Source organism: Pristis pectinata, chromosome 1 (genome assembly GCF_009764475.1).
Source record: "Pristis pectinata isolate sPriPec2 chromosome 1, sPriPec2.1.pri, whole genome shotgun sequence".
Taxonomy (NCBI): Eukaryota; Metazoa; Chordata; class Chondrichthyes; order Rhinopristiformes; family Pristidae; genus Pristis; species Pristis pectinata.
In genome coordinates, this window is record NC_067405.1 from 22,541,066 (window position 1) to 22,613,154 (window position 72,089).

The 72,089-nt window shown below is 39.4% G+C and overlaps 2 long non-coding RNA genes across 2 annotated transcripts; both read left to right on the forward strand.

Moving 5' to 3' along the window:
* Window positions 1-10,997: 10,997 nt before the first annotated feature.
* Window positions 10,998-21,570, forward strand: LOC127574127 (uncharacterized). Its single transcript, XR_007956868.1, has 4 exons — window positions 10,998-11,136; window positions 15,517-15,585; window positions 20,504-20,621; window positions 21,385-21,570. It is a non-coding gene; the product is annotated as an uncharacterized LOC127574127 (long non-coding RNA).
* Window positions 21,571-21,657: 87 nt separating this feature from the next.
* LOC127574128 (uncharacterized) lies at window positions 21,658-36,856 on the forward strand. Its single transcript, XR_007956869.1, has 3 exons — window positions 21,658-21,891; window positions 24,290-24,369; window positions 36,039-36,856. It is a non-coding gene; the product is annotated as an uncharacterized LOC127574128 (long non-coding RNA).
* Window positions 36,857-72,089: the final 35,233 nt, after the last annotated feature.

Sequence of the window (72,089 nt, forward strand, 5' to 3'; positions counted from 1 at the left end):
GTAGCAGCAATGTACCTGCTATGTGGATGCTTTCTCTGATTGGGAGATATATAAAGGGTCTGAAATGAAAAGGAATTTCTTTTCTCAGAGCACTGTGGGTACTGAATCATTAAGTATATTCAAGGCTTAAAAGGACAATTTTTGCACGACAGGAGAATCAATGTTATGGAATCAGGCAGGGAAATAGCATTAAGACCATTGATCATGTCAGTCATGATGTTATTGAATAATGGAGCAAGCTCAAGGGGCTACACAGCCAACTGTTGCTACTGTTTCTTATGTTCTTGTGTTCCATCTTCCATGATTTAATCATGTAGTAACACCTTAGAGGATTAGGGTTTGCACAAGGCTCACCTGAGCTTTCCAAACAATTTATTTTCAACAGGATATGTAACTGCTCTGGACAAATTTCATTCCTGGTGAGCCATTGCATGGAGAGCTGCCAGTTAGTTGCAAAATACACAGGACGCATTCCAGAAATCCACACCTGCACACTGCAACACAGAAGAACAGAATATAGTGAAAGTTAAATGCACATGCATCTGACAACTTGATCAACCACTGGACTTACCGCTGAGTCCAGGGGCTTTACGTAACTTACTGAACCAGAATAACAGATACACTTCATACCTGGCTCAGCTTTATGCCAGCCACGGCTGACGGGTCTTGTGCAGACCCATTTATTAGAATGGGATCCCCGACCTATGTTAAGAAGTTAGGTGAGGGCAAGTTGTTTGCTTTACTGACTTTATATTAATTAATATCAGTGTTCTTAAATAAGTTACATCATTGCGTCATAGAGTTGTGCAGCATAGAAATAGGTCCTTCAACTCACTGCATTCATGCCAACCATCATGCCTGTCTATACAAACCCAACTTGCCTCAATTAATTCCATATCCCTCTATGTCTTGATCATTGAGGTACCCGTCCAGATGTCTTTTAAATGTTGTTACTGTTCCTGCCTCTACCACCTCCTCTGGCAGCTCATTCCAGTTACTAACTACTCTTTATGTGAAAAACTTGCCACTCAGATCTCCTTGAGCCTCCTCCCTCTCACCTTAAACCTATGCCTTATAGCTTTAAACACCCCTACCATGGGAATCAGTCACTGCATTTCTACACTATCTATGCATCTCATAATTTTATATACCTCCATTATGTCACTTCTCAACCTTTTTTGCTCCTGGGAAAACAAACCCAGCTCTCTCTCTTTATAACTCAAGCGCTCCAATCCGGACAACATCCTTGTGAATCTTTTCTGCACCTTCTCTTGCTTAATCACAACTTTCCTATAGTGTGGTGACCAGAACTGCACACAATACTCCAGTTATGGCCTCACCAACATTTTGTACCACTGTAACATGATGTCCCGACTCTTGTACTCAGTGCCTCATTTGATGAAAGTAAAGATGTCAAATGTCTTCTTCACCACCCTGTATACCTGTGTTGCCACTTTCAGGTAACTATGTACTTGTACCTTACTGTCTCTCTGTGCAATACTCCCCAGGGACCTACCATTCACTCTGTATGCACTGCGCTGGTTTAACTTTGCAAAAAGCATCATTTCACAGCTAAATTCCATCTGCCATTCCTTTGCCCACATTCCCCGTTGATCAATAACTTACTTCATTGTCCACTCTAACACCAATTTTGGTGTCATCTGCAACCTTGCTAATCATGCCGCCAATATTCTCATCCAAATCATTGGTATATATGACAAACACACAAGGCTCAACACTGATCCATGAGGCACACTGCTGGTCACAGACCTCCAATCTGAAAAACAACCCTCCACTGCCACCCTCTGCCTCCTACCACCAAGCCAATTTTGTACCCATTTGGCTATCTCAGCCTAGATCCCATCTATTTTAACCTTCTGGACCAGCCTACCCTACAGGACCATATCAAAGGGTTTGCTAAAGTCTATGTAGGCTATGTCTATTGCCCTGCCTCATCAATCCTCTTGGTAACCTCCTCAAAGTTCTCAATCAAATTCATGAGATGTGATTTCCCCCCCAAAGCCATACTGACTATCCCTCATCAGTCATTGCATTTCCAAAGTACAATTAATAAATCCTGTCTCTCAGAATCCTTTCCAATGATTTTCCCACCACTGATGTAAGGCTCGCCAGCCTGTAGACCCCTGGTTTATCCTTGCTACCCTTTGTAAATAAAGGCACAACGTTAGCCACTGTCCAGTCTTCCAGTACCTCACCTGTAGCTAACAAAATTACAAAAGTTTCTGTCAGGGCCCCAGCACTCTTCTTGCTTGCTTCCTAAAACATCCTAGGATGCACCTGGTCAGACCCCAGGAATTTATTCATCTTTATGGGTTTCAGGACTTCCAACACCTTGTCCTACGTGATGGTGATCTGCTTCAGAATATCACTGTTCCCTCCCCTGAACTTATTAACTTTCACTTTCTTCTCCATGGTAAATACAAAGGAGGTATATTCATTTAAGAGCTCTCCCATCTCCTGTGGCTCCACATGTAGGTTACCATGTTGATCCTTAAGAGAACGTATTCTCTCCCTAGCTACCCTTTTACTCTTAATATACTTCTAGAATCTTTTAGGATTCTCCATTATTTTATCTGCCAGGGATATCTCATGACCCCTTTTTTCCATCTTAATTTCCTTCTTGATATTTGATAAGGTACCCCATGCAAGGCTTATTAAGAAAGTAAGGAGGCATGGGATCCAAGGGGACCTTGCAGTGTGGATCCAGAACTGGCTGACCCACAGAAGGCAAAGAGTGGTTGTTGAAGGGTTGTATTCTGCATGGAGGTCGGTGACCAGTGGTGTACCTCAGGGATCTGTTCTGGGACCCTTACTCTTTGTGATTTTTATAAATGACCTGGATGAGGAAGTGGAGGGATGGCTTAGTAAGTTTGCAGATGACACAAATGTTGGAGGTGTTGTGGATAGTATAGAGGGCTGTCAGAGGTTACAGCGGGACATAGATAGGATGCAAAGTTGGGCTGAGAAGTGGCAGATGCAGTTCAACCCAGATAAGTGTGAAGTGGTTCATTTTGGTAGGTCAAATATGATGGCAGAATATAGTATTAATGGTAGGACTCTTGGCAGTGTGGAGAATCAGAGGGATCTTGGGGTCCGAGTCCACAGGACACTCAGAGCAGCTGCACAGGTTGACTCCGTGGTTAAGAAAGCATATGGTGTATTGTCCTTCATCAATCGGGGAATTGAATTTAGGAGCCAAGAGGTATTGTTGCAGCTATATAGGACCCTGGTCAGATCCCACTTCGAGTACTGTGCTCAGTTCTGGTCGCCTCACTACAGGAAGGATGTGGAAGCCATAGAAAGGGTGCAGAGGAGATTTACAAGGATGCTGCCTGGAATGCAGAGCATGCCTTATGAAAGCAGGTTGAGGGAACGCTGCCTTTTCTCCTTGGAGCGACGAAGGATGAGGGGGGACCTGATAGAGGTGTATAAGATGATGAGAGGCATTGATCGGGTAGATAGTCAGAGGCTTTTCCCCAGGGCTGAAATGGTGGCCACAAGAGGACATAGGTTTAAGGTGCTGGGGAGTAGGTATAGAGGAGATGTCAGGGGTAAGTTTTTTACTCAGAGAGTGGTGAGTGCATGGAATGGGCTGCTGGCAATGGTGGTGGAGGCGGATACGATAGGGTCTTTTAAGAGACTGTTGGATAGGTACATGGAGCTGAGTAAAATAGAGGGCTATGGGTAAGCCTAGTAATTTCTAGGGTAGGGACATGTTCGGCACAGCTTTGTGGGCCGAAAGGCCTGAATTATGCTGTAGATTTTTCTATGTTTCTTAACTGTACTCCTGCACCTCTTATACTCTTCACAACACTTACTTAATCATGTGCCTTTTTCTGAGATATGCCTCCTTTTTCCTGGCTAGACCCTCAATGTACCTCATCCACCAAGGTTCCCTGATCTAACCAGCCATGCCCTTCACTTGAACAGGTACATGCTGGCCCTGAACTCTTCCTAACTCACTTTTAAAAGCCTCCCACTTGCCAGATATCCCTTTACCTGCAAATAGATTCCCCTAATCAAGTTTTGAGTTCCTATAAATGTTTCAACTATTTCTAAGTGCCTCTGATTAGCAGAAACATGGTAAACTCTGGGAAAGTCTTTTTAACGCACAAGGTGCTTGTAGCTGAAGCTTTAGTTTGCATCTCCAGAGGCCTAAATGTTGCTTGTGGCCTGTTCTGCCTTGCAATGGCTGTAAGATTGGTGCTGTGTGGTAATGCAACCCTTTGAATAAATTTGTTAATCTTTCTTTCTGTTCTCATGGTAAATATTCTTGGGATAACTGGTTCAGCTATTTGGGATTGAAATGAGAAGGTATTTCTTTACTCAGAAGGTTGCAAGTCTTTGGAAATTTTTACTGCAGAGGACTGTAGATATTCTGTTGTATATTCAAGATTGAGATTGATTTATATTTGCATATTAGGGAATCAAGGGATTATAGGGAACAGGTGGAAAATAAAGCATTGATCTTCTTGAATGGCAGGGCAGACTCAAGTGGCCATTTGGCCTGCTATTGCTCTTGTTTCATCTGTTCTTATATTTCATCACGTGATTCACATGTTCCTAGGCAACATCTCAGAGGACCTGGGGGTTAGCAGAAGGTTGCATCTTAGCTTTCCAGTCAATTTGCTTTGAATAGGAAATTGAATTAGGCCAGATCAGCAATAAAGCTGGCTGGAGAGATGGATGGCCTACTTCTGCTTCTACTTCTTTGCTTCTTACACATCCTCCAGCCTTAATGGCCATTACAGCAGCCAACACATCCAGGAGTAGGCTTAAAATCCTAGTAGCAGTCTTAAGTGCCTAACTAGGTACATAAATGTCACAGAGAAACCTTATAATGTCTACTGACATCACTTCTAATAGTAAATGATGCCAAGGATTTGTGGATAACTTTTAGAACAGCATAGAATTATATAAAGTTTACAAACAGAAAACAGACCATTCTCCCCAATTTGCAGGTGCTTACTTTCCACATGAGCCTTAGTCTCTCTCACTTCATCTAATCCTATCAGCATTACCTTCTGTTTACTGCTGTTTTATGTAATGATGCAGATTTTTGTAAAATGCATCAGTGTAATTCTAGAAACAATTTCAGTTCTCCTGAAGATTATTTCATGGAAAGGTCTTTTGCCAGGTGCAGTACAGCTCTTTTGCATATTAGTCATCGTCTTTTTTAATTGGCTTCCCTGGAGGACCAGGATTCAACATGGCAAATAACATGCTTGCAGTCCAGATCAGGCATGGCAGATACAAAAATAACATTCAGAAATATTTTACTCATTTTACATGGAAGAAACAGATGGGCACAAGTTCAATTTCCCAAAGCTTTTCATTTGCTGAATTTTAATCTGCTAATCACCAAGAAAAAATCTGCACTCCATAATCAATGTTAGAATTTAAGTGACATTGAAAATGTTCCATTAATTTAAGAACTTATTCGCACGGATTCTTATGCAGGTGGTGGGTAACAATTAAACTGCAGCTGGAATTGCAAGTGATAGGTTTTTGGTAACTGTCCAGAAGCTTTGTCACTGATTGCTTTCCTTTATGGAAAAGCATTATTGTGGTGAAGATGTACTCTTCTAGAAATGCAAAAGCAAAATTCCTGCAAATGCTTGAAATCTAAAATATAAGCATCAAATGTTATGAATACTCAATATATCAGGCAGCTACTGTGGAGATAATCAAACAGAGCTCACGTTTTGGTTAATGACCTTCCCTCAATTTGATAGAAGCTCTTTGACCTGAAATGTTTGCTTTGTTTCTCTCATCATGATTTCTCCCTGAGCTTCTAAAAATGTATAAGAATGAATTGCATCTACTATGCAGTGTGTTTTCAGCTCCTTCCAAAATATGTTTATATATTAATGTAGGTGATATGATTAGTAAGTCTGCGGATGACACTAATATTGGTGGTATTGTGGACAGTGTAGAAAGTTATCCAAGGTTACAACAAAATCTGGATCAACTGGAAAAGAGGCCAAAGAAATGGCAGATAGAATTTAACTGTGAAGTGATTTTTTTTGGAAAGTTAAACCAGAGCAGGACATGTATGGTGAATTGTAAGGCCCTGGGAGTGTTGTAGAACAGAGGGACCAAGATGTACAAGTACATGGTTTCCTGAAAGTCGTGACACAGATAGGGTGGTGAAGAAGGCATATGGCATGCTTACCTTCATCAGTCGGGGCAATGAGTACAAGAGTTGCGATGCCATGTTACAGTTGAAAAAGATGTTGGTGAGACTATACATGGAACATTGTGTGCAGTTCTGGTTGCCATACCATGGGAAGGATGTGATTAAGCTAGAGAGGGTGCTGAAAAGATTCACAAGGATGTTGTTGGGACTGGAGGACCTGAGCTATAAAGAGAGACTGGAAAGGTTGAGACTGTTCTTGAGACATCTTTATTAGTCATGTGTACTGTACATCGAAGCACACAGTGAAATGCATCTTTTGCACTGAGTGTTCTGGGGGCAGCCCGCAAGCATCGCCACTCTTCCAGCACCAACATAGCATGCCATCAACTTCCTAACCCGCACGTCTTTAGAATGTGGGAGGAAACTGGAACACACGGAGGAAATCCACACGGCCACGGGGAGAACGTACAAACTTCTTACAGACAGCGGCTGGAATTGAACCTGGGTCGCTGGCACTGTAATAGTTTTATGCTAACCGCTACACTACTGTGCCTGCCCACACTACCATTTTTCCTGGAGTGAAGGAGGCTGAGGGGTGACCTTGTAGAGATATATAAAATCATGAGAGGCACAGATAAGGTGGATGGTCACAGTCTTTTCCCAGAGTAGGGAAGTCTAAAGCTGAAGGGCATAGGCTTAAGGTGAGAGGGGAAAGATTTAAAGGGGACCTGAGGGGCAACTTTTTCACACAGATAATAGAACAAAGAACACTACAGAACAGTACTGGCCCTTCGGCCCACCATGTTGTGCCGACGTTTTATACTGCTCTAAAATCTATTTAACCCTTCCCTCCCACATGGCCGCCCCCCCCTCCATTTCTCTATCATTCATATGATAGATATGTGGAACGAACTGGCAGAGGGAGTGGTACAGGCGGGTACAATTACGGTATTTAAAAGACATTTAGACAGGTACATGCATAGGTTTAAAGGGATATGGGCAAAACACAGGCAATAGGCACCTTGGCTGGCATAGATGTGTTGGGCCGGAGGGCCTCTTTCTGGGCTGTATAACTCTATGACTCTATGAAAAATTGTGGCACATGCACAAACATGTATGTTCTTTGTTTAATGACAACAACACAGAAGATAATCAGATATAATGTACATAAATATCTGGTAGCCAGCAAACTCTTGGTCATTTACTGGCTTGGGAAAGAGATTTTAATCTGGTCTATTAAGCAGCTGGCAAGGCCGCCCTCAATAAGCCAGCATGTTCCTTTTTAACATATGCATATCATGTCCTGAGGAAGTATTTGGAATGTGACTTCATTTCTACTCAGCATCCTGAGTGGCAAGCAGTGGTGAGCTTCCAGGCTGCCAACCCACTGAAGGGTTGAACTGGGGCCAAGTGAGCTTCAAAAAGGTGAGTTTATAATTTTAGTTTTGCATTTTACTTGTCAAGATGTTAAATTTACAGGGGATCTTGAACTGTTGTTTACTAACAAACTAGTGGATGATGTTGCATTGTGACTTGTGACACATGGTATAAAAGTAAGAGGACTAGACGACTCCAGAGATACAAATTGGCAAGTGAGTAATATTCACCTCAAAAAGCTTTTATATGAACTTACTATCCCATAGCTCTTACAAGCATGCTTTCAGCAAGGAATGCTGTTCATCTTGGCCAGTTATTCTCTTCTTTCCAATTCAGGGCACTAAGATAAATTGCAGAGTCTCCTCACCAAATTAATCAGATTGGTTTAGTTGGCACACATCACTGATACCCCACAATGTTTAAATGTGATGTCACCACATTTGTTTACAGTATGAATGTTATAGACATATATTTTCAAATGTTTTCCTTCGCTCACTATGGGAATCAATATTTGATAGCTACCCATATTGCTGTCCATCAAAGCTCTATCCTCTTCCAACAAATAATTTTCACCACCATATACCATATGAAAAGAATAGGGAGAAGTAAAATCCTGTTTCGTTCGAGCACAATGACCCCTCATATACTATTAACATAAACCCATCTTGCCTCCCCCCCCCCCCCCCCCCCACCACCAAACTCATTTATACTCCTTGAGGGAGGTAGAGCAATAGAGAACAAATCTTTGTCAATAATAGGAACTTACCCATTCATACCTAAAGCTGATCAAGATAAGTGCAGCTGATGTCCATAATCCCAATAAACCCACCTGTACACCAGAATGCCTTTCACTAGTAGAATTTTAAAGAATTGCAATAAGTCCATTCTCACCCTATGTAATGACAACATATTCCAGAGATCCATAAACCCTATTAAAATGGGTGCTTAAAGGTATTTAATATATTTCCTAATTTAATAACATGCACAGAAGCTGCCTTCTACTCAACTATCTCAACATACCCACCTAGACGGAGACTAATAGTCCAGACATTAAAGACCACAATCATATAATCCTGAATTCTACACCAAAGCAAGGTAAACATTTCCACCTCACTACTTCTACCCCAATATCCTTGGGAAGTTAAACTAAATTTCAGTCAAATTGTCTTCCCTTGGAGATTTTCAAAGCCTTAGTATCCCCACCATGGAATATTTCAAAAACCATTTCAGTTTTGGATTTCCTGATGAATTTGATCTGTGTCAGTGAGGAGACTCTGCAATTTATCTCAGTGTCCTAACAAAGCACCTTAATACCCTCATAGCCTTAACAACAGTTCTTTTAGCCATGGACGTAAAATATTTTGAATTCCAGGCTAGTATCACCTTCTTGCTCAGAATCTTGAACATAGAAACACCTTCCCCAAGAACATATTGCTGTACCTGCCAATATTGAAAATCATTTTTTACAAATTAGCCTATTCATTTTATGTCTACAGATGGGTTTATCATTAATGCCACTCGTAATCATTATTACCAGTGAATGTATGGATTGATTAAAATGATTAAAATTATAAAAATTAGTGACGATCAGCAACTCTAAAATTGATCTTTACAAGACACCACTATTGACAAACCCCTCACAGAATTACAGCCATTAATAGCCGGCCCAATCTAAGTAAGTATAATTAGTTAAAAAAATTACCCAGCAGTCCTGACAGATAAGATCTTAGCTGCCTACTTTGTGGTGTGTAATCATAGTGGAAATCAAATTACGTATGATTTACTTTGTTAAGTTTTCATGTAATCTTCAATTTGAATCAGATCGTTTATGATATTTTGAGTTCGTAAGTTTTAGATCCCAGCATCTCCTGCTGTTTCATGAGAGGTAATGTTCATCCATCAGATTGGTGTCCAGTTTACGACTAAGCTATAAACAACAAGAATGTGAAGTGAAATGCCAACAAACTAGTTTGGGTGCACGTAGCCAATATGTGCATATTGACTAAATAAAACTGAATGCATGTGCATAATCTAATATGTGGATTTTTAAAGCTCTTTCCAGTGTACATACAAGCATATGGATTTGCTTTATGACATGTACATGTTAGTGGCTCCAAAGCAAGAGGCTGCTTGAAACAGTGCCTCCCTTTAAAAGTTCTAATGGCTTTCCATTTCAGGTTTCATTCATATTACAATGGGAACATTGGTCTCCAGGCAGGATCCTTCCATTTTTATAGAGTCAAGAATTATACACATCAAAACAGGCCCTTCAGTCCACTGAGTCTGCATCAATCCTCCTCTCGTTTGCATATTCCCATTACCTGTCCCCAGATTTTATTACTCATCTGCACATTAGGGACAATTTCCAGTGGCCACTTAACCTACAACCTGTATGTCTTTGAGATGTGAGAAGAAGCCAGAATGCCTGATGGAAACTCATGCGTTCAGAGGGAGACTGTGCAAACTCCACAATTACTGCATCAGAGTTCAGGTGTCAGTTCATCCTCTAACTGCAGATTAACGTGACAATTTTTTTTATTGGTGTGAAGTGAAACTGGTTTGCACTAATTTTATCATGATATAATTGCTTTGGTAAATATCAAGACAATGCATTAACACTGTTCAGAACTGATGATGTCTGAGAAGCAGACATTGCACAATATCCTATCAGTATAAACATTTATAACCACCAGATGCTGGACTCCAAGCCCCGTCCAGATACAAATAACATCTGGTCCGCTTTTGTATGGAGCTTCAGCACAATATACCCTTGAGAACAAAATAGACACAATGTTGAAAAGTAGAACTGCAAACCAAGGGGCTATTAAAGGATTTATTGCACTTTGGGTGTGGTGTCATAAATCCTGGAGAAGTGGAGAAATGGCTGCCAAATGTGAATTTCAACAGCATGTTGTTTTTAAAGGTTATAACCCAAATGATGTACATTTGAGTATTCTTTACATAATTAATCCAGTGTGAAAGTAAGGGGAGAGCTGGAGAATTTCCAGTTTAGTTTAAAAATAACTTGGCTATGGTGATGAAAGTTTTTTTAGCATAAAGGACAGGAATATGGGATTAATGCTCTTTGTTTTTTTTTGAAGCAAGTCAAAAGTATTTATTTAGAATTTTCAAAGCTGCTTTGAAATAAATAAGTACATATAGAGTAGAGAATTAATGGCAAATTCTTTCAAAAGTCATAAACCAGCTGAAGGCACAAACTTTTATCAAGGGCCACAGTTTCAAGTACTCTTGCTCTGGAGCCACTATTACAAACACATTATAAAGCAGCTCCATATGTTTGCATATATACTTGAAACAGCTTTGAAAATCCACAAAATATCAGATTATGCACATGCAATCAGTTTTACTTTGCCGAATGCAGCATGTTAGCCACATGTTTCCGGATTGGTTTGATAGGCATTTCATTTCACATTCTAGTTGTCTATAGTTTAGTCATAAACTGGACACTAATCTCATCGCTGGATCACTGGCTCTAGTGAAGCAGCAGGAGATGCTAGGAACTGAGATTTAGTACCTTATGTGTCATTAACCAACATTGAAAACGTACCTAAATGGCTTCTCAATTCAACTAATTCAAGGTAAGTTTCTATGTTAAGCAGGAATTTTTCCAATTTCATTTAAACAATTATTTTATCAAGTGAGTATTAATTCCCTGATATTGTTCTTATAATTGTGTTGTTACTATTTTTTGTATGCAATATAAAATGACCAATTTGGAATAAGTGAAGCAAGATAGCAATGGAAATGTGCTTAGAAATTATTATTGGTGATAAAAGTGGATGCTTTCATCTAGGCATTATCTTGTTTATTGTAAATAGTTAATTTTACCATAAAATTGTGTAGAGGAGAATATATAAATGTATTATCTGCCCCTTAGCTAATATTGTTGGCCAGACTTTCAAGATCCTACAAATGTACAGCCTTGTCACCAGTTTATTGGACATCTCTCTGATCTTGTTTCTTCTTTTCTTTTGTTCTGATTTCCTCAACCTATCCTTGACTTAGCCAATTTTTTTTTGCCTCAGGCTTGCCTGAATTCCTCATGATTTGGACTCCTTCCTTGGTTTTCAAATCCAGATTGGCATGAAAGATTCCCTCTGTCCATTTGCAGGACACAACCTGAGTTTATAAAGAGGAGAAATAGCTCTTCCTGTGAGTCAGGGGTAAAAGCACAATTTCCAATGCCTGGCTAAGGGAGAAACACAACCAGGGCTTACACTGGGCTAGCTCTTAATCCAAGATTCTCAGTGTATATTAATCCATTCAGTCTGAGGATGTTGAGCAAGCTGGGCTGTAATATTTTCTACAGTTTGATGCAGCCTCATATCTGGACAAAGTCTTGGATGATCAACACAATGCTTGAGATAATTCCCAAGTTAAAGGCCTGAATTCTTCCCTTACCATTCCACCTCATGAAGCAAAAGATAGGAGCAAATCAGGCAACATTGGCTGGTGAGACCTGACCTGAAGTTATTTCTCCTTCCATCCTCCACCCAGGAGCACTGCTGGTCTTTTTTTTCCCCCTGTGGTTGCAAATGGCAGAGAGACTGGAACCCTGGGCATTGTACTTTTCTAGCTGGATCTTAAGACTGCACAGTATGGTGTCCATTCTGCAGGTGTTTACCCACATTTAGCTCATTTTCTCGATCCAGTTTATTAACTTCCCTTGGTATCACAGAATAAAGCTGAGTTATACTTCATAGTGTTTTTCAAAGAGTACAAATTGCTCTAAAAATAACCACAATCTTGTAAAGAAAAAGCCATTGGGCCTGAATTAAAACATCCAGAAATGGTGGGTTGAGGACAAGTCAGATATGGACATTTAAAAATCTCAAGTGCAATCTGAAACCACTTCCAAACCTCTTACTTGTGGCTTTAAAGAAGCTGAGAAAAGGGCAAAAAGTCAACCTGGACCCAAAGGCAAGTTCTTTAATCAAATACTGCAATACAATAAAGTTGAAACCTCTGATTTAACCAGACCTACAAATTTAGATCTAGTCTGCTGGGATTTCCAAACCTTAGAAAATAAGGCAGCTTTATAAGCAAGAGATGCCAGCTTTATAGAGAAGGTAGATGGCTTTATGGTGCTACTTATGATCTGGAAACCTCTGAGATTTCCTACTTAACCCTAATGTGCCTGGGATAAGGAACAAATACCGTCTCCAGAATTACAACCCTCTCGAGGTTTGTCATTCAGAAGCCCCACCCGATATAATCTGACATGCTTCACATTCAATCAAGTTGTGATTTAAAGCACCCTTTTGCAGGGATCAGATCTTTTCCCAGTGTTGGGAATTGGGCCTACACATTTCTGTAGCTTGCTTTGGTATCTGGGCCACCCGACAGAAAGTAAGACTTGCAGTCAGGTTGACTTCCAAATGATCTACCTGTGAAACAGAAAAGGTGCATGCTTCTGATACTAAGAAATAACAGGAGACTTTAGGGAAAGCAGCAAAAAAGGCAGAGAAATTTAGAGAGAATTTCATGACCTTAAGCCTTAAGCAACAGATGGCATGGCCATCAGAAGTTAAATTCAGGAATCTATGAGAGTCTGGAATTGGAGGAGCATTGTTATCTTAGAGGGGTTATGGATCTGCAGGAAACTAGAGAGGAGAGTGCAAGATACAGGGAATAATACATTTTTTTTTCAAAAACGATTGCTGTAACCATGTTGGTTCATGCTACTTAAATCTAGGAGAGAAAGATCGGTATTTATCTTTTACAAAACCATTTGCAATTGTTTTGTTGGTAATGTGGCGATTGGAAATTGTTTAGCTTCCTATGAACTATTGCCGGTGCTTCTTCCTCACAATGACAATGTACTTTTGACATTTCTGCAAGAATCACTTGCACCTTGAAAAACGAGTAAAATTTGCATCTTAAATAAGTCTATATTTTGTATTTTGTGACATTTCCCCTTTATTGCATTACATTGAAACCTGTGAGTTGACAGATACTGATAACAAATGTATACTAATAACTAACTATTCTATATAAACTTAATTTATAGCACTCAACTGTATGACAGAAAAAATTTTAGTTTTCACATAAAACACTTATACATAATGGGAAAAATAACAGCCTTTTACATCTAAAAAGGACTGGTAAATACTCCATTAGCTGCCCAGGAAAAAGTAACAGATTTATATTCTCTGTTCATTCATTATTCTTTAATAAAGTATTTTTTTTAATGCCTGTGTCAGTTTTACAAGAGATTGTTAAATTTATTTAACACTCATTGTCTTAATACCACAGTAGTTAACATGTTGCAAAAATTATATTTATATCGTTCACTGATTATGTAAAATACTGGGATTTACAAAAGATCCCTTTAAGTGCAAAGACCTGTAAGATGTGGGTGCGTTGTGTACACAAAGGCTACCAGCAGTAAAACGGGAATATTTTAAAACCAGTACTTATGACACACACAGCTTTTTATATTACTTTGTGATATAGTGTCTATATGTCATATGTGGTTTCATTAATGCTCGAAGGCAAAAATGATCATATTTTACTCGACCAATTGCATAATGAATAAACTTCTGCTTGTTTGCATTATAATTACCAATCATCTTATACAAGAAGACCTCAAAATTGAAGTTATATTTGGAGTTATTAACTTTTTTCCAGTTATGCTAAGTAAATAAATCAACATTTATTTCATTCCTACATTGCATTGTTGCTGATGCGTCAAGTAATTAACTGAAGGACATTCTAGTCTACTTCAGTACAAATGTTTTTAAGTCAGATTATAATGTTATATAATTTTCAAAAGGCAACAGTTAAATCACCATTGATATGGCACTTTTAAAACCACTTTCAATTTAAGTTCAGTATATCCAGCATTACAAGCTCATATAATTTTCACAATTCATCCTGTTTTATTTTATATTTTGTATTTGTATTTCCTTGACTCCCCTCATTCCCATGAATACAAACATGCCCATTTCTTTCTCAATAGGAATAAATCTTGCTGATGTGAATATGCTTTCCACAATCCAATGTAATTGATATTTTGTTGACACATTTTTGCTGAATAATTTTGGAAAATCAACAAATTCAATGATTCCATGCTTACTTCTAGCCAGAAAACATAATGTTTGCAGCAAATAATTAATTTGGTGAGTAGTTTCTATGACTTATTGATACAATGAACACATAGAAATCACATAACCATGTGTCTTCCCCAGTTTTCCGAGTACAATGAGTAAATTTTCAGTTCAAATAAAATTATAATGGAATAAGGCCTGATATAATTTGAAACATCATTGCTAAGATACACCTGCAGGTAAATATGATAAATGCAGTAAAAAGTTACATATTAAAAGAACATTTAAAATACAAGTTCTAGCAAATTATTTTGTTGTTCAAGAAAATCTGCTGAAAGTATTGTGTGATGCCATGTTATAACTGTGTGCTGGGGCTAAATTAATTGATATTCAGAAAAACAATAATTATAAGATTACTTTATTTATGAAAGACTGGATGACTTTCTTTTTATAAATTCTACTCTGGAATCAATTATGTATGACTATTATTCTAAGTTCCTCACGTCAAGACACAATTGAAGAATCACTCTGATTTCTCTGCAAAGTGATATCATAAAGTAACTGTAAATTTCCCTTAGCAGCATCTCTTTGAATGTATTAACAATATCATTAGAAATATTGGACCAATACATTGTCCAGAAATATGTTCACCCCATGACACTGCACTGTGAACCAAGCTGTTCTTCCACAGTATTCAATGGATATGGTTGCTGCTCAACTTTTAACTGTTATTTAGCAGTAATTTTGTTTTATTGAGTATTTTAGCATATAATAAAATTCTACTTACATTAGAGAGTGAGGAAAAGGGAATAATTTGATTTTGGAGTTTACATAATATACAAAAATCCTTTTTGAAGTTTTGTTTATGTGGTTTCAAATGTCGCTTAAACCTGTTTAATTAAATTACAGTTCTACTGCTGAAGGAATGGAGGAAATGTAAAAAGAATGGAGAAAGTTCAGCAGAGAAGATGAAGTAAGGTAGGAGGAGGCTGGTGTGGGGCAGTCGAGCTGCCTGATTTTATTCTGCGCTGCAATTCTAAGTGATGCATATGTGCAAATTGTTCTAAATGCAAGAATTTTAAAAAAGTCTTGGTGCTCTTTATAAGTGAATTACAATTAAAGATTAGTCACTTCGTTTAAAGGGAACTCTTAAAGAGATTGAAATCTGAAACTTACTTTGGATTTCTTTTGGCTCACAACGTAAGTGACCATGTTACACTGGTGGAGACCACATTGTGTGCCCTTGCCATGTTCACTTATTAATTTTGTCAGGATACAAATACAACAGAAAGCACACACTTTCACTTTAACGACTTATGCTTCTCATTCCCTCCAGCTCAACAAAGTTAACTCTGGTACTCCTTTCACCAGTTTTAGAAATAATAATTCTAAGTAAATTATTTCATGGCTAGAAAACAAACAGGGAGAGTAAATGGGTGATACTCACGTTGATGAACGGTACTTCAGAATTTGAAGCAAGTTCAACATTTGTTCTTTCTGAATATAGATGATTTAAGTTTGGCTGAGGACAGAGGGGATGTGCTTTCAATGCTGGTGACATAAGGTTAAAGAATGAAACAAGGAGGACTATAATAGGCTTTGTGGAGTCGTAGGCAGACAGGTGGATTACCATCCAAGGAAGAATCAAGGATTCTTGCATTTTCACAGAGATTTTTCAGGATCTTAGAACATTCCAAAGCATATTTCTGAAGTTCTGCAATGGAGGAAAGCACTCTCAACACATCCCAACAAAAAAAATGTAATTTTGAAAATGTTGTTGGTGTATTTGAATCCCAAATGTAAACACAGAGCTCTCTCTTTAAGAATTTTAAGCTTAAAACATGACTCAGTCTTATTTTTAGAAATATTTAATGGAAGATGCACATAAATCACACAAGTTAAAAAGAAAACTCAACAGACTTTAAAAACAAAAAGCAGCGTCTAGGATATTATAATTATGAAGACGGATTTCACATTTTCATTTTTTTCGCATTATTTTGTAAAGTACTTTTTTGACTTTAATATTAATCCAGCCAACAGCATAATTAACCATTCAGGGATATTGTGCAGCGTATTATGTGCATTTTACAACAAGATCAAGTCTTTCCCTTCAGCACACTCCAAATGCAGCAAATTTCAAACCTAATAGGAGTGACCCTAGAAGCTAACTCTAAAATAATGAATCACTGGTAATTGTGAGAGACTAGACACAGATTCTGATAGGCTATATTGATAAACTTTACCTTTAAGAGCTTTGATTTTGTTAATCCTGGAAGCTTTAGATACATGTGAAATTTTGCCCAGATAAATGTTTTATTATAGTGAAATATATTTAAAGGTATGGAAAAATATACACAAACCGAGTGAACTTAAGCCATTGTACAGCTTTGCTTCAAGATTACTTGTCTGAATTGTACTGAGTATGTTGTTCAAGTTTTCAGTTGCCATTGTTTTCCATCTTTGGCTATGCTGGATTAAACTTTTCTTAACTTCTAGTAAGGAGTGTAAAGCTCTTGGGTATTTTTGGATTAGTTTGACAAACTATCTTTTATACTCATTGTGGAATAAGATTAGATTCAAATTCACTAAATAAATGAAAACCAACCGGTAGTAGTTGAGTAGAATTGAGCAATAAAATAGGTGCTAATTTATTCAAATGTGGAATGGAAACTGGGATCTAATTAATGTATCACCTGGGCAACCTTGATCTTGAACCTATCATAACCATTCCCTTTGTTCCCTCCAACCCTGCCCCCAACCCTCATCTTCAAATTAAAACACACTTAGAACAAAGAATAGTACAGCACAGAGACAGGTCGTTCAACCCACCACGATGCCAATCTAACTCATCCCATCTGCCTGCACACGGTCTGTATCTCTCTGTTCCCTGCCTGTTCATAGACCTGTCTAAATGCCTCTTAAACATAGCCATCATATCTGTTTCTACCACCTCTTCTGGCTGCAAGTTCCAGGCACCTACCACTCTCTATGTAAAAAAAAACAACTGTCCAGCAAATCTCCTTAAAACTTTCCCACTCTCACCTTAAACCCGTGCCCTGATAATTCCACCATGGGAGGAAAGGACTCTGACTATCTGCCATATCTATGCCTCTTATAATTTTATACACTTCTATCAGGTCGACCCTCAGCCTTCAATGCTTCAGAGAAAACAGTCCAAGTTTGCCTAACCTCACCTCATAGCTAATGTACTCTAATCCAGGCAATATGCTGGTAAACCTCTTCTGCACCTGCTCCAAAGCCTCCACATCTTTCCTATAATTCAGTGACCAGAACTGCACACAATACTCCAATTGAGGCCTAACTAAGGTTTTATACAGCTGCAACAATACTTTTAAAAACATTGGAATCTACCGTTGATCAGCATGCAAGGCTAGATCAAGCACAGGTTCCAGACCATTGAACCAATCTGCTCAACCTTTTTTTGTACATCAACCCCTTCATCTCAGAAATCAACCTAGTGAGCTTCCCTTCACTGCCTCCAATGTAAGTAGATCCTTTCTTAAATATGGAGACCAAATCAACTTGTATTACTCCCAAAGTTGTCTCATTTTTCTTTCCAGGGTCAACAGCCTCACATTTTCCCACATTGTACTCCATCTGCCAATTTCTTGCCCACTCCTTAACTGACGTAAATCCCTTTGTAGCTCTTTGTGTCCTCCTCACACCTTGATAAGCCACCTATTCTTGAATCAATATCAAATTTGACTTTTGTACATTAAGTCCCTTAATCCAGTTCATCAATATAAACTACATATAGATAAAGCCCCAGAACTGATCCCTGTAGCATTCCAGTCATTATTGATTGACAGTCGAAAAATGACCCATTATACCAGCTGTCTGTTCTATGTAGTTCGCCATTTCCACAATCCATGCACTCTTATATTGTGCAGTAATTTTTTAAAGTAGCAACTTATTGAATGCTTTCTAGAAATCCAAATGCATAATATTCACATGCCATTTTTTTTATTTTGTACAACGTAAATATATACTGTATCTGAGATTTCCAGTGTTAACTTAAGTCACTGTTTGCTCTACAATGTTTTGATCAAAGAGATATCACTTTCTGAGTTTCCGTGAATGTTTATATTGTAAGAGCCCCCCTTTTTAAATTAGCTCTTGCTTTTCGGCAAAAGTCATGAAAATATTTAATTGATAGCTTTCTAGTGAATTAGCAGAGAATGTCTGACAAACAAGTTGAACCACGTAAACATAATATGTGGAAAAAGATAAAAACAAAATCAATATTCAAAATACATATTTTCTATGCTAATGATGGCAAAAATGAATGCCAAAGCCAGTAATTTCAAATCAATATGCCATGGAAAAAAACCTTTAAATGTAGGCTTAACTTTTGGATGAATTTAGATCCAGAAAAGTGGAAGCATCATCCTGACAAAACAGCATTGAAACAATATCAAAATTTGATTCTATAAAATATATTACAATATGTTCGTAATAAATAAGAACAAAAAGGCCACTTTCACAATTGTATTCAAGGGACTAAAGACTTGTCTCCATGAATCTTAGTTCCTAAATATCCCAATTCCCAGGTACTTATTCCACTCCCACACCAAGAGAAGATGTATCTTCTGGGTAAGAAATGTTTGCTTGTTAGACTTGCAGATATTAGTAATAAAAATGTCCCTAGGAAACAAAGATTAACTTCATTTAGCAATATATACTATTTCTATCATCTTCCATTCAAGTCAAAAAGCATGAACTTTGAATCAGCAGCTTATTTTGCATCTAGATCAATTGGTAAATAATTCTGATTCCCCACCTTATTGGTCCTTTCATTCAGGTTCCAAAAATACTGTCAATAATTATAAGGGCAATAGCACTACATGATAAAAATCTGTCCTTTTATTCTGAGAAGATAATGATTTTGTGATTGAGTAAGGAATCCAAAGGTCTTGTGTTCAAATCTCATGACATTATTAAACTAAATTCAATAAATCTGGAGCTATCTCAGATGCCACCAGATAGAATGAATATGAAACTTGCTCAATTGTTGTAATAATCCATTTAGTTCACTGCAGCTTTAAAGGATTTTGCAGTAACCACCTGGTCTGGCCTACACATAACCATGTGTTAGTACTCAATGCTCTTTGTAAGGTATCACAGTAAAAAGAATAACAATTATTGAATCCACACAAAACACCATCAATGTAATCTCAATTTTCACTTGTCAGTTATAATTTCAGCCCATGATATCTGATACACTGTTTTTAAGTTTCCCAAAGGTTGTGCTATCTCAATCCTTTAAAAGAACATTCCTTAGTGATGTTGTAGAATCTTCTCTGAAATCTCATTGGCATTTACCTTTTCTAGTCATCCCTTTAATTTGAACAAAGGTAGCTTGTGTTCACTAATTATTTGCATTATTATTACTAAAAAGGGAAGATAATATAGCTTGGTTTTCCCTCTCAAGACGTCCCTGCTGATGCTCACTGTCCACTTTCTTCATTCTGCCAAACCTATCTTTGCTGAATTCTGAAAGCTGATCTTGCTTAGGCTAGATGGATCAAGAGTTGAGCATCGAGGCCTTTGGCATTACCATGACCTCTTGCAATGTGAGGGAGTGATATAGGTGGGTCAAAGCAATCTGCCTCCATAAAAACTCCTATGGAAGTATGTGATGGCCAGGAAACACCCATCTTCACAAAGCTGCCAAATATTCCCAATGTTTCTGGATATATACAATTCTCAGAAACATATGAAAACTATTGAACATGAAATCATGATTATATTTTTCTATAATTACTATTTTTATACAAAAGTAAATATCAACTAAAATGCACAAACACTTCAAAGTAATTAAAACATTTAAAAAGAAATCAAAATAGAATATTATGTTTCTTTTTCTTCCACACAGCCCTGCAGCCTTCATTCAAGTCAAACCTGTGCTTGGTCTATCCTTGCACAATAACCAAGAGCAGATTCCAAGCATAAATGCTGGGGAAACTCAGCAGCACCAGACTGCAGCTCAGCTGGTAAGATGAGGAATACAATGTTTTCATAGGCTGTGAAAGGGGTCTATTGCACCAATCCAAGCTTTCTGTTGGATCCCTCTATTTAATTCAATGTATTTTCTCTGTGATTTACTTTCAAGTACTATATTTCATTTAGCAATGATTTATAATGAGCAATTCTATGATAAGAACTGGTTGAAGCCATGAAGTATGATATGAATACTTTGTATCTATGATATGAAAATGTAGAGAAAAATGTAAGTAGGGTTGATCCAGAGCACCAATAGTGCTGTGTTTTGCAACAAAGCCATCATATGATTTAATATACTTATTACTTGGCTAAGAAAAGGAAGACACTATGGGCTGATAATACTCAGATAAAATAATATCATCCTCAGTGCTGTATTTACGAGTTTTCTGTGTTCCAACAATTCCCATTGGCCATTTCTTTTAAATCTTTTTATTATTGCAAACATTCTGATGTTGTGCAATTGCAATTCTTCCATACCAGGGCTTTAGGTGTGCTGATTGGTTTTAGTCAACAACACTGAATCACCTGATATCGAACAAGATGTTTAATTGGTCGATTGGCCATGGTTAAATGAATCATCCACTCTCAAATGGATCATTAATATATTGGTTATCTCATTTGGACATGTATTGATGAAAGCATTGAAGTACCCTGATTGAAGACAGTTGTGATATGCAGTATACTTGCGAGATATCACTCCTGTGTTTTGAGTTCATTGTAATCAGGTTTACCATTTTTGTTCTCTGTTCACAGACACATTTCACCTTACTGATTATTTTCAAAGGCTGTTGATCTTGTTCATATTGTTAAAGATTGTGCCGTCTCTTTCACTGATGGCTTATTAGTTATCAAAAATAGATCTCTGAATGGTAAGTCAAAAAAAAGAGTATCTCAAAATTTCAGGAGGTGGATTCTATTCAGGCAGATTATGTATTTAATGTACTGATGTCCTTATAATTCTTTTGCATGCAGTTCATGAAATTGTATTTACATTTTGTTCTTATTTTACAGAAGCAACAACTAGCAATTTTTAAATACCATTGTCACCTCCTTTGATTTCTAAAAAAAAAATCAATAATGAAATCTATGGAGAGTTTGTAATAATGCTGTTGAATGGAAGACTGAACATTTTATTTTCTCCAGTAATGGATTTTTACATCTATACTGTGCGAGCAAAGGTTCCTGTCTTTTATAAAAGTATCTAGCTGTCAAGAATATTTGAAATGAGCAAAATGTCTCTGCAACATTTTGCTTTACATGGTAAGATACTGAAAATCTGCATATGGAGGATTTAAGGATCTGCACCCTTAGTTTCAAAGTTGTATTGGGTAGCAGTTTCAAAAAGAATTGACATTGATAATGTTACTATTCATACAGATGACTTAGTTCCTATTAAATGTTTCAGCTGAGTTTCCATAGTATTTTCTCAGCTGCTTTCATTGCTGCTAGCTTTAAAAAATCTGAAGAAGACAGGCTAATTGTCACAAATTTATACTGAGATTTTTTTTTATTCTTCATACCCAGTATTTGAAATTCTGTCCAGCAGAGTGTATACATGGAGAAGAAAGAAGTTGATTCTACACTTTTTTTTTGAGAAAGAGTTTCATAGCAGCAGAGCTTATGGAGTTTCAATACCCTCCATTAAAGATTTATATAGGATGTGGGCATGTGTTGGACTGCACACCTGTGATTGCGTATGATAAATTTTAGGTGTCATCCACGTCTCAGGGAATACTATCATACTCCAACCTCTAGTAAAACTCTACCCCTGTAAATCAGTTGCCTACATCTGTTCTCTCTGACACCTAGATTGTAATGTAAGGAATTCTCTCCTCAATCCACTCCATCTATCAATCTTCCCCTGTTTCTTTAAATTGCTATCCAAACAGACTTCTTTGACCAAACATCTTTGGTTTAAGATCCATATTTGTCACACCCAATTATCAGTTTGGGCCTTTTTAAAATGAGAAACATTAAAAAAAAGACAGAAATCTGTGAAAAGAATTGCTCCGTGTAGACTTTAGAAGCTGATGTGCGGAGTACAGATAGTCTGAAAACTTGTATGTTAAAGAATGGCCAAGTTTGTTTTGGCTCTGTTCAGTAATCAGTGGGAGAACAGAATAATAACACCTAAGGCCCCAGTTATTAGCTCAGTAAAGAACTGTAAGTAACAATGACTGAGAACATCTGAACACTTTGTGTATGGACAACTCTGCATAATGGTTCATTTGGGTTAAAGTAACCATATGGAATCTCTTATGAGAAACCCCATGCTGAGTGTGGTAGAGTCAAACATTTAATATGGATATGCAAAATCGAAACCAAACTAGGATGATGTTTATGTCCTATGAGTCTCTGGAGGTGAGAAGAATTCAAAATGTTTTTTTTAATAGTTTGAGAGCTGGAAATTGGACAATATGTTCTCTTTGGGGATTTACACTGCAGTTCACATTTGGTATGATTCTGATTTTTCTCATTCCTTTTATATATTCCTGGACACAGACTGAAAAGTTGAAGTTCTCATGTATCTGTGTTGATTTTAACATCACTAGTGGTTGAGTGCAAATAGTAACTTGAATATCGTGGCAAGAACTTTCAGATTAGTACATATCAAGTGCTATTATTGACGTAAATTAGCCACAAACTAAGTAGAAGTTTAATAATTATTGGCCCTTTGCTGCTGTAAACTACTTACTTGAAAATTTTAGTTTCAGTTAAGCTACGACCGTGGAATCAGAAGATATCTGTACAAAGTTAATAAGCCTAAACTGATATTAGAAATTACACTTTTCATTACCTCGTAGCACATTTCTCGACTAACTCCCCGTCAAAAGCCATTTGTGCTATGTTTATCGGCATATTGGGTTAGATGCTTACCTATGTAAGAATGGGAATGTGGGCTCTAACAATAAATGCAACTATCAATAATTATATATTCCTGCAGAATGCAGCTGATAAGTATAATTTTTTCTTTGTAAAGAAACCTTAAAGGTAATTGCACACAACAATAAGTAGACTAAAATTACAATTTTTTTTGCTGCATTGATTGAGATAACTGTGATAGCTCTTTAACCATCTTCAAATAGTTTTTCAAAGGGATTTTTTTTAACATGGTCTAAATAGTCATCTTCAACAATTCAACATATTTCTAGAATCACAACAAGTTATCAGTCTGGATGTAATGTCGAATCTCGAGTGGGGCTTCAGCCTGCAATCTTCTACCTCAGTGGCAAGAATGCTACTACTGAGCAAATTGACCACTTAGGCAAATCAGAGGCAAACCTCACAGAGGTTTTACTTTGAGAACATTAAATAGGTTGGTTAAAATACAGAGCAGGGAAAACTGTATATGGAACTAATGGACTTAGATGGTCATACAGGATTATCTGTTCCTTTCAGAATATTTGCTCAGCAATCCAACTGATTTATATGAGAAGCATTCAGCCAAACAATGGTAGATATAATTTTTCTTTTTATTTTTCCTATCCTTCCCAGTTTCTTTGCCTCCTAAGGCAGGAATGACTCTGAGATCTAGGTCCAAAGGCAATGAATACCCTTCAGTACTCTAAAGCAGTAATTGTTTACTATGCATGTGCCTAAAGAACAAATGCCATTTATTTGTAGGTGTTGTGACTAATGAATCATATCTTGCTTTCAGCGACAAACAAGCATTTTCCAGTAGAATTTACTAGACTAGCATTGGGAGCAGAAATTCCAGATCACTTTCTTCCTCTCCAGGTAAGGCCAAATATAGTAACTCATTCCACTTCCAGCCAAGGTACACAGTTTAACATAGCTCCCGAAATGGAGCTGTGACTTAATAGACTCATATTATTTCATTGTCCGTTTGGAAGACTCTGCATTTTGCACAGACTATTTCTATTTAATAGAGCCACTGAAAGTCTGCCTCATCAAGGGAATATTTTATCAATGTGTCACATTGTCATTTTCCTTATGTATGCTGATAATACCCAGATCTACCTCCCTTCCATCACCACCTCCAAACTGATCTACAGCTTGTCCATTGCCAAATACATGGTATGTGGAAATTTCCTCCACCTTAATAGTGGAACGACCAAAATCATTGTCTTCAGCACTTGTCACAAACCCATTGAATCCGTCCCTCTTCTTGGTGTCTGATTTTTTTGTATACTGAAAGAACAATCAGTAGTTGAAATTAATGTTGCATGATGTGTTTAAATCCAGAGCTAACTAATAGAACATAGAATATAGAACAGTACAGTACAGGAACAGGACCTTCGGCCCATGATGACTGTGCTGAGCATGATGCCAAATTAAACTAATCCCTTCAGCCTGCATATGATCCATATCCCTCCATTCCCTGCATGTTCATGTGCTTATCTAAAAGCCTCTTGAATGCCACTGTCTTATCTGGTTCTACTACCACCCCTGGTTTAAAAAAAACTTGCCCTGCATATCCCCTTTTAAACTTTCTCACCTTACCTAAAAGCCATGTCCTCTTGTATTCAACATTTCTACCTTGAGGTGAAAAATGACTCTATTTTGCCTATCGATTCTTCTCATAATCTTATAAAGTTTTATCAGGTATCCCCTCAGCCTCCGGTCCAGAGAAAACAATCCAAGTTCACCAAACCTCTCCTTATAGCTAATACCCTCTAATCCAGGTAGCGTCCTGATAAACCTCTTCTGAACCTTCTCCAAGCCTTCACATCCTTCCTATAATGTGGTGACCAGAGCAGCATGCAATACTTTGGTTAGGCCACACTTGAAAGTTTTATACAACTGCAGCATGACTTCCTGATTCTTATAGTCTGTGCCCCTGGCGATGAAGCCAAGCATGCCCTAAGCCTTATTTATCACTCTATCTGTTGCATTACCACTTTTAAGGAGGTATGGACTAGGACCCCAAGATCCCTCTATACGTCAATGCTGTTAAGGGTCCTGCCATTAATTGTATACTACTTACATTTGACCTCCCAAATAATAGTTGAAATTTTACCTTGTTCTAAATCTGACAACGACTTGCAAAAATATTTTTTTTAAAGATTGGTTCATCCCTGATTGTAGAAGCTGATGTGTGGAGCACAGATAGTCTGAAAACCAGTGTGTGAAAGAATGGCGAAATTTGTTTTGGCCATGGAAGGTGTGATTGCTTGTGTAGAAATTAATTGAAGGAAAAATGATGCAGCAGTTTATTAAACACGGCCAACGTCTACTGTTGCTTACATTATACTTCTAAGTACAATTTTATTTTAAATTTAAAGGATCATATGTTATTAGTAACTAGGCTTTAGTAAAACAACTTGGTTCCCTTGAAGAACATCAACAGAAATCATGGAATATATATGGTCTGCAACTTGTAAAATGTAATAAAATAAACTTTACCAGCATTTATGTGGTTAAATAAAAATGTTCTGTTATTCTGACACTCAGCTCTTTGAGGCTGACAACTCTATGAAATAGTGTGTTAAAACTTTACTGTTTATCTGTATAAATTAGGTTTTGGTTTAAGTCATAGCCTTTAATCTATAGCCTCTGAACATTTTTGTCTTGTGCTGCTTTCCCTAATTAAATTTGGAAATGAATTCTAGATGCAGTTATCAACTTGCACTTATCAAAACTTGAGACGCATAATAAAAATTTAATTACTAGCACTAATTTCCATATTATTCTTTAAAAAAATGTAAAATTCATCTAAAATAAGTGAGAACTTTGTCTTTGAAGATCAAGACAATTAATATGGATCAAAGCTTAGGTTCTGTTGAGATGATTGCTCATTATCATAAAAAAATTGACTTACAGAGGAGAAACCCTTAATAGGTGAGAGCTATTGAAGGATGTAAGGAGTGCTGTGATCATACCAGGACATTTGATGATTAGTGATTGAGTGCTGGCTGATTAATTATGAACAATTATTGATTAACACTAGTTTAACTTACTATTTAATTTTTGTTACATTTCTTCACACAGCCTGCCAACATATATACCAGATATTTTGAAGCATTAATTGTCACTGGTACCAACAACATTGACATCAAACAAACATGTGTTATGCCCATAAATATTTTGAATTGGGGAACATTACAGATTGAAAAACTAAATGGATGTGGAACAGCGGGAAGAGAAAGTGTTTTAGCTAGCTGCTGCATGATAATATTGGCAGTCAGGGAAGAGGTGGCCCCTTATTTTCTTGTTGTGGGTCATAAGATGGCCCTGAAATTACTTTGTCACATCTAATGGTGGCCTGAACCTGCATTCACCTCTCCAGTTGTTGGACAATGTTGATGGGGTAAGACAAGAATGTTAGCACACTTGTTACACATCAGTCTTGGATCCTTCTATTTCCTATGGGGCATATTCTTTGGTTTTAGAGTGGTTCTTCAGAGAGCAATGAGGTATTTGAAGATTTGCATTATGGATATTTCAATCTGATGTTTCAACATTCTGAAGAAATCAGACTACAAAGAGTGGTGTTTGCTGTATTCCAAGATGTCTACAGGCTCAATAATTAGTAAAAATCTTAACTGTGCCAAACTTGAGGCTTTAATCAGTGGAAACTCCATTTTCCCAGATGTGGCAAACTTCCACTAATGTGTGTAGTTCATTCAGTAGTGCAATAATAGACTCCTTGAAAGTAATCAAGTTTGGAAAGTTGTTTGAAAAACCCTCAGATAATTTAATGCAGGATTAATGTTCAAGGATCAGTCTTCACCGAGGTTCCAAAACTTTAGATCCATTAGCTGAGGGAGAGTTTGAATTGACACTCTAAATAGATTATTTTGTTTTCATCTGCTGAGCCATGGAATCATTCTGTATAATCTTCTGAAACTACAACATTACTGCAACGCCTTGGCACCCAAGTTGATGCCTGCCACAATAGGACTGAATAATGAAAGATGTTTCAATTATTAGTAGATGGTATATTATCTTCTGTTATCATTGGAGAACAGTTGGCAGTGGAGAACCCTTTCTAATGGAGCTTACACACCCATGTGTTGTGAATCATACAGTGGTGTGTGTTAATTAAAATGAACATAGACACAATAAAACAGAATTAATTATATTGATATTGGCCTTTGCGAAGACTATTAAACTCACTTTACCTCATTGTGACTATAAGAACCTTGAAACTGGCAAGTTAACTCCTATCACTAAACACAAATGAAATAATCATCTCTGTCCAAATTTGTTCATGTCTGTTTTGTGTGACCTTTCATTGTTAGCAGATGCAGAACCTACATATGTTGATGTCTGAGGCAGCATAGGTAGTGGTCCCCAGGTAAGCCACATCTTGGCTACCTGTGTGAGTTAAAAAGCCAACAGAGAAACCAGTCCTTTGCTTCCTGGAATGATGTTAAACAGCTTGTCAATTGTATATCAGAATCCTCAACTTTCCTGCAAAACTATGTAGACCTTTTTTGTTCGCCCCCAACCTTAGTGAAGAGAACTATAGGCTTCCAACCAACACTGAACATGATTCCTCAATAATCTCTAGGAGATATCTTCTGAGGTTACTACAAGGGAAATCTAAGTAAAACTTTCTTTGAGGGCACTGATGAGTGTTATGTGCAGTGAAAATAAACCTTCTCTAAGCTCTCACTTTAGCAAATAGCATATTCCATAAAAATAAAGGGATTCACACTGGGTTAACTTGTTACATTATCAGATAGAAGAATTGTGCCTTTGACAACAGTTACAGTTGGAATTCTGAACAGTACAAAGTTGGAGGGGTCGGGAATGGGATGCATGTTCAGTTTTAAAAACATCTCGTTGCCCTACACATTATAGAGTGTATCTGCTATATTGATTCACAAATTCCTGCCTGTGGTCTATTATTAAAATCAGACTATGTGAATGGAGTTCTTAACTACTCAAAGCTTCTTCTGAGGTATATTTAGAACAGGTGAATTGAACATACCCAGTGAAGCACATTGGTTATTATTAAAGTCAAGTGCATTTCAAGTAGATGTTCTCCCTCTAATCAGGTTTCTGTCCCTGTAACAGTAATGAAATAACTCTTATCAAGGTCACTTATGACACCCTGCGTAATTGTTAAAGTGATAATCTATCCCTCCTCATCTTTCTCATCTGCGTCATTGGTTAGGGTTGACCAAACCATTCTCCTACTGTACCTTCTTGTTATTATACAGCTAAGTTCATCCGATTCCATTCTTAATGATCCTATTGTACCCAATGAATCGCCTCAGTGGTTTCTCTTCCTGTGCCCACACTTTTACCTATGGAGTCCGCACCAACCACATTGGCTTGTTCTACTTCTCATCCATCTGTTTCTTCTCAGTCCCCTTGTGTGAATGTGTAGCCAGTTTGCCTTTGCTTCCTAAACACTGTCAACACTCAAACATCTCACAGTCTTTAAGTATCAGACTACTTGCTGCAAATCCCATAAGGATAAGGAGACATTTCCTCAAAGGTTGGGAATATCCAAGCAACTTTTTTTTGGTCCCTGCTAATACAGTCTATTTCCACCACCATTAGCCAATCACACTGCTGCACTTAGCTCATCTGCTACTGAAACATTAGTTTGTTACCTACCAAATTTGATAATTTCAACACACTTCCTGCACCCCTCCATTAATATGAGATCATCCAAAACTCTTTTGCCCATGTCCTAACTTGCATTGGGTCCTTTCAACCATTTCCCCTGTAATGGTTGCTGACTTACATTGGCATATAGTCCAGCAGCAACATCATTTTTAATTTTTCTTTCTTTCAAATGTTACCATAACTTCTTTCCCTTAACTCTCCAGCTCTTTTATCCTCCTAGTTATCTGTACTTCTGCAATTCTGGTCTCTGGTAGTTTAAATTACACTTGGCAGAAATACAATGCATTAATATTACTGGACATCAAAGGAGGCTGACGGGTGAACTGATAGGTATGTAAAATTAGAGGCACAGACACGGTAGATAGTTGGAGTCTTTTTCCCAAATTGGAAATGTCAAATACTAGAAGGCATAGGTTTAAGGTGAGAGAGGAAAGTTTAAAGGAGATTTCCCAGGGAACCTTTTTTTACATAGAGAGTGGTAAGTGCCTGGAATTCGTTGCCAGGGTAAGTGGTAGAACCAGATGTGATGGCAACATTTAAGAGGCATTTAGGCAGACAGATGAACAGGCAGGTAACAGAGGGAATTATAGCATGTGCAGGAAGATAGGATTGGTTAGATTGGTATCGTGGTAGGTGCAGATATGTTGAGCCAAAAGGCCTGTTCCTGTGCTGTTGTAGTGATGGGCTATGCACAGAGCTAGAAATAACGACATGCAGTCGATAGGTTGCACTCGAAACTGGTTTATTGCGAACCTCGCCGCGCTGGCTTTTAAACAGTTAAGTCTCCGCTCTCTCTGGGTGGCGATGACGTCAGAGGTGCGCCTCCAGAACCTCTTCCTGCGTGCGGACTTTCTCCCCTCGCTGGTGGAGAAGGCCGCCCAGCGCCATTTTGCGGCTGGCCTCTTTGCCGACGCACGCGCCATTTTTGGAGCCAGTTTGCCTGCGTGGAAGGTGGGTCGCCACATAACCCCCACATTCCCCCCCCCCCCAGAACCGGCAATACACCCCCCGAAGTCCACAGACTGGATCAGTCGCTGTTTGGGCGTTCTGCCTCTGCACCGTGGGGCCTGAAACTCAACCGGCTGCGCCAAGTCCACATGGGCCGGTTTGAGCCGGTCCACTGTGAAAACCTCCTCTTCCCCCCAATGTCTAGAACAAACATGGATCTGTTGTTCTTGAGCACCTTGAACAGCGCCTCGTATGGCCCCTGTAGTGGTGTCCAGTGTGCGCCCCTCCGTACAAATACAAACTTACAGTTCTGCAGGTCTTTGGGTACACAGGTCGGGATCTGTCCGTGTCATGAAGTCGGTACAGAGGCCAGGTTGCCGAGCCTCTTGCATAGTCTGTCCAGGACTGCCGCGGGTTCTTCCTCTTGCCCCCTTGGGGCTGGTATGAAATCCCCTGGGGCAACCAGGTGTGCGCCATACACCAGCTCAGCTGACGAGGTGTGGAGATCCTCTGTGGGTGCTGTGCGGATTCCAAGCAGGACCCAGGGAAGCTCGTCCACCCAGTCAGGCCCTTTCAGGTGGGCCATGAGAGCCGACTTCAAGTGACGGTGGAAACGTTCCACTAGTCCATTCAACTGTGGGTGGGAGGCAGTTGTGTGGTGTAACCGTGCTCCCAACAGGTTGGCCACAGCTGACCACAGGCTGGAGGTGAACTGGGCGCCTCTGTCGGAGGTAATGTGGGCCAGTACCCCGAAACGTGCTACCCAGGTTGCAAACAGTGCTCGGGCGCAGGAATCGGCGATGGTGTCAGTGAGCGGGGCCACCTCCGGCCATCTTGTGAACCGGTCTACCATAGTTAGGAGGTTACCGCGCTCCCCTCGACACTGGCAGGGGCCCCACGATATCCACATGAATGTGGTTGAACCTCCGGCGGGTGGTTTCGAACTGCTGCGGCGGGGCTTTGGTGTGCTGCTGCACCTTGGCCGCTTGACACAGTGTGCACGTTTTGGCCCATTCGCTGACCTGTTTGTGAAGGCCGTGCCACACGAACCTGCTGGAGACCATCCAGACGGTTGTCCTGATAGATGTGTGCGCCAAGCCGCGTATGGAGTTGAAAACTCGCCGCTGCCAGGACGCCAGGACGATGGGGCTAGGTTGGCCGGTAGCCACGTCGCACAGGAGGGTCTTTCCACCTGGGCCTACCAGGAAGTCTTGCAGCTGCAAACCCGAGACTGTGGTCCTGTAGCTGGGCAACTCGTCGTCTGCCTGCTGCACCTCTACCAGTGCTACATAGTCCACCCCCTGGGACAGGGCCCAGATAGCTGGCCTGGAGACTGTGTCCACCACGACGATGTCCTTTCCTGAGACATGCTGGATGTCCATTGTGTACTCGGAGATGTAGGACAGATGTTGCTGCTGGCAGGCCGACCAGGGATCGGATACCTTTGTGAACGCAAAGGTCAACGGTTTGTGGTCCGTGAACGCGGTGAAAGCCCTGCCATCTAAGAAGTACCTGAAATGTCAGATTGCCAGATATAGCGCCAACAGCTCTCAAAGTCGTTGTACTTGAGTTCGGGTTGCCGCAGGTGCCTGCTGAAGAATGCCAAGGGTTGCCAGCGCCCCTCGATGAGTTGCTCCAGCACCCCACTGACTGCTGTGTTTGATGCATCCACTGTAAGGGCGGTTGGAACGTCCGTTCTGGGGTGCGCCAGCATTGCAGCGTCTGCCAAGGCTTCCTTGGCTTGAACGAAAGTGGCCGCAGCCTCTTTGTCCCAAGTAATGTCCTTGCCTTTACCCGACATCAGGGTGAACAAAGAACACATGATACGGGCTGCTGAGGGGAGGAAACGGTGGTAGAAGTTGATCATACCCACAAACTCCTGCAAGCCTTTGATTGTGTTGGGCCGAGAGAAGTGGCGGATCACGTCTACCTTGGCAGGCAGGAGTGTTGCCCTGTCTTTGGTAATCCTGTGGCCCAGGAAGTCGATGGTGTCGAGTCCGAACTGGCACTTGGCTGGGTTGATCGTGAGGCCGAAATCACTCAGGCAGGAGCAGAGCTGGCGGAGGTGAGACAGATGCTCCTGACGATTTCTGCTATCTATGAGGATGTTGTCCAAATTGATGAATGCGAAGTCCAGGTCGCGTCCCACTGCATCCATTAGCTGCTGGAACGTCTGTACGGCATTCTTCAGGCCGAATGGCATTCAGAGGAACTCGAACAGGTTGAACGGGGTAATGAGCGCTGTCTCGGGGATGTCTTCAGGGTGGACCAGGATTTGATGGTATCCCCAGACGAGGTCCACTTTGGAAAAGACGCTTGTCCTGTGCCGGTTTGCTGCAAAATCGTGTACGTGCGGCACGGGGTAGCGGTCTGGGGTTGTAGCCTTGTTCAGTCGACAGTAGTCGCCGCATGGTCTTCAGCCCCCGGCTGCTTTGGGCACCATGTGCAGGGGTGAGGCCCATGGGGTGTCTGACCGCCGTACGATCCCCAATTCCTCCATCCTCTTGAAGTCCTCCTTCGCCAGGCGGAGCTTGTCCGGGGGAAGCCATCGTGGGCGGGCATGGAGTGGTGGTCTCTTGGTCGGAATGTGGTGCTGTATTCCATGTCTGGGGATGGCTGCCGTGAACTGTGGTGCCAGAACCAATGGGAAATCCGCCAGGATTCTGGTGAATTCATTGTCCGACAGCATGATGGGAGTCCAGGTGTGGGGCTGGCAACTTGGCTTCGCCCAAGGAGAATGTCTGGAAAGTCTTGGCATGGACAAGCCTTTTCCTGTGCAAGTCGACCAGTAGGCTGTGAGCTCACAAGAAGTCCGCCCCCAGGAGTTGTTGGGCCACGGCGGCCAGTGTGAAGTCCCACGTGAACAGCTGGTGCTGAAATGCGACTGCACTGTGTGGATGCCATAAGTTCGTATCATACTTCCGTTTACGGCCATCAGGGTGGGTCCTGGCTCCCTGTTGCGGGTGTCTTATCCTGTTGGGGGTAAGATGCTGATTTCCGCTCTGGTGTCGACCAAGAAGCGGCATCCCAACTGTTTGTCCCAGACGTACAAGAGGCTGTCCTGGTGGCCAGCCACTGTAGCCATTTGCGATGGCTGGCCTTGACGTTTCCCGGGAACTCGCAGGGTGGGCGACACCGGTAGGCTTCTGTGCCCCACCGCTGGTGGTAGAAACACCGCTGTGCATTGGCCTCCTCACTCTTGCCTCTAGGTTGTGTGTGCTCCATTGCCAGGCCTGGTCTGTACTGCCGTTGGGCACGTGGCTTGGTAATCTGTCCAACAGACGCCCCGCTTTCCTTCTTGGCTTTCCACAGCACGTCTGCCTGGGCTGCCACCTTCTGGGGGTCACTGAAGTCTGCGTCAGCCAGTAGCAGATGTATGTTCTCGGGCAGTTGCTCTAGGAATGCCTGCTCGACCATAAGGCAGGGCTTGTGTCCGTCAGCCAGGGCCAGCATCTCGTTCATTAGTGCTGACGGCAGCCTGTCTCCCAAACTGTCGAGGTGCAGCAAGCAGGCACCTCGGTCCCGCCATGAGAGGCCGAAGGTCCTTATGAGCAGCGCTTTGAATGCTGCATATTTGCCTTCCTTTGGGGTGACTGTATGAAATCCTCAACCTGGGTGGCTGTCTCCTGGTCAAGGGAGCTCACCATGTCATAGTAACACGTGGAATCAGAAGATATCTGCTGAATCTGGAACTGGGCTTCTGCTTGGTCAAACCACAAGCGTAGTGGCGGGGTCCAGAGGGGTGGCAGTTTTAGCGAAACTGTGTGAATGGATGAAGAGTCGATCATCCTCGGTCCAAATCCTGTTTGGACTGTCAGGGTCACCAATGTAGCGATGGACTATGCACTAAGCTAGAAATAATGACACGCAGTCGGTAGGTTGCACTCAAAATTGGTTTATTGCGAACCTCGCCCCCCCGGCTTTTAAACAGTTAAATTCCCCCCGTCTCCGGGTGGCGATGACGTCCGAGGTGTGCCACCAGAACCTCTCCCGCGTGTGGGCTTTCTCCCCTCACTTGTGGAGAAGAAGGCCCAGTGCCATTTTGTGGCTGACCTCTCTGCCGATGTGCACGCCGTTTTCGGAGCCGGTTCGCCTGCGTGGAAGGTGGGTCACCACACTACTGTTTTATGTTCTAAATGGGAAGCTAGAAATCACAGACAATAAATTTAGCACTTGTTGTAGAGAAAGTCTTTCAATTGATCTTGGGTCCTGTGAATAAATTCTTTGAAAAATATTTACGTTATTACAGAGTAGTAGATATGGAAACATAAATGGAGTCCACTTTCAACTAATCTGTTGAGGCTTTATGAAGACTACTGATACAGGGAACAAGCAAAATACAAATGACAAAGCACTTCAGAACTCTTGGACACAGTGATTGATGTTTGAGGTATGGAATCGTGGATAAACAACATTAGAAGAACGGGACAGGAGCAGATTATTCAAACTATTTAATGTATACCAGGAACAACAAACAATCTGCTCGAGGAACTCAGCAGATCAAGCAGCAGGGTTTTGACTCAAAACATTGACAATTCCTTTCCCCCCACAGATGCTGCTCGACTTGCTCAGTTGCTCATGCAGATTGTTTGTTGCTCCAGATTCCAGCATCTACAGTCTCTTGTGTCTCTCCTACATGTACAAGGGATGGCTTTTCAACTGGAACTCTCTGCTGTACGTAACCTTATCTTGCTGTCACTTTCCCCTGTATTCTCCTCCAGTTGAAAATAACTGCAGAAGGACTTTTTTCTCCAACTGGATTATCTAGAAATAAGGGTCACAGTCTCAGATTAGGTCCATGTAGGAGTGGGATGAATTTCTTCACTTAAAAGGTTGTGAATCTTTTGATATTATTATCCTCAGTTGGCCATCGATGATCAGTTGTTGAGTACATACAAGACTGAGATTTATGCATTCAGGGAATTAAGGTATATAGGGATCAACCATGATTGTGGTGTTCATGTAAAAACCACAAAGTCATCCATTAGCACAAAAGCAGCTCAGGATGTGAAGATGGGTCACTTTACCTTATGTGTGATTACAACATAGAATATTGGACTTCGAAGTAAAATGTCACAGCAGATGCCCTCTCGAGGTTTCCTTTTGAAGAGGGAAAAGAGGATTTGGAGAATAAGATTTTTATGGTACGTTCAGTTGATGTCAATTTGCCGGTCACAGATATGGAAATTTGTGGGTCATTAACGTAAATAACAATTTAAAAAAGGAGCACAAATATGGCTTGATTGATTGGAATGTGTTAAATGTGGGTCTGAGAAGACATTACATCTTTTCACCAGAGAATGTGTGACTTGTATGTCTCAAGTGGGGACACCATTGTAGTCATTCACAAGAAACTTCAGAGGTGAATCCAAGGGAAACTATGCACCCAGCATCTGGGTGTTTGTACCTCAAATCAGTGTCCCATGGTATTGTTTACTAGACTGAGATATTGAAGATATAGTCAATGCATGTCCTGTTTGTCAGACTTATAGGGCACACTCTTTAAGGATACTGGTCCAGGTGTGAAGTACTGTGCTGGATGATTTCAAAGGATGCATGTTGATGATTATGAGAGGGAAACAGAAAATTTTTTGGCACCACCAGGAGTTAGAAGTGTGATAGATTGGATCTTGAGGTACCATCCAAAGAACCACTGATGAACTGAAGTCAATGTTTACAATACACAGGTCACAAGAAGGACCCGTGTCTAGTAATGGACCACAATCTCGTTCTGCACAGTTCAAACAACTTATGCACATAACTGGTAAAAAAACAAATGTTTTACATCTCTATACCTTAATAGGGAGGAAGAATGTTCTGTCTACACTGTGAAGGAGGCATGCAACAAATAGGTAATTTGAAGAAAGTATTTCCATGAAGCACTGATTGTCAGTTTTCCTGTTAACCTACAGGACAATGCTGCATTCAATTAACGGTTACATCTTGATTAAGGTGGTCAAGAACTGTAGTCTCAGGACAAGGCTAAGACTGCAACAGCCAACTAACATGTCAAGGGAAAGAAATGGAGCCAAAGAAAACATCTTAGATTTAGTCAAAAGGAAAACTGGATTCAGCAACAAACTTTGGGCATGGGTTTCCCCAGTCAGACACAACCATCTGGACAAAATCTGGGAGAAAGTGTGCAAATGTATGGAGTTAAGTGGATGGAAAGTCTGTATAGATCATCTATTACTGAAGAAAGATTTCCAAGATATGTAAAGTTATGTGGGATAGAAGATGTGCTGAAAAAGGACATCACAGGTAAATATGAGGAAGCAACTTGAGATAATGCAACTGACAGTCTAAACAAGATAATACTGGTGAATTTTGGATCATGTGTCAATATCTCGAGAAGACAGAAAAGCTACACTAGCCACACCAGTGACACGCAGAATGTCCCACAGAGTCAGAGGATCCATAAAGCAGCTGGACTTGTAAATTTTGTAAATATGTATAGAGATACACATGGAGTTGAATATAACATTTTTCTTTTTTTCATTTCTAACAATAAAAGAGAAGCAGTAGGTCAATTTGTTGATGATATCATTAATAATGCCTCTGCTAAATGGCTGTATTTGTGGCAGCTAGCTGTTAGAAGGAGACATCAAATAAACTGCCACACCTCATTTAAAGTCCTGAATCTGGGATATTTCCTACAGCACATCTTGCTAAGATCTCACCAGGAATCAGCTGTAATAGAACCAAACCCATCCAATTCCCTCTACCAGTATAAGGTTAATACCAAGCTTCACAATTCTTGAAGTAAGCATCCACTTTTGAGTTTCAACACTGTTCCCAAGGACAGAATTTCCAGTAATTCCCTCTGGAAATGAAAGAGAATGATAATTGCCTAGAAGTTGGATGATGTGGCACCATATTTTGTTTGCTAAGCCATTTGGTTTCAATGATAGATAAAATGCCATGAAATATCAGGGTCTTGAATGTAATCTGCACAAAGTTGGCAATGTTTTGTTTTATGTCCTCCAAGTGTCTGATATGATAATGCAAACAGAGGTCAGATGTGCAAAGATGCATCCAGCAGCATGTAACACATACCTGATTGCCTCTTACAGGCTTTTGGATTACACAAAAGATGACCTGGGCCACTCATGTAAACCCAGGATTGACAACACTTGTGAGACCCGCTTCATTGTTATCTAAAGGAGATTCTCTCAGTAGGTCACTGCCCATAGAGTCCTGTGCTTGGATCACACCTCAGGTGGGTTTACTTCACCAGCTCTCCTACAGTCCCCTCCTCAACCAGGTAGAATACCCATCATGCCACAGCTATTTCCCAACACCCTGCTTTTCACTGATCTGCCAACATAATTCTCTCCACTCACTAATTTGCTGACAAGATCATCTTCTTCCCCCAAAGATCCCATCTAACCTTAGATGGGATAAATATAAATACCAAGCAAACAACATCTGATTCCAATCCTACCAACCAATCCCTGGTTGCTTTGTCAAGCCTCCCAGTGACCCCTCAACCTATTGATTCCAGATCAATCCCTACACCCACTAATCTAATGCAGATCCCTCTACGTGTCAATCACAGCTGACTGCTCCTGTAGCAATCTCCTACCCACCAGTCACACCCCTGGTTCTCCATCTCTCCCTTGCAAAACCCAGCCAGTATCCTAGAATTCCCTGGTTTCTTTGCATTCCCCACAATGGTGAAGAGCACTAAGGAATGGCCTTTGAAATAGCAAGGTCTTCTGTTGTACACGGCACCATGAATCTCATGAGCTACTGAATTTCCTATTGGTAAGTTCTTGAACAATACATTCACGAACAGGTTGCTTAATATATCTAAGATGGTGCCTTTCAATTCTCAGGCAAGTATGTTTATTTTTTTTTCATGAGAGCTTTTAAGTCCTTACTTTGATAGAGAAATTTGATCCCAAATGTTTTAAATGTGGAAAAACTGAGTATGTCACAGACAAAGGCAGCATTTTAATTTCTTGGGTTAGGAAGTAGAAAAGCTATAGAGTCAATTATTATTTCATAAATAAAATAACCATTACCCTCTAAGTTCATGGTGGCTCAGCTGAATGGGGGAAAATAGCATATAAAAAATTCTTTAATAACACTTTAACAAGCAAACCCGAGCATTTATGTTCCTGTAATTTAGCTTTCAGGAATTTAACCTACCTTACTAAATCTTGTATGAGAATAATTTGTGGCCTAGGGTTGCCTTATTGACAGTCAGTGTAAAGCACTGACATCCCTGAACTGTTTAATTATTGAAATGAACTGTAACAGTACACTTGATTGTTGCTGAGGTCACTTAATAGCAGTGGAAGTAGAGAGGCATGTGGCCACTCTGCGCGCCACTGCACTGCTTCAGGCATTGTCTGAAACCCACACACTTTTTCTCAGCCTATTGCACAGACTGCACCAGATAGGTAGCCTGATATGGGCACCAATTTACTGTAGTTTAAGAAGTCTGATGGTGCTGTCTCGTTTTAAGCTCAGCCAAGATTGCTCTGGTGACCACCGTGACTCTATGATTCCCATGCCCCTTTGCATTCCATTCTAAGATCCCAAGCAGTCTCGTTTTTTTTTCCTACGTGCTGTCCAGGATGTAGACAAATGAATTCCAGTGACCTATGTGGAGGCGTAGCTTTGGAATAAAGATCTCTCCTGTCCCCACTCTTTCATTAGCTTCTTCACTGGAGCCATTTGCATGTAGTAAAACATACAGTAGATGCTAAGACTAATTATCAAATTACACTCTGCAAAAGCACTTCATCTGGCATTTTCAACCTCTTAGAACCTGGTATTTTCTGTCATTATATATCTAAATTCTGATTCTGAGCTGTTTTGCCGTACTGCTGATTGCAAGAAAAAAGCTCTAAAGTTTCATTCTTTAAATAGAAAGTTGACCTTCGGCCTCTCCAAAGTCTGTTGCTTCTTTTTTTTTCATTGTTTTTTTGGCTCAGAACAGAGACCCATGCACTAAAGCCTGTGGATTACAGGAAATAATGACCTATATGTGCTCAGTTGTTCAAAGGAAATTAGTCCAGGCTGATTTTTATTATTCTCTGTAGCCCCACATTCTCCAGTGTAATCACTCATGCCGCAGTATAATTTACTTTTACATCATAGGAAATGTGTAACTTTCTGCCTATATTCTCCCATGACCAATCATGTCCTGTTCCTTGCCTAAACTAACCCTGATGTGGAATGTAAGCCTTTGCTAATACAAGGCAGCCGAGGAAAAGAACAACAAATCTGTTTGCAAATTAGGATGAGCAGTTTTGACAACTTTTTTCCCAGATATTCTTTATTTACAATTAAGTCTTAGTCATAATTATCTGGGAGTTACTGCAGAGATGATTAACTCTTTCACCACCTTTCACTATCGATCATCTTGTAACGTTTAAAGTGCGGTGTTTTCAAAGCCTGCCCAGTGTATAGAACAGCAGTAGGTCCTGATAAATATATGATATGCCCTTCACAGTGAAATACATCTCAGTATTGTTGTTTGTCGAATTATTTGATTTGATTATAGAGACCTGTGATATTAAAATACTATTCCAATCCATTCTGTTTTGTAAGTTTATAAGACATCACCCAATGAGTGTTATCTTATCTATGCTTCATTTATGTAAAAGCCATATTAGATGTGATGATGGTCAGTTCAAATATTTTATGCAATATAATTTTTTTCTGAAATAGTGCTATGGCTTTAACAACATTGTATTTATTTTGTGGTTGGTGAGACTAATACTCCAAACCTAACATGAACCTAGATTTAGAGGTCTACCGGTGCCACTGTAAGGACAGTGAAATAGGACTTTAGAACATAGAGTGCCAACTCTTGTCATAAATGCCAGGGCAATGTTCCTTTGATAATGAAAATTTCAGGCCCACATTATGAGATCTAGATAACATTTGTTTATTTTCAGATAAATGTAAGTAAATTCACATCACACAAGTGACAATAACCATATCTAACAAAAAAGAGTCTCTTCAACTGCCCATTCCCACCCCTCCACCACCAAATTTCCAAGACCCAATTTCCCAACATCCCACAAAGGCGACCATTGAAAGTTAAGAGAGTCTGAGGGTCATACAGTTGTACAGCAGTGAAATGGAGTCTTTGGCCCACAACACCCATGATGACCTTTTTGCCCATCTACACTAATCCCATTTGACCATATTAGGCCTGTATCCTTCTATGTCTTGCCTATTTAAGTGCCTGTCTAAATGTCTCTTAAATGCAGTGATTGTGTCTGACTCCATGACCTCCTCTGAGAGTGAGTTCCAGATATCAACTTCCGGATGTAAAACAAAACTTCCCCTCAAATTCCTTTATTTTTTCAAAGTGGCAATATTTTATTTCAGCTGTAAATGTAACATAGTCATAAAAAAATAAACTTACAAAATGAGCTTTTGACCATTGATAAGAATGTGACAATATAACTCTTTAGGAATGCCAATGATCCCATCAAAATGATCATTTAGAAAATAAATTAAAATACACACCCACATTGCATGGAGGCAATGCTCTTCATTTCTGTTATATTCATGTGTTAGATTTGAGAGAGAATAAGCACTTATGAAAAAATCTAGAATATACTCTGGAAGAAGTTTGAAGCATGTTACACTGGGAGTGATGCAAAATCATCTTCATGGAAGGTTGATATCACACTTGTCTTTCAGGAAACTCAACACTGTTCGAGGCCCAAGCATTTTGAAGTGCATTATGTGCGTCACTATGTCATTATTCATTGTAGCTAGAAAACAAGAAGCTGGTTATTCTTCAATGATTAACTCACAACCTGTCTCTCCCATGACTTTTCAACATCTATGAAGCATAGGTCAAGAGTATGATAGATGACCCTCAATTTGGGTGACTAACATTCAAGAACTTAGGGTCATAGAGTAGGACAGTACAGAAACAAGCCCTTTAGCCTATCTAGTTCATGCTGACCTGATCTTCTGCCTAGTCGCACCTGCTTGTAGCTGGACCGTAACCCTCCAAACCCCTTCCATCCATATACCTATTCAAACTTCTCTTAAATGTTACAGTTGAACCCGCATCCACCACTTCTGTTGGCAGCTCGTTCCACACTCGCACCACCCTCTGAGTGAAGAAGTTCTCCCTCGGATTCCCCTCCTATATTTCACCTTTCACCCTAAACCTACGTCCTCCAGTTCTTGTCTCACCCAGCCTTAGGGGAAGAAGCCTGTATGCATTCACCCTATCTATACTTCTCACAATTTTGTATACCTCTGTAAGATCTCCCCTCATTCTCTTGTAGCTGTTTCTTCAACTTTAACAACATCCAGGACAAAGTAATCAGCATGATTAAGACTCCATCCACTACCCTAAATATTCAATATCCTTATCACCAGAGCAGCATGGTTGCAGTGTCTCCCATCTACAGGATGCACTGCACAAACTTGTCAAAGCCAAGAGGTCACTTTTGAGGCCTTCCTCATCTACTACCTCAAAAGAACAAAGACGTCAATGCACAAAGACACCTGAAACTTCCCATGCAAGTCATAAACTGTGCTGAAGTCAGTCCTTCATTTTTACTGGGTAAAAATCTTGGGACTCCTTGCTCAACAATACACAGTCTGCAGCAGTTCAACAGGACAGTTGCTTTACCCCTTTCTCAAGGGCAATTAGTGATGGGCTGGCGTAACTAGGGAAACCAATTTAATTTAAAAAAAAACATGAGGTACAGTGGTGCCCAAACTAAGAAGCAATGGTGTCCTGGCAGCCCATTGTAAGATAGGTATACTTTACCAATTCTCTGCCAAAAAATGACTTTCATAGTCTGATATGTTCTGTTGTGTTGTTAATGTTGCTGTCTTAAATAAAACCTGGCAAAAACTGAGCTGTAGTCAGACTATCACAGAATACAACTACAATGACTTGTATTCACTGGTATCATGGTTCTGTTTAATTATCAGAACATAAGAGAGATGAGCAAGTCTGTCTTAACACATCACTAATTAACTGAGCAACATAAAAGTTTCCTGTGCCACTTCAGAGAACATTAAGAGTGAACCACATTGTATGAGACAGAAGACACACGTAGACTTGAGAAAGTTCCCTTAACTAAAGAAAATTAGTAAACCGGTGGGATTTTTAAAACATAATTAAGCTCTCTTGATCATTTTACCTGATGCCAGCACAAGAGTTACCAGGATTACAGAATATGGTTTTGCAGTTTACCACTTTGGGATTTGAACTCATGACCCCTGGGTTGCCTGGCTAACAAAATCAATCCAGGGTCTCCACAGGAGGATTTGTTCACAGGTACCATGATATAATATTGTGCAATAAAGACTAATAACGTGGTCATCAAACATTCCTCTTTATTAAAGCCACATGACTATAGTAGCTTCACTGTAGCAGAGCTCGCACTTCCCTTTGTACCATTTCTGGTGGAGGAGGTTGATTCCAACCTAATCTCAACTGAGACCAGAACCATAGTGTTGGTATGAAGGCACCATTAGTCGTTGTGAAGGAACGGCTACAAGCTCATGAGATCGTAAATTGCATTAATCTTTGAAGAAGAGAGTAACTCTCTAACATTCAACCAGTAAAAGTCCATGCTATATTTCTGGGGAATTTTCCTTGGTTCTCACGCTGTCTTTCCCCATTACACGATTAATGAAGTCTATTCAGTAAAGCATTTCATACTGGTATGTGCAGTACAGTATAAATAGTGTCGAACAACGAAAGTTTGCATTTATATAGCATTGTTCATGGATTGAGGATGGAGCGATCATCTCTTAGAGATAAAAATATGAGTCACGTGCCATTAAAAGAGAAGATGGGGTAGTGTATATTGTAATGTCTGCAGGCTTGTTTGTATTACTGTTCACCAAGACAAATAACAAAGGTGAAGTTACAAAAAAAACTGTATATTGAAAGCAGGTAACTCTAATTTAAGAACAATACTGGGTGCAACAATGCATGAAAAGTCATACCACATGATACACAAGGTTTTCAGATGTGCACACATGTTTAAATGTAATGCATTGCATTCCCTTAAAAAAGTAATGAATCCGTGCATACCATTCACTACCTAAACTCTGACAGTCTGCTGATTGTTTGGAAATCCTGAAATCTCAGTATCTGACTCATCTGGTTCTGTTTCCTGTGCTCCTTTTAAATTCACTGGGACCACTGCTAATGGAGTCACTTCAGTTTAGCAATGCTTTGGTCACTTTGCACTGAAATTAACTTGGGTTTTTTCTATGTTCTAGTTGTGTTCTTACTTGTAAAAATTGCATATAATTTATGTTTAATTAATGTTTTTCTTGTGAATGCTGCTTATGTGATGCCATGTGTCTGTGATACTGCTGCAAGTAAGTTTTTCATTGCACCTGTGCATACATGTACTTATGCATTTGACAATAAACTTGACTTTGACTTTGATCGTGTGATGTGCAACACACCAAGGCAAGGAACAAAGATAGTGCTACCAACAAAGCATCTTTTACTGAATGGTCAACTCTCAATTAACAGCAATGGCTGATACAACAATATCTTGAAAGTCACACCACATTGTACACATTCTTAATGTTACATGCACTCATTTACACTACATAAATAAATGCATTTTATGGTCCATATTTAATAACAGTAATTAAAATTGAATATTAATTCTATGTTATTACTCATGTCATCTTGCTGCCAAAAAATAAGCTGTTGCTGATGCGAAGATTGCAATATGCTGCTGCCCCTCACAAGTCAGTCTCACTAACCTACTTTCAGCCACTGAAACATGGACATAACTGCAAAGTTGGATCTGTGCAAGTGGTGCTCCTTGCCCAAGCTAAGTGCAGGGTGGATTTGCCAAGACAAGGAGCTGATCACATGTATTTGGCAATATGGGACAAATATTCATCCCAAATTAGTCAGTTCTGGGATCAGAACATAACACACATGCCACTGCTTGTCTCAATGAGGATCACCAGCAAAGTCCTCTCTCTCAGGAAGCTCTAGATTTGCATGTGCAAGCAAGAGTCCTAAAATTCCTGATTTTTTTATGGAGAAATTCTGGCAAAGAACTGCCAACATTTTTCAGCATAATCTGGAATTTCAATACTGCCTGACTTGATTATTGACAGATGGAATGCCTACCTCAGAATGGCTGAAAACATATTATCACTAATTAATTACTTTTGAACGATAATCACCATTACAATGTAAAAATTGTGGCTCCCCATTTCTGATTAGCAAGCTCCAATAAACAGCAATTGATAATTATCAAATAATTTGTTTTTTAGTGATTGTAGTTAACTATAAGTACAGGATTAATTCTTCTGCTCATTTCAGAATAGTGCCTTGAAATCCTTCAACTTCACAGGAGAGAGTAAACAGGATTGCAGTTTGATATGTCATCCTTGGGACAGGACATTCAACGGTGCAGCACTCCCTTAGCCCTCCATTGACTTAGCACTCCATTTAGAGCTACACGCTTATCAATCTGGAGCAAGGCTTGAACCCATACCCTCTGCCTTAGCAAATGATTTACTGCTGATGTACAACAATGGATGGTTTCACCATCCTGAATCAGAATGCTAACACCCTAATGCACAACAATGCTACTGGTAGGAAGCAACTGTAGAAAAAGAAGTTCAGAACTGACACTGGAGAAGTGGTAAAAACGATCATGAATAAAATAACTCCTAAACTATTTATTTAATTTTCTGAAGCTTAGTGTAACCCTTTTTCAGTCCTGAACTGATATTTCTTATAAAACCATATTTTTAGTGCAGCTGTCTATTGACCAAAGAAGCAGATGGAATGCAAAGGCCAATAATATTTTAAATCTCTTTAGCGTTTTACCACTATCTAGGTTAGCATGTCATTATTATTGATCATAATTTTTAACTTCTTGGTGTATTGATATCCATTATATTTTGATGTTACATTACAGTTTTGTATTTCTGATTTAAAAACTATGGAAAAACAAATATTGATTTTCCTAAGAGTGATAATTGATCAAGAGGGTAATTTAATATTATGAATGGCTGATGCCCCCCCCCCCCCCAACTTCCACTTGGAAGAACATTTGACTTGTTTGAATTTGGAACTGCTGTAAGTCTCATGTTCCAAGTCTGTAAAACAGGAGAGCAAAAGGACAACTGTGATGAACAAGGTTGGCGGGGAGACTGCTTGGACCACCATAGAAGTGGGAACAACTGTCAGAACACCAAGGAATTAGATTCCATGGGTTGATAGCCCACTCACCCCACTGCATAAATGGAATTCTTGGACATATCCCCTGCCTCCAGCATAATGAATACGTTTCTCAGATGTTTCATGGCCTGAATATTATGAAAATCAGATGAGATGGACAGATACTAAATAAAAATAAACAGTTCAAAAATCCTTAAAAAAACTTGTTGCTACCTCAAAGTTGCTGCTTACAATGTGGAAACATTGTTTTATTGTACCGTGTTAATAAAGGCGAAATTAGAGAAACTGTAATGTAATTTAAAACTGTAATGTAACATCAAAATATAATGGATATCAATATACCAAGAAGTTAAAAATTATGATCAATGAAAATGAGATGCTATCTGAGTTGGTGGTAAAACACTGAGGAAAGAGTCTTAATGTATTGTTGACCTTCACAATCCTTTTACTTTTTTGACCATAAAATGCTGCATTTGAAATTCAGTTTTATAAAAATTTTAAAGTCAGGACTATGAAGAGTCACACTAAGCTTAAGAAAATGAAATAGATACTCTAGAAGTAATTTTAGTTGTGATAAATTTTTATATTCCTCCTATTTCAGTTCTGAAATTCTGTCTGTTTCCTGTTTGTTGTGCTGCTGTATGTGTTCATGAGGCCACTGATTCTGGATGGTGAGGAGTATACATTGTTATGCATTAACAGTGACTCAATTCGAGGGCAAAAGTTTGTGGGTTCAAGTTTCACTCCAGATATCTGTGCATGTGTATTCAATGATGTACTAAGGGACTGCTGTACTTTTAAAGGTGCCATCTTCCAGACCACACATTAAACCAGTTCTCGCCACTGCATGTTGAAGATTTCACAACACAATTATGAAGAAGAATTGGAAAATTAACCCCATTGCCTGGGCTAATAAGACCAATGATTAACCAACATCATTAGCAAATTTATCACTTGTTGCTGCCTCACAGTTGTACCTTCAGAACATGGAGCTCATTTTGTTTTGGTAAGAGATAAGATTGGATAAAATGGGTTAAGAAACACATTAAATTTCACCTTTATTAACCCAGTAAAGTAAAATGATGTCTCCACAATGTGAAGCAGCAACTTTGAGGTAGCAACAAGCTTTTTTTAAGGATTTTTGAACTGATTATTAACCCCTTGATAAATGCTCTGGACCTATCACTCTCCCGTCCAAACAGCATAATCTAAGGGTGAGCATAAGTGAAACCTTCAGCGGTGAGACCTGCAATTAATACCCATCATTAATTTCCTTGAAGAGATCTTGATAAGCTGTCTTCTTCAACAGTTGCAGCCAATCTTGTGAAGGCACTCCCATGGTGGTGTTACTTAGGGTTTTGACCCAGCGCTGATGAAGTAATGACAATATATTTCCAAGTCAGGATGGTCTGTAACTTGAAAGGGAATGTACAGAGAGTGGTATTTCCATGCATCTACTGACCTTGTTCTTCTTGTTGTTCAAGGAAGCTCAATTGGACCAGCCACATTGCAAAGAGGAGACAAGAAAGCCACAAAAGGAGCCAGATAGGCAAAGTGAGTGGGCAAAGATCTAATGTAATATAATGTGGGAAAATCTGAAATGGTTCATTTTCACAGGAATAATATCAAAATGAAGAGAGATTGCAGAGTTCTCACTTCTGATCTTGTGGTGGAAGGAAGGTCAATGAGGAAGCAGGTGAAAATGATTAACCCTAGGACCCTGAATACTTAACTTTGCATTCTTGCCTTAGTGTGATAACTTTTCATCCCCTTGCTTATCCAGAATCTATCTACCTCTGTCTTAAAAATATTCAAAGTGTCTGCTTCCACTGCCATTTGAGGAAAAGATTTCCAATGACCTGCTAGAGAAAAAAAATGTTACTCAAATCCTAAATGGAGTGAATCCTTATTTTAAACAGCAACTCCTAGATTTGGGTCTAGATTCTCCACAATAGGAAACATTCCCTCCACATACATCTTTCACTCTTCTGAACTACAGCAGACACCTAGCTTGTCCAACACTTCTTCATAAGACAATGTAGCCATCCCAGGCAGTAGTTTGGTAAATCTCCTCTGAGCTACTTCAAAACATTCACATCCTTCCTTAAATAAAGAGACCAATACTGTACACCATATTCCAGATGTGGTCTCACCAATGCCTTGTATAAAAGAAGCATAACCTCCCTACTTTTGATTTCAATTTCCCCCACAATAGACAATAAAATTCTGTTATCTTTCCTGATTACTTGCTACACCTGCACACTAGCCTTTTGCAGACTATACAGTAGGACACCCAGATCTCTCTACATCTCAGAACTCTTCAATCTTTCACTATTTAGATGTCTTTCCTACAAAAATGTGCCATTACACATCTTCCAATATTATATTATTTTAGCCAGACCCTTTCCTACTCTTGTGTCCTCTTCACAGTTTACTGGATTTGTCCTGTCTATTACTTCAGACATATTGTTTTAAGAGGCTTTTTTAAAAAAAAACTAAATACCTCTATAGTAATGAAACCCCATAGGAGTCATAGGTTGGTGCCATAATAAGGACATTAATGTAGGCAAAGTGAGCTGATGAACTCCAGAATGTCAAAAGCCATATTGTACAATGTTCATTTAGGGAACTGGTTCATAGATAGTTTTGTAATCCTAATTTGTGATACCTAAGAAATTAACCTATATAATTTGATAGAATTGATACCTCAAGTTCAGCAGAAAATTTCATTTGCCCTGCAATCAATTTTGACTAGCAGTTATTCCATCATACAAATGTGTAACCATGGCATTACTGCCAAGGGCAATTGAATGTAATCTTTGTTTCAAATAAAAATTAAGCTCCAACTGGAGTTCTAGTACTAGCAATAAAAATTAAAAATGACAGACCAGCCATCTTCAATAAAAAGGAATTTAGTAAAAATATGCACTTTAAAAGAAAATGTGTGAATTGATTGACAGAACAAACGCAATGCACCTTTAATGTGAGCAACGTGGTTGTCCTTTAATAATACTGGGTGCACATTAGGCCTGGACTGAAACCACAGAAACTTGGCTGCTACTGTTTTTTAAACTACTGAGAGAAAAAGGGAGACAGTGTTCTCAAGGCAGACTTTTACCTTTACCTTTATCTTCAGCCTTCTGGAATTGCAATTAATTTTACATAGTTAAGTGATGCAGGTCCTGTTCAATCACGTGTTACCCCTCTTATTGGAGACTGTGGGAAGAGGCAAACACTTAGTAGTCACCTACAACAAACTCGAAGTCAAAAACTACTATTTCCTACAAAAGAGTAGGCATTCCCAGTTTCCCCCTGACCTTAAAACAGAATACAGACACAAACACACACAACTCCCTTATTTCTTCATGTACATCTTTCCAAAAGAGCACTGCCATTTTAACAGCTTCCTTTGAGGCGATCTGCAGGACATCTCTAGCCTGAAGTACCACAGCTCATCCAGAGGAAACCCACCTATTTATCTCTTAGCCGCCTTGTCAACTCAGTGAAAAGTAAGGATAGACAATAAATGCTGACATTATCAGTGGCACCCACATCCCATGAAAAAATAAATAATAAGAGAAAATAAACTTGATGGCCAATGTAATCCAAATCACTCTTCAGATAGTAATCTGGGGCTTAATTTTAAAATTTACCAAAATTCAAACTTCAAAAGGAAAATCTCATTTTCGTTTAAAAGGTCTCAAGACTCCCACTTCATTGATTGCTTTACTATTGCTGTTACTTCGCAGGTCTCCTCTCTGTTGTTATTCTCTTGCTTCGAGGTATGTTAGCAAGGACTCAGAGGATGACTTCCACTGTTTTAGAATCAGAATCAAATTTATTATCGCCGACTTAGATGACATGAAATTTGTTGTTTTGCGGCAGCAATACAGTGCAAAGACATAGAATTACTATAAATTACAAAAATAAATAATTAGTGCAAAAGAAAGGAGTAATGAGGTAGTGTTCATGGGTTCATGTACCGTTCAGAAATCTGATGGCGAAGGGGAAGAAGCTGTTTCTGAATTATTGAGTGTGGGTCTTCAGGCTTCTGCACCTCCTCCCTGATAGTAGTAACGAGAAGAGGGCATGTCCTGAATGGTGAGCGTCCTTAGTGATGGATGCCCCTTTCTGAGGCACCGCTTCTTGAAGACGTCCTCAATGGCGGCGAGGGTTGTGGCCATGACGGAGCCCCTTGCGATCCTGTGCATTCGAGCCTCAATACCAGGCTGTGATTCAACCAGTCTAACTGGTCTCCACTACACATCTACAGAAATTTGTTAGAGCTTTTGATGACATACCAAATCTCCTCAAACTCCCAACGAAGTAGAGGCGCTGGCGTGCCTTCTGTGTGATTGCATCAATGTGTTGGGCCCAGGATTTGGCCTCTCCAACCTGTTGCCTTGGAAAGTGTTCTGCTTCCACCTATCTCTGAAAAAAATAAAGTAAAAGTTGGAATAATTCAGCAGGTGTGGAAAGAAAAGGTTAATATTTCAGTGCATTGGCCTTTCATCAGTACACTGGAATACACTCCTTCTGTTCAAAGCAGAATGTATAATGGGCTCAATTTTATCTCTTACTCGGAAGCATGACAAGTAGGTGACTAGACAGGAAGCAGTAACAGTGGAACGTGGCTGATATTAAGGATCTGGCATCATTAATATGCTGACTAGCAAATTTCCAAGCAAAACATCCAATGCACAGGAATGCAAGAGGTTACAGAGCGTGGTGGACTCAGCCAGTTTCAGCACGGGTACAGGTCTTCCCACCACTGAGGACATCTACAAGAGGTGATGTCTCAGAAAGGTGACATCCATCAATAAGGACCCCCATCATCTGTGTCATGCCCTCTTCGCATAGCTGCCATCAGGCAGGAGGTACAGCAGCCAGAAGACCCACACCTCAAAGTTTAACAACAGCTTCTTCCCCACTGCAATCAGGTTCTTGAATAGACCTGAAAACCCCAAACACTATCTCAGACTATATTTCTTTTTTCTCTCTCAATTTGCACTGATATCCTTATGTTTATTTTGTTTATTTTTTGTGTAATTCATGTATAATTTATGTTTATTTAAGTTTATGATAACTTGTGTTTGTTACATTTGTAATGTACTGAGCTGCAGCTGATAAATGGTAATTTTCATGGTATTTATACCCTGGGTATGTATGCCTATGACAATAAACCTGGACAATAAACTTGGACAATAATCCAGGAAATCAGCAGAAGAGGATTAGGTGACTATCCAAACTAGGAAGCTCTATATCCCTGGCATGGTGCAAGATAAGGATGGGAACACCTTTTAACAGAAGCCGAGTGATGGCCCTAGGTTTGTTAGTTCAAAATAGGAATCCTGTTCCCCTGCCTCACATGGTAATTAAACAAATATTTGGACTTGTCTGGGCTTCTAGCTGTGGCAGACAAGCCATTGATGGTCACCCACAGACCAGAGTTACAAATTAGGTCCCAGTGATAGCACTGGAGTCTAGCCTGCATATCTGAAGTGGTTTCCATCAGGTCAAGACCCTTTTCCACCCCGCACTCAATTTAAAGTTATATTGGGCCAGAAGAAAGCCCATTCTTTTCTCCATTTTAAAAATATTGTTACCTTCCACAGTCATCTACTTGCTTTAGACCTGGAAGAAGATGTTGAAATAGTCCTGATAAGTCTTAGCGGATTGGCTAAAGATTAATCTGTCTCAATGGATGATTCCATTCCATGAGAAAATCATGTTTGGCTCTGACCTTCCGTCTCCTGTTTTTTCATTCCCTGACAATAGAGCAGATCAATATGAATACCTGTACACTATATTTTATTTAAATTCCTTACAAGAAATCTTCTTCCATGACAGCTTTATTTTTTGCTACAAGTTATTTGTTTTAAATTAATCTTCATTAAATTATCTTTTCAATGATGAAAAACATAAATTATACCCAAACGAAAGTACCCACAATGAGTTTATTTAAAAAAGGGTATGTTCCAACTTGCACTATGTCAAGCAATTCATCCATCAAAATTAATTTACAGAAAGTTTAATAGTTTTAATAGTTTTAAAATATGATAAAACAGCTACATCTATTAAATAGCTCTCTCTTGAGTTCTTTATACTGCATGAATAACACAGTAGCCCAAGTTTTTAACTTCTTCCTCCATGTAATCCACATAAAGCAAATTTAACCAGAATTTGCCACCATGTGAGGTATGAAGAAAAGCTATGTTATAACTTACCATAGTTTGATTACACACTCTACTCATATTGTAAGAATCTCTTATGTACATAGAATGACAAGCATCTAAACATCCCAACACATCTTCCTTTTCATTTAATCTAAGTATATCGGAGCATGGGAGAAAACACTGATCTACCTTGCATCAGACTGAACCTGAGAGAATTAGACCAGAACCAAAATGTGCACCTAGTCAGCACAGTGATTGTAACACAAACCCACTTATGCCAGCGTGACATTTGAGCAAAAATCAGTGAAGGATCTTATCTGCATTTTACTAGTGAGTCACAGGCACCAGCAGGAAGCAACTTGGCCTGGTTGTGACACCAACATAATCCCTTATGTAGGTCTTGTGGATGGGGAGCTGGTGCAAAAATATTCAATGCTTTTATTCTTTGTCTTGGCTGATCTTGTGTGGTCCCTTTGAAGACCACTCATTAACTGGCTCCAGATCTATAATAAACATTCAGTTTATTACACAATACAGGCTATGCCTGGTTGCTGATAACTGATATAGGACCCTCATTTGCATAACCAAATCAATCCTCAGTTTGTTTCAGGCTGGCACCCAGAATGATTAAGGATGACCTCATTCAATTTTGCATGAGACACAGGGAATTGCAATCAACTTTGAAATCCCTTTTACCCTTTGAATGCCTGAAATATATAGATTTCCAAATCCAGTCTATCTCCCAATGCTGCCAGGCACAAATCATCTGCAGAATAAAATTTTCTCAACACTGCCACCAAGAGTAGCAAGCCCCAACTTCCTCTAATAGATTGTGGCAAGAACAGCAGTTTGAGAAATGTTGAAGCTCTTGGAGACATCCGTAATCAGGGGTGGATCCAAAATATCAAGGGTGGAATTTCATTGGAATCCATGTGGAGAAAACTGAAGGTGGAAATTTTTACTGTGGAAAGAGGTGAGGTTGTAAGAGCTAGTTTTGGAAGAAACCAGACAAAGAAAAGGTAAGAGACAGAAATAAGTGGAGATGAACAAATTAAAAGAGGCAGGCAGAAATTGAACTGGGTGAAGGATAACTTCTTCAAGATGGGCACAGTTGGAGGAGGACGGGCTGGTGAATAAGCAATAATCAAAACCATATGCCAATACTAATACTGAGGATGCTGGCACTCTAAATTATAAACAGAAAATCCTGGTAATAATTAGCAATTTAGGCAGCAACAGAGGAGAAACAGGCAGAGCAGGTTAGTGATCTGCAGTATTTTACTTTTTGTTAGATAAGCTGTACCAAATGACATTTTCCAGCTGCCATAGCTGTGGTGTTGCCAGTTTGCTACCATTGGTGGTACAGGCCAAAGGACAACAGGGCCTGAATTAAAATTAGGTGCTGAGTGGCAAACAAAGGGAAGTTTTAATTTACCTCTCTGTGTTGGATTTGAACACTGACATTGCAGACAAAAGCATCATTTTTTAAGCCCTTTCATCACTCTTCAACCAACCATAAGCTATCACTTAACTTACTATTAATACTGTTATGGTTTAACATTAAAAAGCAAGGCATTTCAAGCCTGCTGAGTGCACACGTCTGCTAACAAGACCTTTACAGACCAAAATGGTGTTTGTCAAGAATCAAAACATAGTGCAGGTAAGCCCCGATTAGCACCATGATGCCTACTGACTTGCAGGAAACAACGAACAACTAACAACTGACAACTTTATTGATTCAATACTATCTGTATACGACAAACATGCACCCAGCCTTCTATCAACTATTAGTTTTTGTACTGTCTTGCTTGAAGAGGTTTTGCACACGTTCTACATCCTCCAAATCACACAACAATCTGAGCTTGATATATATCATCGGTGTCACTGAGTATAAATCCTGGAATTCCTGACCAACAACAATGTGAGAGCACTTTCACCAGCTGGACTTCAACAATTCAGTAAGGCAGCTCACCACCACGATTGCAAGGAAAACTGTGGATGGCCACAAAAAGCTGGCCATACCAGCAACTCCTATATCCCCACTAAAATGAAAAGATATCACATCTTCCCTTTCGAAAATGAAGGGCTATGTGCATTGTTGACATGTATAATGGTGAAAGTAATAGAGGTGGCTATCATCACTGGAAAGGATGAGTGGTATTGCAATTTTATTGTCTGCAATGACAGTAAGACCAGATCTAACAGGAAGGAGTGTGCATGGTACAGAGTGGGGCAGTGCTGGTGACTAGTAGAGGTATATCTCTCCCAAAAATCAGGAAACATAGTTAAAGACACACACCCGCATGATGTCAGAATTATGAAGTGAAGATTGGCAGAGATTAATACTTGCTCCTTTAAAATAATATTCTATTCATGAAAATAAAAGTATTCAATAAATTTTTTTTATTAGAGATTAGATGGACCATAAGACCGTAAACAAAAATAAGAACAAAAGTAGGCCATTTGGTCCCTCAAGTCTGCCCCACCATTCAGTAAGATTGCAACTGATGCAATATTCCTCTTTCTTACCTTATTCCCATAATCCTTGATTCCCTTACACATTAAAAATCTATCCATCTCAGCTTTGAATAGGCTTCAAAGCTTTCTGGGACAAGGAATTCCAAAGGCTTAGAATTCCTTGACAGAAGATTTATTTTTCCTTATCTCTGATTTAAATGAGTGTTCTCTTATTCTGAGACAACCTCTCTGGTTCTAGATGCTCTCATGATGATAAGCATCATTTACTTTGTCAAGTCCCCTGAGAAAATCATTTATTTCTATAAGATCATGACTCATTCTTCTTAACTCTCTTTACTCCAGTGAGTACAGACTAAATTTGTTCAATTTTTCCTCATTACAAAATTCCTTCCATATCTGGGAGCACCCGGGAAAACTTTTTCTGAGCTGCCTCTACTGAGCTACAGGCAACCCTCTCATTCTTGGTGGGTTGGAGAAAGGGGGGAGGGGCATTGCATTTCCAGAGAACCACCCATATCACAATTTTCCGCAATGCAAAGCAGCATCATCTTCACATGCGTCAAAAAATGCTAGTTGAAAAAAAAAATAATTTTGTGCTGATTTATTTACTCTTTGTTTCACACAAATTCCATGAGAGTGAATTTTATTGCATATCTCAAATTTGTGAAGTCTGTAAGGGTGACTTTCCATAACCAGAATGGTTATTAATGTGGAGGTTGCCTTATAAGGGAATACAAACTATTCCAATAATAGACATTATGTAGGCTAACTGGCCTACAGTTGCCTGCTTTTTGAATAAGGGTATAACATTGGCAGGAGTTAGAGAAGAGTATAACATTGGATCTTGTGTGTCATAATGAAAGTTGCTTAAATTCCTTTCTGTCACTAAGCCATGATTTCTATCTATTGCTACACTAGATAATTAACCCTTTGCCAAATTCTGGAAATGGGGTGAATATAATGTCATACGTTATTGGTCCAATATTTTTAAAGAAGTGACAGAGACATCATCCTACTGAAGAGCTGGATAAACTGTAATGATGTTGAGCTCCAATGTGTTTAATGGTTGAAGATGGCAATGAAAATGAACTTTTTGATATATAAAAAAAGGCAAGCTGCCCTTTCTGGAAATTTTTATGCTTCGGGATCTTTGAAAGGCTCAAAAATAGCAGATTGGGTGGAATTCCAAAGATAATCAATGATTGGCCCAGGTAACTCCCCAGCATATTCCTGGATATTGGAGGCCAACTATAAAGCTTTCCATCCACCCCACATGATGCCACTCCTTTTCTTTGATGCAAAACAACAAATCATAAAAAATAATTCAAGGCACTTCAAAAAAATTTAGTATTAGTTACAGGAAGCAAAATAAAATGCCAGAAGATTTTATAGTGGATTAAAATAAATGCTATTATGTTACTTTTGAGTTATCAAGAGTGACCTTTATTACACTGGCAAATATGATCAAACTCTTTATAGCTGTCTGGACTGACACTTCTAGAGAAGTATTGTATTTTTTTTAATTGACAGGATGAATCCACTCATTGTAGGGAAATATATTGTTATATTTAACATGTATTTAACAACAATTCAACAATTATTTTGAATCATTTTACCAGCTGTTTTTAACATCATAAAATTCAAATTAATTCTGAACATACCATTTTAGTTTGTATAAAATTTAATCAACTGACCTGTTCCATTGCATTAAAGTGTTGAGACTCGGGTTATTGTTCTGCCATTTTATTTCTGACAGGACCAGAAAATAGTCTAATGAAAATAAAGGGAGAGAACTAATTATCCTGTTCCCTCTGCCATTCTGCTCATTGTCCTTTTGATTGGTGTCTGGGCAATGATGACTAGAGCATGGGTCTGAATTGGATAGGGCCCATTACTACAATCTGCATGTCTGACAAGGTCATTGAATCCTGATGTCCCTTTGAATGCTTTGGGAAGGCTGCAATGTTCAGAAGGGCCGCATGGTGTAGGCTGGAAGCAACCAAGTCCAGCTCTATTTAAAACCAGTAATTGATTAGAATTGGATAACTGCAGGAGCTTCCTTGAGACCATAGAGGTGTATAAAATCATGAGGGACGTAGATCAGGTGAATGCACGTAGTCTTTTTTCCAGGGAAATGGAACTAAAAATGAGAGGGCATAGGTTTAAGGTGAGAGGTCAAAGATTTAAAAGGGACCTGAGGGGCAACTTCTTCACACAGAGTGTTGTGCGTATATGGAATGAGCCACCAGAAAAGTGGTTGATACAGGTACAGTAACGACATTCAAAAGACATTTGGATAGGTACATGAACAAGAAGGGTTTTGAGAGGTATAGGCCAAACATGGGCAAATAGGGACTAACTTGGTGGGCACCATAGTTGGCATGGATGAGTTGGGCCAAAGGGCCTGTTTCCATGCTATATTACCCTATGACTCTATAACATTCTTTCTTAAATTGTGTGATTTTTTTTGCATTTTTAGCATTTCAAACATTCTTTCAGATAAGTATTTAGCTTCCTGAAAAAGGTAAGTAACGTTGCTCACAAAGAAACAGAACCAACAGGACCAACAGAGAGACGATGTTAAAGGACCTTCACTTCTTTCTGTAAGGAGTCCAGGAAAAAGGCAGCACATGCTCATACGATACACAGGTCCAGAATAAATGACTTGGAACTCAATCAGATACAGTGAAAGAGGAGACTCTGCTTTTCATGAGAGAATATGAGTTATGAATATTAGTGGGAACTGCTACCTACTAATCCATCTGGCAATGCAGTCAAGCCCTGGATGTCTGTGACCAGCTAGAGAAACGAAGGACTGCAGATGCTGGAATCTAAATGAAAAACCCTATGAAGCTGGAGGAACTCAGCAGGCTAGGCGGCATCCATGGAGAAAAGCAGGCGGTCAACGCCTCGGGTCAGGAGTTACTGCTAAAGCAATATACTCTGTGTATAGCCGATATGACCTATATGAACTGAAAAAGAGGTTTGGTCTCTTAATATCCAGTTGTTATGTGACCACAAGCAATAGTAGTTGCAGGTATGTGCACCCACATAATGGATACATCTGGTGACAGTTCCAAGATCCTTCCATTCTGTGAAAAGGAAAACACATTAAAAAGTTAGTTATGGACTGACAAAAATATTCCCCCTCAGGCATGGCTAAGAAACCATCCTGAAACTCCTGGTCCCTGTGGAGATCTGATATAACAGCAACCTGACTCAACTCAAACAACCATCGTACAGTCGATAGGAGTCCATAAACTGTTATTCTGCAGGTGAGGCTGGGCTGAAGTTAATTACAGTACAACATCAGAGGAATGGTGAGGCCCACGGTAATGTACTTCTTCTTGTACAATTTTAGCATGCAATGCACAGACTTACTTTTGCCAACTGACAAAAATGCCTCTCCACTATGAAGAGGAGGAATAGAAAACTCACTGATATTGGGATGTCCCTGCCATCAGCTAGAGCTGTGAAAAAGCAACTCAGTGAAAATCACTGCATCTAAATTTTCTTCCCTGTCTCCTCAAGACTTCTTCCTTTGTACCACCTATCTTGCAACAAAGAATTTCCTTTCTCCTGAGTATCTATCTACATACAACCTGGTTTTTCCATGTCCATATACACTACATAAACACCCTTCAAGCAACATCATAAAAATGAAGAGTGTTATATTTTAATAGTCTTTGCAAATGCCAGTGAAATAATAATTACCAGGTGCAGACCTAAATACTTTTCTTTTGCTGAAGCTAGTAAAGCTTCCTTCTTTAGCAGAGTGAGAACCTGAGCTCACCAGTCATTTCCTGTTCTTTGCTTTCAGCTATTACTGTGCTTTATGGAGTACAGAATGATTTAGTTTATACAAGTTCCCCCTTAGTAAATACGTATTCCAGCCTGTTGTTATTTTCACATAGGATGAGCAAGCAAATTAAACATTATTCCAACAGAGGAAGAAACAGGTAAATAAGTATAGATAATAATTGATGAGTTACAGAATGCAAAGGTCAAGACCATGAAGTATAGGCTCGTAAACATATATCTGTCTTGATCTGTTAGAAAGTGATGATTGTTAAAGCATTTATATCTTCAACAAGAAGTTCTTTCTTTGAATTAACAGTGCTGTGATTTCCTTATGCAGTACTGGCAAAATCTTTCATTCAAATATTAGGACATCTGAGCATTTGTTTTTAAGTTATTCCGTTTTGCTGATGTAGAGGATGTATCAAAATAATAGCATGGCAGAATGCATTTGACTTTTTTTAAATTTGAAGACACGTTTGAACCAAACACCTCAACATTCATCAGAATTGGAATAAATTCTGCAATTGATGTTTTTTCTCTCTCTCAAGATCCAGTAAAACTGTGCCAAATACAATATATTGAAGGAGCAATATACTTCCTTTGAAGGCAGTTCTGAGAAGATTCACCAGGTTGTCTTATATCTAGCAGGTTGGGCCTAAAGTCATTAAAATTTAGAAAGAGTAAGATCCTATTGCGACATATTACATTGTGACGGAGATTGACAGCATAGACATTGAGAGAAAAAAACAGCAGCTGGAGGACTGCAATGGGTCAGGCAGCATCAGTGGAGGCAAAAGGATAGTCAACATTTTGGGTCAAAACTGTGCATTAGGACTGACAGTGTAGGGGGAGATAACCAGTATAAATAGGTGAGGGGGGAGAATTAACAATAGGTGGATCCAGGTGAAAAGGGGTTGATGGGCAGGTGGAGTGAGGTTGGGGGGAGGGGGATAGAGATAGTGACAGAGACTGGGAGGTGACAGTGGAGACAACAAAGAACCTTCAGATTATGGAATCTGATAACAAATGACGTGGAGGCTTTGGATAAAGCACAGAAGAGGTTTACCAGGATGCTGCCTCGATTAGAGGACATATGCTATATGGAGAGGTTGGACAAACTTGGGTTGTTTTCTCTGGAGTAGCGGAGACTGATGGGAGACCTGATAAATGTTTGTAAGATTATGAGAGGCACAGATAGGGTAGACAGCCAGTATCTTTTTTGCAGGGTCAATATGTCTAATACTAGAGGGCGTGCAATTAAGGTGAGAGGGAATAAATTCAAAGGAGAGGTGTGGGGGCAAGTTTTTTACACAGAGAGTGGTGGGTGCTTGTAATGCACTGCCAGGGGTAGCAGTGGAGGCAAATATGATAGAGGCATTTAAGCTGCTCGAAGACAGGCACATGAATGTGCAGAGAATGGAAGGATATGGACATTGTGTCGACAGAAGGGATTAGTTTAGTAGCCATTTAGTTACAAGTATAATTAGTTTGAGGCAACATTGTGGGACAAAGGGCCTGTTCCTGTGCTGTACTGTTTGATATTCTATGTTCTAAAGAAAGGTGGTGAGTGGAACAAGTTAAGGGAGAGATGCTGGGCAAAAGGAGAGCGGAGAAGTGGGGGGGGGGGGGAGGAGGGAAGGGGATTGGAGATCGAGTGGGTAGAGTGTGTGGGTGATAGGCAGATGGAACCAGTTGAGGGAGAGGAAAGAAACTGTGAAACAAGGACCTGGTGGTGTTGTGGAGGGGGGTTGCAGGGTATTAGAGGTTGGAAAGAAGTGGGTGTGAATGAATACCAGGGTGAATCAGGAGAAGAGAGGAAGGAACAAAAGGATGCAGTTTACCTGAAATTGGAGAATTCAATATTACATGCCACTGGGTTCTAGACTACCCAGTCAGAATATGAGGTGCTCTTCCTCAAGTTTACGTCTGCCCACCTATCACTCCCCGTCCACGGGCACTTGGCCCTGCAACCGCAGGAGGTGCAACTTTTGTCCCTACACCTCCTCCTTCACCACCATCCAGGGATCTAGACAGCCCTTCCAGCTGAGGCAGAGATTCAGATGCACCCCTCCAACCTTGTCTATTGTATGCAGTGCTTTCAATGTGATCTCCTCCTGGTTAGCAAGACCAAACACAGACATGGCAACTGCTTTGCAGAGCACCCGTGCTCTGTCCGCAATGGCAATCCTGAGCTCCTGGTTGCAAGCCATTTCAACTCCGCTCCCCATTCGCACATCGACATGTCTGTCCTCAGCCTCCTCCACTGCCAGGGTAAGGCCATACGCAAACTAGAGGAACATCACCTCATATTCTGCTCGTCTAGTCCACAACCCAACAGCATAAACATGATCCCAGTATCCGCAATGTCTTACGTCTCTAGACATTGTGAGGAAGTGAATCAGAGGCTGAGATCAGATCATACACGATTTTATTAAATGGTGGAGCAGGGTCTTAAAACCACATTGCTATTTCTAATGTCCTTACTTGCTTAGAGCAAACAATCAGGATTTATTCTAATGTTTAATGGATCTGGTGTCTAACAGATCTGAAGGACATGCAATGATATTGAGCAAACTACCAAATTGAGTAAGATTGAAGGACAGAACTATCTTGGATTTTTTTAAATCAATTATGACACAGTTAGAAGTTTGATATTTCTCCCTTAGTAAAACAATATTTGGGCTCCCATCATTGAACTTGTGAACATTTGGTTCACTTTGATTCAGTTGCTTCTTTTCCACCTTGATTCAACAGGGAAATGGCACAGAGGGAAGTATTATTATTTGGATTATGCATTCTTCCTTATTTAAATCACGAATAAGCATAATTCCAACTCAACTAATCATGGAATTCACAAATAAACATTCATGTTTTCACCATAGCAGTCAATTTTTATTGCTGTATATTCAGAGATAGCAGCCATATAGAAAGACATTCAGTGATGCCCCTTAACCTCCGTATTTATAACCTAACAACAGGCTCACCTGGCCCTTGTGGCAGGGACCAGTTCACTCCCTTACTCCCACAAGCTGTGTTCCTGTGTACATATTATTCAAACATATGCAAAAACATAGCAAGACACTTAAGTATTGCAAGAAAAGCACTTCTGAATATTTATTTAGGCACAGCCTTCTCTGCTGCGGTATCCCAAAGTTTACAGCACAAGCAGTCAGATGCTGCAAATTAACCTGCCAAACTTTTAGGGGCACAAGGTTGTCTCTGCAGGAAAGGCTGGGGACAGCATGAAGCTGGTAACCGCTTAGATCAAACTAAAAACTATGTATTTTAATTTGTACAAACAAGTTCAGATAAAGTTTAAAAATGAAGCCAGTGTGGAATCTTAACAACCTCAGCACATTAAACTGCACTGATAGAAGAAAACTGCAGATGTTGGAAATCTGAAATAAAAATAGCAAATGCCAGAAATACTCTGCAGGCCAGACAGCATCTGTGGAAAGAGAAAAAGAGTTGACTTTTCAGGTCAAAGTTCCTTCGTCGGTTCTGCTGAACATTCCCAATATTTTTGACTTTTAGTAAATGGGTTTGAATCTCGGAAGCTGAAACTTGGAAATAGTTTCTCTCACTTAAAGCTGAAACTAGGAAAATCATTCAAGAACAGTGGCACAGTGGGAGGTACAGCAGTGTAGCTGGTAGAACAGCTGCCTCACAGACCTGGGTTCGATCCTGACCTTGAGTACAGTCTGTGTGGAGTTTGAACATCCTCCCAGTGACTGCATGGGTTTCTCTGGGTTCTCCAGTTTCCTCCCACACCGCAAAGACATGTGAGTTGGTAGGTTAATTGTCCACTGTAAATTGCTTGTAGTGTGTAGGTCAGCGGTAGAATCCAGGAGGAGTTGTTGAGAATGTAGGGGGAATAAGGAGTGGGATTAATGTTGGACTGGTGTAAATGAGTGGCTGATGGTCAGCATAAACTTGGCAGGCCAAAGGGCCTGTTTCCTTGCCGTATCTCTTTATGACTCCATGACTCTTAGATTTTGATTCCCTGAAATGCATTGACATGAGTTTCATTTCTGCTGTACTGCACCTCCCTCAACGTCCCTCCCTCAGTGATACATTCTATAAAATCTTTCTCTTCATAAAGATTCTCAGCTTTTCCTGTTCATCCAGGAGACAATTTAAAATTTAATGATGCAACAGTTGGTCTTGTTACTGAAGGGTTAATCCAAACTGTACATGCAGTGTGGACAGCTGCACTGTAAAACTGAAACATCTATACTGACATACATACACGGATATACACATGCAATGTTCCAGCTTTAGAATCCTTTTGTGGTTTTAAAATGGCAGATTTTCTCGTAGTTTACCTAATAGCAGAACTTGGCAGCTGATGCAGCCTTGTAATCCGCAGCAAGGGAGCTAGTGGGTGGATTTCAGCTGTAAACCCTACTATAAACTGAGCTGCTTTCCAATATTATTTATTTTCCGGAACGCTGGGAATCATACACGGATCGAGTGGGCAATTTTCAATAACAAGAAAAATCTCTTGAAACGTCCTGAAGTTCTTTGAAATAAATCTGGGGCCTCAAAGTGCTCTAATGCTTTTATAGTTTATAGACATTCTCCAAATCTTCTCCACCCCCCTTCACCCTCACCATGCCCACCATAGTACTGTCAGAACAACAATCTTATCCAGTCAGTTCTGCCAAGTGGAATCATGTGTAGCAACATGTTAAAAAAACATTTGAATTGCGTAACTATCCAAACTTCCTGAGCCACTATTCCCAAAGTGCCAATCAGTCATCAGCAGCAAATTCCAGTTTTAACCTTTTTTGGTGTAGTAACCAAAAAGTTGCCAAAATCAGGGAATGCTGATTTCTGGGAAAACCAGAAACTCCGGAATATGAGGATGTGTTTTAGCAGTGGGATAGAAAAGATTAATTGATAGTGTAAGATAGAAAATCTTTGACCTCGAACAATCTAAGAATGTGTGTGTGTGTGTGTGTGTGTGTGTGTGTGTGTGTGTGTGTGTGCTCATGCATGTTAATGTGTGTGTGTTTATGTGTGTGCAGGCACGTGTGTGTGTGTGCGCGCGCGTGTGCATGCATGTGCACGTCTGTGTGCCTGTGTGTCTACGTGTGTGTCTGTGTGCCTGTGTGCCTGTGTGTGTGTATACATGTATGTATTTGTTTGGATATTGTGTGTGTGCATATGTTTTTATGTGCATGTGTGTACATGCTTGCATGTGTATGTATTTGTATGTGTGTCTACATGTGCCGGTATGAGCAGTCTTCTTTGTGTGTGTGCTTCTATGTGTTTGTTTGTATATCGTGTATCTATGTGTGTGTGTGTGTGTGTGTGTGTGTGTGTGTGTGTGTGTGTGTGTGTGTGTGTGTGTGTGTGTGTGTATGTGTGTGTGCTTTTGTGTGCATGTTGGTGTGTATTTGTTTGGGTATTCGATGTGTGTTGCTCTGTCTGAGAATTGAAAGCTCCAAGCTTGTTTTCCTTCACTTGCCAAGTTTTGTATGGATCTATATTAGGGTTCCATTCTCATAGAATTTTCTCCTGCTGATGATACCGTGAGTTTTGAGAAAAAATGTCCATGGAGGCTTATGGCTAAGTCTGCCAAGACCCACGCATGGGTCAAAACATGTGATGCATGAGTGTTTGAAGACTTGGAAAGCTCCCATTTGCTTTAAGCATAGCTATTGGAATCAAAGTGCACTCTGTAACGTCAATTATTTGAAGATCCGCTGTTTATATAAGAATATTTTATGGTAAATCTTTTGTTGTTCAGACAAACAAATGAGGTACACATCACTTCGTGTGACAGCAAGGTCACAAGCAAAAGATGTGATAGTATGTTAAAACATTAGTGCTATCATGATGTTTGTTTCTAAACCTAAAGAGTTTGCCAAACACATTCTCATGAATATATTCCTTTTGAATCCAAGCCTATGAGACACACTGGCCAGGAATTTCCTAGGAGTTGCTCCCACTCTACTTTTCCATAATTTAATCAGAAGTGCAGTTTAAAAGGGTCAAAGTGGAAGCAGGTCCAAGGAAATTCCATTTGCTCATTAATCCAAATGTACAAAATCCATAAATGTTTTAATCATACTTAAACAACACAAAAAAACTTAAATTTGACATTTTTAGTTTCAATTCAACAATTGGTCAATCTTAATTCAATTTGGAACATTATTTAAAATCCAGAAGTAGAGCTAATATCTATAATCAAGAAAAAAACATGCCAGTTTAGTAGGTAGAGTGTCTCATATCAATGGACAAATAGTACATTGATAATGTTCATGTCTGCCTATTCTGGTAGTTCAACATCATACTGTATATCTGTACAAAAATTAGGCAGTTTACCTAGAGCCTGGACCAACATTCTTCTTTCAAGCAACTGTGAGATTTTGCAACTTGTTGCTTGAAGGAACAAATCAAAGTAAATATCAAATCTGCCTACAAAGAATCACAGAGAAATACAGCATGGAAACAGGCCCTTTGGCCCAATTCATCCATGCCAACCAAGATGCCCATCTAATCTAATCCCATTTGCCTGCATTTGGCACATATCCCTCTAAGCCTTTCTTATCCAAGTACCTGTCCAAATGTCTTTTTAACGTTGTTATTGTACCTGCCTCAACCACTTTCTCTGGCAGCTCGTTCCATATATGCACCACCCTCTGTATGAAGAAGTGGCCCTTCAGGTCCCTTTTAAATGTTTCCCCTCTTACCTTTAACCTATGCCCTCTAGTTTTTATCTGGGGAGGAAAGATTGCGTGCATTCATCTCATCTATGCCCCTCATGATTTTATAACCTCTATAAAGTCAATACAAATTTTTGCCCACTGAATGGGAGTTAGAGTTGTTGTAGATGTGAATAAAGGAATGGTTTGAAGAGATATATCTTGAGCAATTTCTGAAGACTGAAAAGCACGTTGGTTTAGGAAGTACATTCGGTGACATGAACAGAGCAAGAGTGAGAAATAACAAATCAATTTCAGGAAATTGGAAATCAAAAGCTGAAACAAAAGTCCAGTGGAGATTCTAGAGGGAGCAGTGTTGAGTACAAGGATGACGGTTTTGAATTAAGTGTTATGGAAGGAAAAGTGTGAAGCATTTTATATGAGTTTTGAATATACTTCCATTCCGACTAATCTTTCATACAGTTTGGAATCTTAAGTGCCATTTTAAAGATTAATGGTTAATATTGTATACTTAGTGATATTTGATATTTCATGGTATCAGATTAATTGCACAATTATTTTGTTTTCTCATCACAATTATCATCACTTTCAGGTTGATCATTTTGACACATCTGTATCAGGCTACCTGACCCATTAGCCTTCATGACGAATTTCACTACTGCCTCAAGACTGCTCTGTCAGGATAGGTTGCCTGTTTTGCACATTCTAGTAAAAATCCCTTGTCTAGTCCATCTACATTTTGCTCTCAATCTTGTCAGCTGTGGTTCAGTGGTATCACATTTTTCTCTAAATCTGAATTTGGGTTCTAATCTAGATACCTAACTACAAAATCCAGGCTATCAGAAGAAAGTATTGCCATGTTGGAAATATCACATTTTGATGTGGTGTAATACTGAGTACATATCGTTTCTCTCAGCTGTAGGTAAAAGATCCCAAGGCAATCCCTTGAAGAAGTATAGGGAGTCATCCCCACATCCTCATCATTATTTGTATCCCAGTTTGTACCACTCAACAGATGACCCTGTCATTATCACATTATTCTTTGTGGAAACTCATTGCACACTTGTTTAAATCATGCTTTTTTCCAGTACTGTGACTGCAATTCAACAGCACTTCAATACCTGCAAAGTGTTCTGGGGCATTCATAGATTATGAAAGGCACTCTATAATTGCAAGTTTTCCTTTAGTTATATGCAGCAAAGCATCGACCAGCCTTAACATGAGCCAATAAAATTCACACTTCTGAGATATATGACTTAGAGTAAGAGGCAGCCTTGGGACTTAATCTTCTGGTTGTGAGCTTAGTAATTTCTCAAATGTTTCAGCAATTGGGCTGCTTCCCAAATCCTGTTTAATGTTGTATGTAATCATCATTATGATGAAGATCAAATCTATGCCTTTTCACTCACACCATCTTTAATCCAGAATGGAGCACTAGTTGTATATGACAGATGGTTAAGTGGATGTGGCACATAACTGTTAAAAGGTTGATTGTCATGCACAGTGTGAGACAGTTAGTATGTATGGCAGTGATGTCGTCTATGGGGCTTTTAGATTATTGAATGGTACTGAACCTTGCAAAGGTTTGTAACTAGACTTATGCAGGTTTGCACTCTGCATAAGCAAACCCAGAGCTATTTCCAGCACATTGAAAGATGCCTGGAGAACATTGAATATATTTTAAATACCTATTACAGCTCTGTCAAAATTGATTTTTTTTTCATCATCTGTCTATCCATAAAATATAGATTATAAATATAATGTAGATATAATCTGAATGCTGAATGAAAATTTATTTCTCTCTGCATTTGTTATGAGCTCATTTCTGCGCACCTTGGCACTGGACGACTGTCAAAATATATAATCAGGGTGAAGATTATTGAGGGGCAATACATATTCAAAGAGTGTAAGCTCCTTATAGTAAAGTATCCCTTCAAGAGCTGCAGAGGTGATTGATGGTGATAACATTTCCAAATATAAAGGTCAGGAGCACCATTGCACGCTAAGTGTGTTTGTGTGCCGAGATTACAATTACATTTTGCTTGTCCTTTTTACAACTCCATCACTTCCATTAAAGTAATGATCATTTCTTAATTATTAATAGTGTTTTAACCACTTCTGTAGACATTCATCTTTGTTGCATGACATCGGGCAATTTAAATATTCTTTGCATCTCCCCCTCCTAGTTTTGATCTCTTGTATAGATTCCCCTTCCCAAGCCATATGCCTTTGCATCTCACAGAAGATGATCAGTGTTTTGCTAATGTTGCTCTGCAGCCCTCTACCAGGAAATAAACAGCTGCGTCTAGGAAATCTTTTCTGATTTTAATACATATCCACTTGGCTTTCATTGGTCCCCCAGTCTAGCTATTCCAATTCATCAAATGAAATTGTGTTAATACATTTCAATGATGATCTACCTGGAATCATAGAATTATGGAAAGGTATAGCAAAAATGAAGGCCATTTGACCCATTGTGTACATACTGGCTGATATAAAACCAAGTTTGTCGTTCCATAGTCTTGTAGGCTACACAATTCAATTGCTCGTTTGGTACACAAGTTCATCTCTCATTCAGTAGTCATTAAAAGTCTTTAAAAAAAATCACTAGGTTTGTTCATATTTGGAAATCTTCTGTTCCTTATAGTTGTTCCCCAGCAGTACCACCTAGTTTCGGTGGAAGGCTCCCTCTTCATGAGGGAAATTGTGTTGAGATGGCAGTCAGCAGGGCCAGTGACCCTCATTGAAAATGATCAGGATTATGGCAAAATCAAGTGATGTCTCCACTAAACAGAACAAACTCCAGTCAAATGAATCATTGCTCACTGCTGCACATTTTTCTCCCAAGCTGCAAAACTTTGAAACTCCTTACTAATCCACCACATCCTACAGGTCATTAAAACAAAATCCTGACATTGCCTAACCCATACTTCTCAGATTCCCTCCTACCATTTTCGCACAAAGGAGCATGTGCACTCTGAACCTTAATGCATTGCCTCAGATTACTTGATAGTCAGCAAAGTTCTAAAGATGTGATATTTTTGGTTGTAAAATCTACATTCAACTTCCTCATTTGAAAATAGCTGTCAATGGGTAACTGGTTCATCAACAGATTAATTGTGTCCTTGAAGACGAAGATTAAAACTACAGTAAATATTAAGTATAAGTGCAGAGCTGAACACCACCACATATTCGTTAAATTGCATTATTGTAATAGAGATAAATTTTGCATTTATGTCATGTTGTGAAACACTTTATTTGCACCTGGCAATAATGCAAAAGAACTGTTGATTTCAAACTAGAACACAGAAAACAAATGGTATTCCCCTTTGATGAAAATACATACAGTATCACAAGCTGATTTCTTCTTCACTGATGTGCCACATGGTTTCGAATTTAATCTTTGAGAAAACTATTAGAAATTATCAGAATTCCCCTTTGTACAATGAAACATCTGACCCAGATTAACTCTGAGAAACTTCCTCATTCTACAGAACCATTCTCTAGTCAACATGTTTGTTGTGAAGCAATTATGTATAATATTTACAAAACACAGTGGAATCTCATCTGTACCATACAACAGTGATGAATTCAAGAGCTCAGCTTTCAGTTTTTTTTAATTCGCCATGAAATGTGGATATCACCAGCAAGACTGCCATTTTCTGTTGATCCATATTTGCCCCAGTTCACTTGACCTACTTTAAGGTCATGTTGAGTTCTAGGTAAGGATGACAGTTTTCCTTCCCCAGAGGATATAAGAGAATCAGATTTTTTAAAGCAATCCAGTACATTCACATTCACTATTGCAGCCACCAGCTTTCTTTTATTTCTGATGTTACTGAAATACTTGAATTTATGTACTTTTCCCACAACCATTATGGTGAGATTTCAATGAATATCACTGGATCAATGATCATTGACTCTATAGATATTAGTTCAAAACTTGAAAATAATAAAAATATGGAGAAGCTTCAAATCTGAAAGAGAAGCAGAAAATGCTGGAAATATTCAGTAAGTCTGGCAGCAGCTGTGGAGTGAGAAACCAGACTCCACCAAAAAAAAACAAGTTATGAGTCAGTAAAAATATCAATGAAAATACATGATAGGCATGTAGGTAAATTGGAAAGGTAGACCTTGGAGACAGATAGCTATGGATCCAATCAAACGAATTTCTGGAGAGGTGTTTGAGAGATGGTGAGTGGATAAACCTGATCCATCAGATTGATATGGACTTGTTGGACCTGAGAAAAAGCTTTATGTTCTGTTGGTCATTATTTGCAGAGTTTATGTTGATTAAGCTTGATATCTCTCGTACCAAGTTCCTGCAATCTCTAAGTAAACGTTCTTGCTTTTAGATATAAAACAACATACTGGATATTTTATTCATTCATTCAAAAGTAGCATTAGCTTCTCAATCATAATTATTCCTAATCTGAGTGCTTTTCTTCACTACTTCAAAGGGTATTTAAGAGCCAACCATGTTACTGCAGGTCTGGACCCACACATAGTCCAGCAGATGTCTTCCCCAAAAGACATTAATCAACCAGATGTGTTTGGTGGATAATATAGCAGTTAGGGTTCACTGTTGCTGCTGGCAACTTTTTAAAGCACAGATTTATTTACTTAAACAAACTTAAATTACCCTCCTGCCAAGGTAAGATTTGAACACATGATTCCAGATTATTAACCTAGACTTCCGGATCATTATTAGATAGCATCCTTCATGCTTCTTTAAAGTTAGAGAACATTTTTGTTCAAAGAAGTATCCTTGTTGAGAATGTTAACATTTTACAACATTCTGTTTGTATGAAGAATTTGATTACATCAGGTTTGCACCATATATATTATTTTAAAGTTTTAGTCTATATTTATAGCTCAATTGCCTTAATTACCATTTTACTGTGGTCAGGGATTGGAAACGATTATACTTCTGACTGGACTTGGATGATGATAAGCATTTGTACGTGAATTGGAATGAGCCTTTGATCCTATGGTTGAATAACTTATACAGTGCAACCTTATTATTACAAGCACTGTTATTTCAGACCTTTGATTATTACAAACTATTTCCTTCGTCTCTGTGTAGTACCTGATTAGGGTTGCCAAACCTCCAGAATTGTTCCAGAGATTCCAAGAACTGAAGATTAATTTCAAGGACCCAACTGCAAACACCCCTGGAGTGAAAACATAGGGGTATTAAAAATTGTGTGATTTTTTTTCTTTGAGCAATTTTAATGATTAGCCATAAAATTAATGGAGAAGAGGATAAAAGGTTGTTTGGCTGGATGGAAATAGAAGGCCGTGCAACGAACCATCTGGGAAGCCATCCAATGAGAGTTGGCAACTCTAGATTTGATAGTCTAGAAAACATAAATCAAGCAGAAGCCTTGATAAAGGAAATGGTTGCTTCTTTCTATCAATTAATAGTAAGTTTTCTTTTATCCAGGCCTATTCATCCACTCTTCTGAAGTTGTTGCTTCATTCTTGTGAATGGCCCCACAGGCACAAGATGTCGGCTATTTATATGGCTATATACAAACCTGGAACACAGAGCTCATACACAATGCATAATCTTGCAAGAGAAGACAGAATATAAGGAGCGGACTTCCTTTCGTCATCACATCTGACTTTGTATCAGGTTGAGACAGAAACAATTGAAATATAGGTAGTGATTTCAACTACCGCCATTTTGCACTCTTGACCTGGATATTCTTTGAATGACAAAACCGCTTCCTGGCACCCAAGAGTGGCTTCCTCCCTGTCAATTCTAACACAAACACCTACCTTTGTAAGATTTCATCTTGACTAAACACTGGAAAAGCATTCAACCAGTATTTTCTGCTAGGCTTTTTCTGCCTCGGATACTTCTGTCATTACTGCAGAGGTGTCACAGCAATTTCCCAAAGTCAGGAACACATGGGGTAAGAGCCTAATGTGCATCAACAGACACTGCTGGGGCCAGAGTCGCAGCCAAGTCAGAGAATCAAGGCAAGTCTTGATGCTTTTCCACCTTAAGAACATTAAAACACAAAAACAGGCCATTCAGCCATTTTTTTGCCATTTAATCTGGCTGATCTATGACCCAACCTCAATTTAAAGAAAAGAATCTATTCCAAAGTGTCTGCAAATGACTATATCATTGGCGTATGATGGTTGAATCCAATCCAAAGGCATTTGATGCCAAGATAGATAAAGATTTTAGCTGGAATAACTAAATGCCAATCATGTTGATTTCCAGTTTTCCATTCTCCATCACACTGTTGTTCTTGTCCTAATTCACACTTTTTTCCCCTTTTTATCTGTCACCCTTGCATTTGCTGAATGATATTAGCTTCTGGTAAAGCAACGTCCAATTTAACATACTCATCCATGCTTTCAAATACCACACTATTTGTAAGCTCTTCCAGTCTCTAATCCTCCATGATCTTTGCATCCTTTCAATTATGACCCATTGTCATTTCCTGGTATCCATCAGTCCACTTCTGGCAGCCTTACCTTCAGTTGCCAAGAGTCTAAATTCTGGAATTTCCTCCCTTAATCTCTCAAAGAATCACGCAATCAAAGGTTATGCTTGGAGGGAGGCCATTTGGCCCATCAAGCCTGCACTGGCTCAACGCAAGAGATATTCAGCTAGCCCCACTTCCCCTGTTCTTTCCCCAGAGCCATGAAATATTTTTCTTTCAAGTAGTTATCCTCCCTTCATCTTAGCAGTGCCTTGTGTGAAGAATAACTTGCTAGCCCTCTTCAGTTTTCTGAACAGTTCAAAGCAGGACTGGGAATCTGACACCTCTCTACTTCTCTTTCTACAGTAAAACACTCCTCAAAATCTATCTCTTTGTTTATCATGAAGTCATAGAGGAATACAGCATGCAAACAGGCCCTTCGGCCCACTGTGTCTTCAGTGACTATCAACCATCCATTAATACTAACCTTACATTAATCCCATGTTTTATAGTCTCTACATTTTCATGAACTCCTCCCAGATTCTACCATTCACCTACACACGATGCAATTTCTAGTGGCCAATTAACCTACTGAACCTCACTTCTTTGGGTAGTGGGAGGAAACTGGAATTCCTGGAGGAAAGCCACGACACAGCAGTGAGAATGTGCAAACTCCACTTAGAGAGCGCCTGAGGTCTGGATTCAACCTGGGTCTATGGGCAAGGCAGCAGTTCTACTAGCTGCACTACTGTCCAGCTGTGCTGCCCCTGTGTCATCCATACTAATATCTCCTTGTATAATTCAATGTAAAACTGTACTTGATCCTTCTCCTGTGAAGCATCTTAGAACAACTAGAGTTGATACATAAATGCAAATTTCTGTTACTTAATTGTGATTGTCATTGTCTGTCTAAGTCATTTTAATTCTGAGCAATATTGTTTCATATTAACCTGCTGGGGAAGCACTCTGTTTCAACCATTTACACAGAATGGAATTTCCCTGAAGTCTACTGATACCTATGGGAATGTCCAAAGAAGAACACAACATTTCTGCAAATGTTGTTTGGTTCTGAACTAATGATACAATCCCAAAATCAAAGCATCTTGAGACTTTCACAAGAGGTGAATGTCAGCACAGTGGCACAAGGACAACACAGTGGCACAGCCAGTGAAGGTTCAATCCTGACCTCTGCCGCTGTCTGTGTGCAGTTTAC